General features: G+C 40.5%; 5 protein-coding genes across 5 annotated transcripts; all 5 read left to right on the forward strand.

Annotated features, from left to right (window-relative positions):
* Window positions 1-19453: 19453 nt before the first annotated feature.
* On the forward strand, window positions 19454-22408 carry LOC104419487 (probable endo-1,3(4)-beta-glucanase ARB_01444). Its single transcript, XM_010031167.3, is given in 4 exon segments — window positions 19454-20140; window positions 20143-20813; window positions 20815-21319; window positions 21321-22408. Coding segments are annotated over 4 exon segments (2214 nt in total). The 5' UTR covers window positions 19454-20062; the 3' UTR covers window positions 22281-22408.
* A 13526-nt stretch (window positions 22409-35934) lies between these two features.
* Window positions 35935-37765, forward strand: LOC104419488 (protein trichome birefringence-like 19). Its single transcript, XM_010031168.3, has 2 exons — window positions 35935-36592; window positions 36796-37765. The coding sequence occupies exons 1-2, from the start codon at window positions 36098-36100 to the stop codon at window positions 37633-37635; spliced, it is 1335 nt and encodes a 444-aa protein (XP_010029470.1). The 5' UTR covers window positions 35935-36097; the 3' UTR covers window positions 37636-37765.
* Window positions 37766-37837: 72 nt separating this feature from the next.
* LOC104419489 (probable endo-1,3(4)-beta-glucanase ARB_01444) lies at window positions 37838-42360 on the forward strand. Its single transcript, XM_010031170.3, has 2 exons — window positions 37838-37953; window positions 38034-42360. The coding sequence occupies exon 2, from the start codon at window positions 39974-39976 to the stop codon at window positions 42212-42214; it is 2241 nt and encodes a 746-aa protein (XP_010029472.2). The 5' UTR covers window positions 37838-37953; window positions 38034-39973; the 3' UTR covers window positions 42215-42360.
* Window positions 42361-46667: 4307 nt separating this feature from the next.
* On the forward strand, window positions 46668-52119 carry LOC104420720 (proline-rich receptor-like protein kinase PERK8). Its single transcript, XM_010032509.3, is given in 10 exon segments — window positions 46668-47693; window positions 47696-47779; window positions 47781-48351; window positions 48875-49285; window positions 49672-49758; window positions 50186-50256; window positions 50391-50467; window positions 50830-50977; window positions 51278-51439; window positions 51541-52119. Coding segments are annotated over 10 exon segments (2115 nt in total). The 5' UTR covers window positions 46668-47405; the 3' UTR covers window positions 51757-52119.
* Window positions 52120-52909: 790 nt separating this feature from the next.
* LOC104419490 (transmembrane protein 33 homolog) lies at window positions 52910-57880 on the forward strand. Its single transcript, XM_039302018.1, has 9 exons — window positions 52910-53265; window positions 53854-53971; window positions 54118-54218; window positions 54389-54514; window positions 54595-54715; window positions 54816-54900; window positions 56499-56612; window positions 56722-56761; window positions 57219-57880. Exons 1-9 carry the CDS (start codon window positions 53089-53091, stop codon window positions 57369-57371), a joined length of 1035 nt encoding a protein of 344 aa, XP_039157952.1. The 5' UTR covers window positions 52910-53088; the 3' UTR covers window positions 57372-57880.
* The last annotated feature ends 10493 nt before the right edge of the window (window positions 57881-68373 follow it).

The following is a 68373-nucleotide window of genomic DNA, read 5'->3' on the forward strand; positions in this document are numbered from 1 at the left end:
AGCCCTTTCGTCGTTTTTCTCTTTATCATAACTATTGTTGCTCTACGAAATTTTGCCATAAGTCGATACGTGCGTCATCCCAAAATTTCCGATGGATGTCGGACGAACATTTTGCTGATGATGGCAGGTGGAATGTCCGATCGATGTCTCGCACGTGCCGGACGAGCACTACAGACGCCGAAGGTATGCGACCTCCAACTTTCTGCTCCCCAACTTTTGGACATCCCACCCGGTCCAGTCCACGCAAAATGGACCCGAACGGGCCGACCAAGACGGGCCTCTTCCGCCTACACCTCGACTGGGCCGACGACAAGCGTACATCTGTGGTCTCGGAGTTTGATCACCTGATCGTTTCCGCGGGACACTAGTCCCATCGCCCGTGGGTCTTCTACTTGATTTTTGGACGATGGCTTTTCTTGTTGGGCAAGGGAAATCGGAAAAATCGGTTGTCCTCTATTTTTTTGTTTCGGTGGTTCCATCAGAGTGAGTTTATTCAAGAAATAAAATTATTTTCATGTACTGGCCATATATATGTGTTGATACTTGCAAAAATACCAAAATTGTAATTTTTTAATTAAGTCAATTTAATCTTAAATATTTTCATATTGATTCTAATTTTGATCGAAAATTGTTAATGTAAATGCCGACGATCAAGTAGCACAGCTGGCATTGGAGTGGACCTTTCTTTTAAAATATTTTTTTTCTTCCTTTTTCTTTCTCTACTCCTTCTGCCAATGTCTGGTTTCCGACTATTTAACTTCATCCATTTATCTGAACCCTAAATAGAATACAACAAAGGGAATGACTTACCATTCTAAGGCTCTTGTTGACACCTAAATTTCGTCATTTTATTTAGGACTTAATCCGTGTACAAAATTAGAAATTAGTCACTAAAATAAAAGAAACAACAAAACAAAAAAAGTAAAGAAAAACAAAACAAAACATTAAAAAAAAAAAAAAAACGCCTAGAGGTTAGGTCGGGCCGAATCCAGCCATGGCCCGGCCCGCCCCCTTCCTTCCTCATCTTTTACCCTCGCATGGGCCTAGGCCCAGCCCAGCATCTTTTCCTCCTTCGTGGCCCATCCCATCTGTCTTCTCTCTCTTGAGCTCAAACCTGCAAAAAAGAAGAAACAGCAGCAGAGACAAAGAGGAGCAGGAGATCGCAAGGGGCAGGCGAGCGGCATGATCCGCGGGTTGGGAGCACCCGGCCGGCAACTGGCTTGGCCGTAGTCTTCGCGCAAGTTCCTGCAAAAGAGCGCAAAAAGGAAAGAAACGGGAAGAGGAGGTAAGGCAGAGGATCGGCATGGCAGGGCTTTCGGCGCGATCCGCGGGTCAGGGAAGTAGACCGATCGACCAGCTAGCACGGTAGAAGGTCTTCGCTCGGAATACCTGCAGAAAAAGAAAAGAAATAAGAACTCCACAAAGGGAGGAAGGAATAGAACGGAGAGAGAGCTTGGGCGAGAGAAGTCCTGGAGAGTGAGAGCTGGAGCAAGAGAAGTGCTCGAGATCCCGCTTCTTGACCCCCTTATTCTGGAACTGTGAGAAACCGAGAGAACTGAGGAGGAGCCAAGGGGAGCACGGACAGACAGAGAGAAACCGAAAAAGAAAAACCGAAAGAGGGAAAGAGAGAAAGGCCGAGGGTGAGAAGGTTGAATCGAGCGGAGAGAGCCGGCGAACTGAGAGAGCGGTACGAGCAACCGTGAGCGGTTCAGTCACGCACGGGCTTGTCCGAAGACCTTCCCGGCGACATCCTCGAGCTGACCAGGTAGGTTCGGCTCCTCCTTGTTCCATTTTAGGCGCACCAGCCTGGAGCTCGCGGCCGTCCGGCTCGCGCAAGCTCTGGCCCTCGTCGCCCTTGCGTTTCGTTCCCATGTTCCTTGTATGTTGTGTTCGAGACCCCCAAGGCACGTTCAAGGCTCAATTGAGCCAAAAAACCTTGAAATTTGGTACTACACTCCAATTGTTCAACAAAATGCCTCAGAGATATCCGAAAAGTCAGTTCTTGTTTTAGCTTAGAATCGATCCTTGCTTACATATGTAGCTGATGAATCATGTTTCTTGTTCGTATGGTTATTGTGTTTTGGCGTGGCCTTCGTGAAATAATCATGCGTAGTCGGGAGAGTGAGGGTTTTCTTTGTTCCGGTGAACGGGTTATCGGTCGTCGGAAAAGGTGGTCGGCAGCGGTCGCCGCCGGTCGAGCGGTATGACCAACGGGCCATAATGGTCCAAACACCGGTGAACCTTCGCAAGAGATGACGTTCGTTGGCACTGGTTTGGTGGGGGAAATTGTCGGATGGAAAGGGGTTCATGAAGACGTCGGGGAAGAAGAAGATGCACGAAGAAGAAAGCACGCGGAGGAGAAGACCAAAGGAAAAAAAAATAAAACAAAAAAAAAAAGAAAAAGCAAGAGAAGTAAAAGTGCAGCAAAAAGTAAAAAAAAAAAAAAAGAGAAAGGAAAGCAAATGTTGGCTTGTGCAGAGGAGACGTCGAAAGGGGGAGGGCAGTAGAAAAGACAAAATAGGGAAAAGACAAAAATAATAATTAAAAAAAAAATTTAAAAATATTATTATTTTTTTAAAGGCAAAAAAATGTTTTTTTTTTTTAAATAGGTTTTGTCTTTTTAGAGTAAGTTCAGGTCGTCGGATCGGGCTAGTAGGTCGGATCGGGTTTATCCTGTCTAAACTTGTTTTCCCGAATATAATAATATTAAATATTAAAAATATATCAAAAAATTTTCAAAAAGAAAAAAACCGAAAATTTCTAAAAATTATAAAAATTCAAAAAGATTCCGAAAATTAAAAAAACCCAGAAAATATTTAAAAATTTCGAATTTTCTTTAAAAAAATTAAAATTAAAATTTATAAAAATTGCGAAAATCCAGTTTTTTTGAGAATTCGAAAATTCCTTTTTTAAAGGAAAAAGAAAAATCTAAAAAAAAAATTTCCTTGAAAAGGTTGAAATTAATCTTTGGAGTAATTTTCTCCTAAAAATAGGAAACCTTTCAATTCGAAAGTATATCTAAGTTTGATTAAGCCTTTAGGACTTTACCTTAAGGTTTCAATTGTCCTTAGGGACAAATGCCTTTGAATGCATAATATTGATATACGATTTTGGCTTCTCTTTAATTTAGTTAGGATTGGTATATATCTTTTAGTTGGTGTTGAATTTTTGCTCTTTCATGCAATTTATTTAATCGCTTTTCTTAGTTGCTAATTGTTATTTTAATGATTGTACACATGTATGATCACCTCACATGTTATTGGATATATATAAAATCAATCCAGACTGCTTGACAAAAATCATTTTCTTTTAAAATGAACAAGATTAGGTACTGAAATGGCACTAATTAGTTAATTAGTGTAATCAAGTCCCCGATCCTAGACTCTCTGGTTGCGTAGGAAGTGAGGCACGCTCCCCATGCCTCACTTGGTTTCTAGCCCCCAATAGGCTAGTGGCGACTCCTTTTATGCAAAATTTCTTAAGAATATCTCAACGTCACGCGGGGTATGAGCTTGGGAGAGCCTGCGTCTAATCATGGGCCTTAGGCCCGTCCTTTAGGCAATACCCCTAAACCCGTTCCCTCCCCCCGAGGGTAGGTCGTGACAGCTTGGCGACTCCGCTAGGGACTTGGTTTTGAACCTTAGAGGACTTAGGCCAAAATTAATCTTGTTCAAAATATATATATATATATATTTTTTTTTTTTTTTTTTGGCGAGGATTCCGTATGTCTCTAACATTAAAGGTGTTAAATATTTTTGTAGAATGAGAGGTATAAGGGGAAGTATTTGCTCACCTTTGTCTTGCAGGGAGATGTAGGAATGTATGGTTTACTTTTTATGTATGAAGTGATGATTGCCTATAAATTGTCATGCCTGCATTTTTGGCATTGCACTACACCATAGCACACACTACCTGCCGTCGGACTTGGGCCGCATAGGATTACTTAGGATGGTGTTGAGATGGATACCACTCCGACTGCAATCACGTAGTACGAGTCGCCCATCTCTACCACGAAATTTCTTTCTTCACGTCGAAGGTACCCACCCCGGTCTGCGAGCATGCGACACGGGTCTGTTCTTTGACGAAGCTGGAGTCATGGGTAACATGACCTAGCCACGGGCTTGTTGGTTCAGTCATGTGATCCCATGGCTCCATTTTGGGCCGTATAGAGTAGAAATCGAACCACATTCCATGTGCATGTCTATGTGATTGAAAAAAAAAAAAACATGAGACAAAAGTCGGCACCCATTGTAAGTATCATTTCCCTTTTTATTTGCTCATTTTGTATTGCATTTTCATCTTGAAATTTGTGGAAATCAATCGAATGCCCTCGGTAATGCAAGCTTATGATTGAAAAATTGACAATCACTTTTGACAAGTGAGCATTTGAATGTAAGTTCTAAACATTTTGATTTGGCCCTGTTGAACACATGGTTTTGTTTAAATTTCTAGTTACGGGCTAAAATCATTTATAAAAAAAATCTTTCAAGTTGTGATTTTATATTGGGGCACAAAAATTGAAATTGCTTCTTTTATCAAATTTTCTAATTCTCATGTTTTGGGACTATAATGCAAATCATTTTGTGTACAAATTCCTCAAAATAGAAATCACTTCATTTTTCTAGGAGTAAAATCACAAATCAATCTTTCAAAAATCAAAGACACTTTTGCATTACGAAATTTTTGGAATAAAAGTGGACATTCGATTGATGGTCGTGGATTGATAATTTTAATGATATCTTCTCTTATGATAAAATCTTGGCGAAATACTAAAGTCCTGTAATAATGATTGTGGGGCATGTATCGTCGCCTCGATTTTATTGTAAGAAGTGACGTCATTAAAATATCATTTTCTCTCATTCACATATTGACGTTGTCATCTTTTTGCAGGTTACACGTGATGCTCCATGACATTCTCGTGTTTGACTACATAGAGAAACGAATTCTAGGGCTAGAACGAGAGTTGATTTTTACTCTTATCTATACAAGAGCTTCTTGCATTTTATCATTGTTTTTATTAAGAATCTTGTTTTCCATTTTGGGTTTTGATAGTAAATCCAATTGATGCTTTGGTAAATCATGTGACTCATTTTTTTATGATGGAATTCAATTTCGTGAAAATCATCCCAAAAACAAAAAAAAAAAAAAAAAACGAAAAACAAAAGAAAAGAAAAAACAAATTCAGAAATGTTTCAAGCGAACCTTTATGTCTACCTTCCAAAATGAATTTCAAGAAAACTTTGCTTAGGGCCCTCTCTTCATGTAGTTTCTTAGGCTCATCGAACTCGAGAAGCAAGCATGCATTGAGGCATTGTCAACGCCAATTTTCCATAGAGGCGGAGCGAAGTTGAATTCCATTCTGGGAAGTTTTGTTATTTGCAAATGCCTTAGGAACCATAATAGCCCATCAATTTCATTCACTCTGCATGATGAGACAAATGAAGGAAGTTGCCAAGCATCCAAAAAGGCGAAATCGAAGGAAGAGTAAACTGTATCGATTTCAATCATCAATTTCTGATACCATTTCTGACATGGTTTTCTTTTCCATTATCAAGGAGACATCAAGAGTGTCAACTTTTGTAATGTTCCTAACAAATGCGGTGGAGCATTTTTAAGTCTTGTTCATCTTAAACAAGGAAAGATTCAAATGAAACAGAGGGGCAATATTATCCATTCCTCCATTAGAGATATTTGGGGATGTTGATCGCCCGACTTTGAAAAGGATGTATCTCGTTCCTAAAATTGATTCTCTTTAGCATAAAAAATGACATGTCCTTTTCTTTGATACAAGATAGATTCGAACATAACAAAGGTTTGTCAAATAAAGAGCGGGAGAGCAATGTTTGATTTAGAAAAAAGCTCTCGTCTCCCCACCAATGAAATGTGCTGGAACAACATTGTTAGATTCATCGAGGAGGGTGTATCGTTCCTAAATTGAACCTAATTAAGTATGGAGATAACTTGTTTCATCTCCTCTTCTTGCAGGGTGATGAATGGGAAAAATGTTGCACCTTGACCGTAGAAGCAGCGCCTTCCATCAAGACAATAAACGGGCAAAGCATCTAAAGAACAATATCCTCAAATGTGGAAACAAGGAGCACCCACTCTCCTTTCAAAGCAAAATCTTGAAAAACACATCTCATGATCCATATATAAAATTTTCAAGCTCCTTATCAGCTAAACATCTCTTCAGAAAGAGCATCTAAAAAAAATAAAAAATAAAAATAAAAACAGGAATCAAACTTTGTGAATTGTTGTATACAATAAATAAGTGCTTTTTATGGATAAAATCAGGGCCACATAGCCATTTTTCAATCAATTCTAGCAACTTCAAGCAAAATTCATACCTAAAGAACGAAAACATGTGAAGGGTAAATGGTGTTGATTCCAATTGCTCATTTTGGATAGCGTCTCTAACATGATTCTTTCTTTCCTTTGATAGGATGACATCAAACGCTTAAGGGCAAATGTAAGCGAAAGGTAATGCCAAGTTACCAAATATCCACGAGGGTGAATCCAAGAGATGATAGCCCTCAAAGGATAAAAGCGACTGAAGGGTAATAATGTATCATTTCCAACATTTCAATCCCTAAAGATCTTTGCGCTAACATATTCTTTTACATTCTTTACAGGGTTACCGAGTCGCCATGCCACAGGTAAGTACCATTCTTCTCAATTTTTTTTAAAGCAAAAAAAAAAATTACATTACAAAAAAAAAAAAAAACCCTTTGGCGCTTTCTTAGAGACAAGCACAAAAATGAGAAGAGAAAAAATTTCTGCAAACTTTTTTAGTATTCTTTTATCTCAAAATTGTGTTCTCGTCTTATGAATTATTCATTTAAAATCAGATTTTCCTATGGAGATTGATCTACTCAGATGATCTTGACAGAGTGAGATTGAGACGTTAACCATGCCAAACAAGAAGTGCTTAGGATGAAGAAAGGCAAGCCATTTCCAAACACATCCTTCAAACACTTTTGAGAGCTAAGTGAAAGAGACATTCTCTTAGAACGAATGATTCATTCGCATTGAGCACAAAGATCGAAATGATAAAGGCGTTTCCTTCATCAATCCCAAGCATTGCACTGATCTCTTGTTACCCCTTTGGGCTGAAAAAAAGAAGATGATCCTTCAAAGTACCCCTATCGAGAACGACCCTACATTGGGGCAACATAGGAGGTTACGGTCGTGTTGTAAAACGAAAGGTTGAGAAAGATTCTATTACTTTCACTTACATCAATCTTCTTGTGGTAGCTTCAGAGGAATTCTCATCGGAGCTTGACTCATCCCAAGGTGAAGAAGAGCATTTCTTTCTCTACCCAAATACTGATACCCATTGCTATAACCAATTTGGGCCTGATTATTCATTTCTGAATCCCGAGCGGTGATCATCTCCTTTCATTGGGGCAAGGCATAAGAATTGACCAAATATAATTGACAATCACAAGGAAATGTGAAAAGCATCTCGAAAGTCATAAGAGCTACAAAAGTTCAAAAAGCAAAAAGTTTGACAAATTACGGGGCATGAAAAAGCAGTGTGCCTGGTAAAAGTAAGGCCAATGCCCGTCAAGAAAAAGAGCCAAAAGGTTGTATCTTATGTGAAAGAAAAATTATCAAAATCCAAGTGCTGGTGAAAAAAGAAAAAATCATCATCGCAAGGGGCAAAGGAAATTAGAGAAAAGAGCAAAGCTCCCATGTAGAAATGATTAGTCAAGGGGCTTTCGAGATGTGCAGCGTTTCAAAAGCCAAATGCCTTTGAAGATCGAATGACATGGTCACGATGCTATGATGATCACTGACTCTTAAAACCCCCTTGAGAATTTTAAGCCTTTTAAGCCTTTCCCGAGCCAACATTACAACCCTCTTCCGAAGTCTCTTCTGATTGGGATGGTTCGAGTGAAAATGAGAATGCCACAAAGAAGCTATTGCTTGAAGAAGTGGAAGTAATCCTATCTTGTCTTATCTTTCAAGTTCTCGACTTGTAAACCCGACGAAGATAGCAACAAATGTTCCCCTATTGGCCTCAAAGCAATAATTCCTCTGCGTAAGTCCTAAACGAGCCTATATTGCGGTCCTTTCAAAAGACCTTTTTGATCGATCATATTATGTTCATCGCAAATGTTTTTGAAAGCCTTTGATCTGGGTTATGTGAGATACCCTCAACAACCAATTATCTCCCACATGAATGAATGGGATCAAGTAGCCATTTTATCGAAAGTGCGTGAAAAGCCCTTTCTGACTAAGAAGCTCTAGTTTGGCATGCTTAATGAACCTTTTTCACGAGTCGTGACCGTCTTGATAAGAGCTTAACTCTTAGAGAATTTGATGATTAATGGTATCTCCACGAGCAAGATGACAACTTTGCGCCACATAATGCTGATTGAAATCAAATGTTTTTCCAAACAGTTGGACTTAGCTTGATTAGCTTGTTCAATTAATGCTACAATATTACCAATACGTCTCTTGATGACATCTCTAATGAAATTCACTCAAGTTGAGTTTGACAAGATTCCTTAGTGAAGCCATGCGGTTTTCGAAGGGTTAGCGGGTGCCTCCCTAAAAACCAAGGGTTCATGGTCAACCTTAAACCATGCTATCTCCAAAGGTTCATGGTCAACCTTAAACCATGCTATCTCCAAAGGTTTATGGTCAACCTTAAACCATGCCATCTCCAAAGGTTCATGGTCAGCCTTAAACCATGTCATCTCCAAAGGTTCGTGGGTCTATCCTTAAACCACATGGTTGGTGGGTTTATCCTTAAACCACGGGGTTGGTGGCTTTCCTAAAACACAGGGTTCGTGGGTTTATCCTTAAACCACAAGGTTAGTGGATTCATCCTTAAACCACGGGGTTAGTGGTTTTTCCTAAACCACACGGTTCGTGGGACTATCCTTAAACCACAAGGTTCATGGTCAACCTTAAACCATGTCATCTTCTTATGACCCGGTGGGCTTTTGTAGCCCGGAGTCTTCCTTCACCCCCTTCTTATGACCCGGTGGGCTTTCCATAGCCCGGAGTCCTTCAATCTCCTTCTTATGACCCGGTGGGCTTTCCGTAGCCCGGAGTCCTTCAACCCCATTCTTATGACCCGGTGGGCTTTCCGTAGCCCGGAGTCCTTCAACCCCTTCTTATGACCCGGTGGGCTTTCCGTAGCCCGAGTCCTTCAATCCCTTCTTATGACCCGGTGGGCTTTCCGTAGCCCTAGTCCTTCAATCCCCTTCTTATGACCCGGTGGGCTTTCCGTAGCCCGGAGTCCTTCAACCCCTTCTTATGACCCGGTGGGCTTTCCGTAGCCGAGTCCTTCAACCCCTTCTTATGACCCGGTGGGCTTTCCGTAGCCCGGAATCCTTCAATCCCCTTCTTATGACTCGGTGGGCTTTCCGTAGCCCGGAGTACTTCAACCCCTTCTTATGACCCGGTGGGCTTTCCGTAGCCGAGTCCTTCAATCCCTTCTTATGACCCGATGGGCTTTCCGTAGACCGGAGTCCTTCAACCCGGTGGGTTTTAGCCTAGAGTCCTTCAACCCCCTTCTTATGACCCGGTGGGCTTTTCGTAGCCCGGAGTCCTTCAATCCCCTTCTTATGACCCAGTGGGCTTTCCGTAGTCCGGAGTCCTTCAACCCCCTTCTTATGACCCGGTGGGCTTTTCGTAGCTCCGAGTCCCTCTGCTTCCTCTTATGACCCGGTGGGCATCTGTAACTCGGAGTCTTTCTTCCTCTTATTGATAAGACGCGCTTTCATAGTTATGAGTCATTTCTGTCGACCTGACGCGTGCCTATGCACCCAAGGTCTCTCTATCGCCCAAATAATTTAGGTGTCTTCTGTCTTTGAATGCAACCTCTTCGAGCTCCCATACAAAGAGGGGCAGCTGTTGACACCTAAATTTCATCATTTTATTTAGGACTTAATCGTGTACAAAATTAGAAATTAGTCACTAAAAAAAAAAGAAACAACAAAAAAAGAGTAAAGAAAAACAAAACAAAACATAAAAAAAAAAAAAAAAAAACGCCTAGAGGTTAGGTCGGGCCGAATCCGCCCATGGCCCGGCCCGCCCCTTCCTTCCTCTTCTTTTACCCTCGCATGGGCCTAGGCCCACCCGGCATCTTTTTCCTCCTTCGCGGCCCATCCCATCTCGTCTTCTCTCTTGAGCTCAAACCTGCAAAAAGAAGAAACAAAGAGCGAGACAAAGAGGAGCGAGGAGATCGCAAGGGGGGCGAGCGGCATGATCCGCGGGTTGGGAGCACCCGGCCAGAATCGGCTTGGCCGTAGTCTTCGCAGTTTCCCGCAGAAAAAAAAAGCGCAAAAAGGAAAGAAACAAGAAGAAAAGAGGAGGCAAGGCGAGAGGATCAGCATGGCGGGGCTTTCGGCGCGATCCGCGGGTCGTGGGAAGTAGACCGATCGACCAGGCCTGGCACGGCAGAAGGTCTTCGCTCGGATACCTGCAGAAAAAGAAAAGAAATAAGAACTCCACAAAGGGAGGAAGGAATAGAATGGAGAGAGAGCTTGGGCGAGAGAAGTCCTGGAGAGTGAGAGCTGGAGCAAGAGAAGTGCTCGAGATCCCGCTTCTTGACCCCTTTATTCTGGAACTGTGAGAAACCGAGAGAACTGAGGAGGAGCCAAGGGGAGCACGGACAGACAGAGAGAAACCAAAAAGAAAAACCGAAAGAGGGAAAGAGAGAAAGGCCGAGGGTGAGAAGGTTGAATCGAGCGGAGAGAGCCGACGAACGAGAGAGCGGTACGAGCAACCGTGAGCGGTTCAGTCACGCACGGGCTTGTCCGAAGACCTTCCCGGCGACATCCTCGAGCTGACCAGGTAGGTTCGGCTCCTCCTTGTTCCATTTTAGGCGCACCAGCCTGGAGCTCGCGGCCGTCCGGCTCACGCAAGCTCTGGCCCTCGTCGCCCTTGCGTTTCGTTCCCATATTCCTTGTATGTTGTGTTCGAGACCCCCAAGGCACGTTCAAGGCTCAATTGAGCCAAAAAACCTTGAAATTTGGTACTACACTCCAACTGTTCAACAAAATGTCTCAGAGATATCCGAAAAGTCAGTTCTTGTTTTAGCTTAGAATCGATCCTTGCTTACATATGTAGCTGATGAATCATGTTTCTTGTTCGTATGGTTATTGTGTTTTGGCGTGGCCTTCGTGAAATAATCATGCGTAGTCGGGAGAGTGAGGGTTTTCTTTGTTCCGGTGAACGGGTTATCGGTCGTCGGAAAGGTGGTCGGCAGCGGTCGCCGCCGGTCGAGCGGTATGACTAACGGGCCATAATGGTCCAAACACCGGTGAACCTTCGCAAGAGATGACGTTCGTTGGCACTGGTTTGGTGGGGGAAATTGTCGGATGGAAAGGGGTTCATGAAGACGTCGGGGAAGAAGAAGATGCACGAAGAAGAAAGCACGCGGAGGAGAAGACCAAAGGAAAAACAAAAAAAACAAAAAAACAAAAGAAAAAGCAAGAGAAGTAAAAGTGCAGCAAAAAGTAAAAAAAAAAAAAGAAAAGGAAAGCAAATGTTGGCTTGTGCAGAGGAGACGTCGAAAGGGGGAGGGCAGTAGAAAAGACAAAATAGGGAAAAGACAAAAAAAATAATTTAAAAAATTTAAAAAAATACTTTTTTTAAGGCAAAAAAAGTTTTTTTAAATAGGTTTTGTCTTTTTAGAGTAAGTTCGGGTCGTCGGATCGGGCTAGTAGGTCGGATCGGGTTTATCCCACGTCTAAACTTGTTTTCCTGAATATAATAATATTAAATATTAAAAATATATCAAAATAATTTCAAAAAGAAAAACCGAAAATTTCTAAAAATTATAAAAATTCAAAAGATTCCGAAAATTAAAAACCCAGAAAATATTTAAAAAAATTCGACTTTTTCTTAAAAAAAATTAAAATTAAAATTAAAAAAATTGCGAAAATCCAGTTTTTGGAGAATTCGAAAATTCCTTTTTTTAAAAGAAAAGAAAAATCTAAAAAAATTCCTTGAAAATGTTGAAATTAATCTTTGGAGTAATTTTCTCCTAAAAATAGGAAACCTTTCAATTCGGAAGTATATCTAAGTTTGATTAAGCCTTTAGGGCTTTACCTTAAGGTTTCAATTGTCCTTAGGGACAAATGCCTTTGAATGCATAATATTTATATGCTGATTTTGGCTTGTCTTTAATTTAGTTAGGATTGGTATATATCTTTTCCTTGGTGTTGAATTTTTTCTCTTTCATGCAATTTATTTAATCGCTTTCCTTAGTTGCTAATTGTTATTTTAATGATTGTACACCCGTATGATCACCTCACATGTTATTGGATATGTATAAAATCAATCCAGACTGCTTGACAAAAATCATTTTATTTTAAAATGAACAAAATTAGGTACTGAAAGTGCACTAATTAGTTAATTAGTGTAATCAAGTCCCCGATCCTAGACTCTCGGTTGCGTAGGAAGTGAGGCACGCTCCCATGCCTCACTTGGTTTCTAGCCGACCCCATAGGCTAGTGGCGACTCCTTTTATGCAAAATTTCTTAAGAATATCTCAACGTCACACGGGGTATGGGCTTGGAGAGCCTGTCCCCATCATGGGCCTTAGGCCCGTCCTTTAGGCAATACCCATAAACATGTTCCCTCCTCCTGAGGGTAGGTCGTGACAGCTCTATTTGTTTCCTTTCAAATAATTAATTTGATAAAAAAATATTTTTAATCTTCTCTTATTCTAATATTTAATTCGTGTAAATCTATGGTGTAGTTCATATTTAGATGCACTAAGCTGTTACATATATTTTATTTTCATGATAAAAAAAAAAGCTCTTATTCTATTCAATCAATGTAAATTTTGGTGAGTGATTAAAAATTTATTAAGGTATGATTTTAAATAAATTCATACATATATTTTTTGTAAAATAAATCAAAATCCACAACCTTTGCTTCTGGAGACGTATGGCGTGCGCCTTCAATTGCTGTCAGAGCTTTAACTCTAATGGGGCTTAAAAGAAAAACATGGAAAAAAACACGACATAAACGACAAAAAAACATTGGCCTGGAAAGATTAAAAATATATCAAATGCTTTGATTCTAAATATGTTGTCCTCTTCGACCAAAAAAAAAAAAAATTGTTGTCCTCAAGGACGACCTTATATTGTATGTTGTGAAAAGCTAAGTGATCAAATAATAAAATAGAGAGAACAAGAAAATAAATTGAACACCAGATTTATATAATTTCGTCATAGTGACATATGCATGGGGAGAACAGCAACGGATTTCATTATAGATCACACCATACAACGAGGATTATAATCACATTCGAGTCACTCAAACACTTTTAATGCTTCCAAAATCCCAATTACACTCAATAATAACTCACCAAAATATCCAGCCCCACAGAAGACGCACAAAGTTGGGCTTGAACTCTCTTCTATTGCACTCAAGCAAAACTTACGAATTGTCTTATTCACACAGAATATATATGGGTGCCCCTATATTTTGTCTTTATCCTGCCATTTTAATAGGAAGAGCCAACGTGCAGCAATTTGATAAAGAAAAGGCAAGCACCGTCGGGATTATCTTCATTCGGTCAAACCTTAATATTTATCCGGCCAAATAAAGACAAACCTCCACGTATACATTTATACTATGAAGCACGGACACATTGCAAGTGCTTTCGTGTCGTGTCCGACACGTGTTGACATGTCTGACATGTTCGGACACGCGGTCAACGCATGTCGGATTTTCCGACACGTAGTCAACTTTTCTCACACGTTTCGATACGTGTTTCCGAAAGACGATGAAGGGTGGAGTGAGGGCGAGGGAGCAGAGATGAGGCCGCAAGCAACAGCAAACCCGCGACGGCAAGAGATGGCGAGAGAAAGAGCAGAGACTGAGGGGAGGGCCACTATTGTGATAGTGCGATGGATCGGCGACGAGGCTGCAGATGAAGGGCCGGAGGTGAGGCGGTGAACCATTATGATGAGGACTGAGAGCAAGTAGAGATCGAGAGGAAGAGGAAAGGAAGGGGGTCGTGCGGTGAGGAGGAAGAAGAAAAAGGGCGCTGGCTAGGGTTTTTGAGAAGGAAACTCAAAAAGAATAAAAAAGAGACGAGGAAAAAAGGGAGTGGGGGTTGGGGGTGGATCCCCCGAGGAGACCTTTTTTTTAATCGAAAAATAAATAAATTAGATTAAAAAGTAATTTCAAAAAATAAAAGTATTGAATGTTGAATGATGATAAATTTTTATCATTGTAGAAGATTATGGATTTATTTAAATAAGTTGATTCTAATTTATTGTTAGTCATTAGTTTCATCAATAACTTTTGTTAAAGCTAGAAACATGTCTCCAAACATGGATACGCATTAACTATGAATATGTCTTTCGAATTTCCAATGAATAGATTTATTAATATCATTAGTGTAAATTCACTGCATGCTTTTTTTAATTAATTATTTATTTATGAATTTGAATCGAATTAAGTAAAAATAAAAATATTCATTTAATATACAACATATCTTAACATGTCGGAATTCTTTATTTTTGAGAAATGATGTATCATGTCGTGTCATATGTCTGTGTCGCGTGTCGGTGCTACTTAGCATCTATATACCTTCCCAGAGATTCTTTGAATTCCTTTCCTAACAAATTGGGTTAAAAAACCAATCTACATCAGGTTAAGTTCTGTATAATGACTCAAACCCAAAGCATAATATCAACAAAAATCCCTCTGCAATAGTTGCCCACATCATAACTGGTGTTATGAGAAAATGCAGAACTAGAACAATGTCCCCCAAAGTGCGTTTAACCAATTTTAATTGGACCTAAGGACAATTATCACTTGTTATTAGAATAAACCGTTTGGTTCTTGAAAAAGCTATTGCTCGAAATAGAACAAACCACACCGTGATACTTGACGAGGAGCCTCGATACATGCATTAGACAGAATCAATCTATAGATAAAGTTACGTGCTAACTGACTATTTGTTCAACAATTGTTGCCTTGCCAAGGGGAAATTAAAGGATGATGGCAATGGAGAATTTGGTTGCACATGTGGTATGTGATCAATGTCTTAACTTAATCATACAATACCCACCAGAGAAACTTGGAAGATACCAACCAAATTCTACCCTATGCGATGCAAAACATAGTCCTAACAACTAATTATAGTAATGCTACTGTCCCTATGCAGGAATAGTCAATTTCTTGTACTAAACGTTTGCCTCGCTCAATTGCGAACGTGAAGTTCCCAATCTCTGAGCTTTATTCAATTAAAGAACCCACTATAGAGCACCATCATCAGCAACAAGAAGGCACTGTCGCTCGACTCAACACTGATTCTTCTCACTGTGTTCCCTCTTTATTTGTTTGTCATCAGCTGGCTTCCAGATATCCAACCATCGATGGTGTTGAAAAGTAGAGAGCAAGTGGAGAAGAGATGCGACGCATTTAGAATAGGTCGATAACCCCAACGGCATGTACTATAGCAACGTGAATTGACCTTCGATCATTGATCAGCACAACTATCCGAAATTTGGATTCCCGACACTGAGTTCTTGAAGGGAGGGTGGAATCCTAAAGGGCGTGAGCTGCCTCAGTTCAACGCGGGACAATTCTTGGAGATGGTTTGAGGGAAATCGATCGTGTTTGTTGGCGATCCGATAGGATGGAACCAAATGCAGCCATTGTTATGTCTCCAGGGTGGTGTAAGTGCTCTCAACGTCACTTAGCGCGTGCATGACAAAATTTCTGTTTCTTTAATTTTTTTTTCCTCAGAAAAGGTTTGAAACAAAAATTTATTTGATAACGCAATTTCATTTTCTTATTTTTGGAATAGATTTCTATTCCATAAATAAATTTGGAGTAGAAATGAGAAACTAATTTTTTAGCATTTCTATTTCTAGAACAAAATTGAGAAATAAAAATTCTTCTCATAATTCACTCTCGTCACTAGCCGCTACCCACCCGCTACCATGGGATGCCGACCGCCCGCCACCAAACGCTAGCCGTAGCCCCTAGAAATAAAATTTTATTTTGTTATTAAACAAATTTCTGTTTCAAATATAAATTTTGAGTTATTATCAAACATGTTTCTTTACTTAAAAACTCGTATAGGAAATAGAAGTTGAGAAATCAATTTCTGGTCAGAAATTGATTTTTGGAATATAAATGTTATCATGCGTGCTCTTAATTTCTTGGCTTCTGTAGCATTTGCATTTAAGGGCCTCCTTTGGCTAGTAAACTTATTTGCATAGTGACTAATGCTTCAACTGTTGTCACGGGTCGATAGTTCCTTGGTTTCGAAATAACCCGTGCGGCAGCTATTGAGCCGAAAACACCAAGCCATTCTTCCTCCTTTAGTTATTCATAAGATCAGTACAGCAAATTTCATTTTTGTACTAAATCATACCCCACCTAGTATAGCTCAGGAATCTAGTCCATAGAGCGAGATAGCATATCCTTTGGGCATAATAACTAGTTTCAACCTGTCATGATATTATTATGAGAGCGACATCAACTCTCGACCAGCTTGTGTACGAGAGGCGAACCCGCATTTAGAGCTCCGTAGGATATATTCATTCTATCCTAAAATATCTAGTACCGACCGTCCTGGCGCAACTCTCATGGACTAGATGTATTCATCCCCTTTGCATCAATATCTCTTCAAGCAGTAACCCCATCATCCACTCATAAGGGCACACGAGTATGGAAAAAATCATGGACTGTGACATTCTTTCCTACTTATTTCCGTAACACCCTCATCATGGGATGTTATGTTACTTCCTTGTGTTTCCCAACCATCGATACCATTCCCTGGGACTTACATAGATGGCAACGCTCGTCTACCAAAACAGGCCACCTTGCTCCACTAGTAGCTTCCCTCAATTAACACCGATCGCAAATCTTCAATCACTTGTGCTTCCTGACAAGTATGGCATCCCCAGCCAACTATGATCCCTTGGTAACACCTTCTTTCTCCTAATTAACTCCTCCTAATCTCTGTAGACCAATGGAGGGTTCTCCTCTTGTTGGAAATGTGATAATAGACCTCTTCTTAAGATTCATCGATTGATCCAGGAACGTTATCCTTATCTAGTGAGCAATCCAGTCCTTTCCTATACCCCATTGCCATCCTAGAAGGTAGAGGAGAGCAGCACATTGTTTGAGCTCTCTTGGCCCGACAATCACTCTCCGCCCTCATAGGCTTTCCCTAAATCAACCACCTACTGGAGGGATCCTAGTATGATGTCATTTGTCATGAGTCGACAGTTTCTTAGCTATGGAATAACCTATATGGCGCTTGGCGAGCCGAGAACACCAGCTCAACCTTCTTTCTTTAATTATTCTTAAGAACAGTATGGTGAATTGCATTTCCAATTTGGATTGTACCATGCCCATATAGCTTGGGCATTCAGCATGACAACTAGTTTCGATCTACCATGGTCTCATCAAGAGAGCTGGATTAACTCTCAACCAGTTTATGCATGAGAGGACAACGTTGCCTTCAGAGCTTCATAGAGATATATTCGTTCTATCCTAGAACTACTTGCACATATTGTCCTAACGCTACTTTCACACCAATTGTTTTCATCTCCTCTATATCACTCGCTCTTTGTCCGATAATCACATGCTTTACTCACAAAGGCACATGAGTATGGGAGAATCACGGATGGTGACACAAACATGCAAGATTGTGTTCAATAGTTTTTTCAGTGATGATGATTCGAATTGAAGCTAATTATGTAGGTCTTGGTTCGGACGCTAGCACATTTGCTCTTGAAAATGGCATTTCTCCGACTTCTCTAGGAAAGAATGTGACCGAAATGAAGAAGTCTTTTGTTTCTAATGATGCAGAATTCTAGATTTGGAAATGGGGATTAGATTTTTTTTTTTAATGCTCTAAGAGATAATGAGACTATTTACGGGCGACATAATAAAGCTCAAGGGACACGATTTCGAGTTCTACTTAACTCAAGTAGAGGAGTTCAGGGTGGCCGAAAGGGAGGGTATCGAGAGGGACTTGACATTTTGACTTCTAGATACCATCGAGGCCCGATCCTTAGACCGATGGATGCCTCAATCGACGCGGTTGTTTGTCGGATTGGAACGTGACGGTGGCCGATTGCGAGCACTGGTGCATGCCTGGTCCTATCGACATGCGGAATCGATTTCTTTTTCCATTTTATGAAGTCAGAATGTCGAGTGCCTCTTCGGGTCAAAAGAAGGGAGCGTGATAATGATGATGGGGAAAAATGAACCCTTTCGTCCTCACTTGAATACTTATAACATGCATCATATTTCGAGAGCACAGAATTTCATATGATAATCAATCCACATATATCAGTAAAATCTATATCGGTAACTCTACTAATAGAATTCTAAAATCCATGCGATATTCAAATCTGGTAACAACGGTTACTCAAGTTTTTCTCTTTAATTGATGCTGTTGTAATATAATACGCGAAAACGACAGGATCTTGTAATTTACGTCAACGCGAAATCGCCAAATAAATAAATGATAAATAATAAAGACACCAGAAATTTACGTGCTTCGGTCCAAGTATTGATACCTACGTTCACGAAAAGAGCCAGTAGCAAGTAATCCACTATAATCGAAAAATCAAAGTTTACAATCACTTACACGCTCAAATATTTCTCACACTTAGATTTAACTCAAAAGTGTTTATAAATAAACAACTCACTTTGACATAAACTCACGACACAAAATTATCGCACGTTCAAGCTCAAAGCAAAACGCTCTACATACGCCAAAATCAAAAACTCCGGTGTTCGTCTTTGATCCATGTACGTAAATCTTTGCGTTCCTTGGAAAGCTTCGCGTGTGGCTTCAAGGAAACTTGCGGCTTCGGATATCTTGGACGTGCGGCTTCGTAGGGTTTCGGCAGTCCACACACGCACGAAAAGAACAGAACGTATTCTGTTCTTATATATGTGTGCCCAATGGTCAAACTTTGACCTTGGGCCCACCAACGTTGGCTTTACGTGCAACGAACTACACTTGCTTTAATATTGTGTGTGCTGGGCCACGAGGATAACAACTTTCGGCAAGCAGAAGAAATTCGTATCCTCTTATACGTGTGCCCACTGGGCCCCACGATCAGCTTCATTTTCAAAGATGAACGGCAGGTATCAGAGACTTTACCTTCTTCTTTTTTTATTCTATTATTTCCTCTTTTATAATCATTCGTTAAGTCCCACGATTAAATAATAAAATTTTTATCTAAACGAATCGCGTTTTATAAATGCTCAAACTCGAGTCATAATTTAACAGATGCTTTCTTGCCGAGCCGAATTGCGTGACTTGCCCTTTTTCTTTTACAAAGGGGAGTGAAAGAAGGATTGGAGTTTGAACATCCTCGAAGATTATACTTGCAGTAAATGTCGTTCAAAAGCCATTCCATTACCTTTTTTTTTAATCACTTTGCCCTTGTCCTAAAAAACAAATTTAGCAGGTCCTCAAGGCTTTTTCCTTTCTTGCCTGTACATCCTATCTTTTTTTAATCATCCACACCATCTTCACTAACTCTGTCTCCCTTCCTTGCCTTCGAAAAATTCTAGGAGTTCCCCGATGTTGATCCTTTACTTCCAATTCATATTCCCAAATCCATTTTAAATTGCCTTCCTTGTCCCTTCCTGAACTTCACTTCCAATCCAATCCCATTCCAACTCACTTTCCACTCGAAAAGAGAAAAAACATTGATATTGACTAGCTCCATTTTCATCATTCCCGTCCTCATCTCAAGTCTTCATTTAATTCCTCTTGGTAAACACCTCCTTCCCTTTTTGATCCTATCAAAAATAGACTCTCAAGACGGAGAAAAAGCCAGCGAGCAATCAATTCCTGTGATTTGGCTGCTACCCCGTCGAAAACATCATACCTTAAAGAGTTCTTTCACCCCTCAGGTTTGATTTTCCTACTTCATTGTAATAATTAATTTCCATTTTTTTTTCTAAATTTTCTCTAATGAGTCATCCCTAGTTGAGGAAAAATAAAACGAAAAAAGAAAAAGAAAACAAGGAAAAATCTGTTAAACGCTGGTAACGAACCCACCAACCACCAAACAGATAATTAATTTAATTAATGGGGAAGAGATTTCTGCAAAAAGTCAAAATCTTTGTCTGCGAGCCTTTTCGCAAACACCGTCCTTCTTCTCCTCCTCCTCCCCACCACCTCCTCCTCCTCCATCCCCACCACCTTCGCCACCACCGTCGCCGCCGCCGCCCCCCACGTCTCCGCCGAAGCCCAAGTTCCCCTTCGTCTTCCCACGCACCGAGTCCATGGTCCTCCCCGATCCTTCTCCCTTCTTCTCACCGAGCCTCCTCTCCGCCCCGCTCCCGACGAACTCTTTCTTCCAGAACTTCACTCTCAACAATGGCGACCAGGCTGAGTATATCCACCCCTACCTCATCAAGCCCTCCCCATCCTCTGTCTCCATCTCGTTCCCTTCTCGCGTCGCCTCCTCCACCTCTTTGTACCAAGTGTTCAACGCCGACCTCACTGTCTCCGCCGTTTCGGGTGATGACGTCGTAGGCGGCGTGGTGTCGAAGGCGCCGCGGCACATAATCTCATCGTACAGCGACCTCAGCGTCACGCTGGACTTTGTGACTTTGAACCTAAGGTTCATCCTCATCAGGGGGAGCCCCTACTTGACCTGCTTGGTCGACAATGGGACGGAGGTTGCGATCTCAACTATTCACGCGATCCTCTCGCTCTCTTCGAATAGTAGCTGCACCAAGCATACTTTGAAGCTCAGCAACAACCAGACTTGGCTTGTTTACACTTCCTCGCCGATCAGTTTCAGTCACAATCTCAATGCCATTACTTTCAAAGGCTTTCGGGGTTATTAGGATTGCTTGTTTGCCTGACGGTGGATCACTTAGTGAGGAGGTTTTGGATAGGTTCAGTTCTTCGTATGCTTTGTCTGGTGATGCAGTGTTGACTAGACCGTTTTGTGTGGAGTACAAATGGGAGAAGAGAGGATGGGGGGATCTGCTCATGCTCGCGCACCCGCTCCATGTTCAACTTTTGTCTCTTGAGGACTGTCTTGTCACTGTGTTGGAGGATTTTAAGTATAGAAGTATCGATGGTGATCTTGTTGGTGTAGTTGGAGATTCCTGGGTGTTGAGATTGAATCATGTCTCTGTTACTTGGCATTCAATCAAAGGCGTCAAGGAAGAGTCACGCGATGAAATCATTCAAGCCCTTCGTATGGATGTGGAGTCCCTTAATCCGGCTGTAATAACAACAGCTTCATCTTATTCTTATGGGAAATTGATGGCTAGAGCGGCAAGGTTGGCTTTGATTGCTGAGGAGGTGTGTTATCCTGAAGTTATCCCAGGCGATCGGGAAATATTTAAAGAGCACCATAGAACCATGGTTGGATGGGACCTTTAGTGGTAATGGATTCTTGTACGATGCGAAATGGGGTGGGATTATCACCAAGCTAGGGTCGACCAATCCTGGTGAAGATGTTGGCTTCGGCTTGTACAATGCTCATCACTATCATTTAGGGTATTTCCTTTACGGAATTGCTGTTCTCGCCAAGATTGATCCTGTATGGGGAAGGAAGTACAAGCCTCAAGCTTATTCACTGATGGCAGATTTCATGAACTTGGGGAAAAGATTGAATTCCAATTATCCGCGTTTGAGGTGCTTTGACCTGTATAAATTGCACTCCTGGGCTGGTGGATTGACTGAATTTGCAGATGGCCGGAATCAGGAGAGCACGAGCGAGGCTGTGAATGCTTACTATTCAGCTGCTTTAATGGGATTAGCCTATGGAGACACCCATCTTGTTGCTGTCGGGTCCACGCTCGCTGCAATGGAAATACAAGCAGCTCAAACATGGTGGTATGTTAGAGAAGGCGATAATTTATATGAGGAAGACTTCACTAGGGAGAACAGGGTGGTGGGTGTTCTGTGGGCTAACAAAAGGGACAGTGGTCTTTGGTTCGCTGGAGCGGAGAGGAAAGATTGTAGGCTTGGAATTCAGGTTTTGCCTTTGTTGCCTATTACTGAGGTTCTATTCTTGGATATCCAGTTTGTGAAACAGCTGGTGGATTGGACATACCCAGCATTGAACAGGGAGGGAATTGAAGGATGGAAAGGACTTGTGTATGCCTTGGAAGGGATTTTTGACCAAGGTAGTGCGCTGGAAAAAGTGAGGAGCTTGAGCGGTTTTGATGATGGGAACTCTATTTCGAATCTTCTGTGGTGGATTCATAGTAGAGGTGATGAAGAAGACACAGGATGCAGGGATGGAGGAAAGTACTGTTGGTTTGGTTACTATTGTCACTGAAATTGTCATTTCAGGGACGGATTCAATTGCTTTAATGAGATATTTTATTTGGAGTATTCATGTACTTATGTGAGGATTGCTTTGTTCCTTGTGTATCTATCTTTTATTTGGAGTATTCATGTACTTATGTGAGGATTGCTTTGTTCCTTGTGTATCTATCTTCAGAGTAAAATGATTCACTAGCTTTGCTTCTCTTTGTGACCCTTCATTATTGTTACACATCGCTTCAATTACATTATTCACTTTGACCAAAACTGTCTTGCTTTTGACATGTTCGTTGATATCAATTAAATCTCTTGCACCCTGTTTTAGTAAATCAATGATGAGTTATATTGCACGCACGTGTTTCTCGGTGCATTGTGCGCTTTGATGCCACTTTAGGAGCCCATGGAATTCAATTTAGAATATGTTCATTGATAAAGAAGTAAATCATATCTCATAATTTCACCAAATCTTATTGTCTCTAACCTTGTGAATAATTCCTAATAGAATTTATTTCTTTTTGACTGAATAATGACAACGAAGGTCTTAGATCTTATGTCAACTAGTCACTTTAATTCTAAAACCTTTTGTTAGATTATTTATGTCCTAAAATTCATTCTAGTTTGTCGTTTGAATCCTTTTGTTATCAAGTTAGTTTTAAATGGAAGGAAAGTCTACATGGAATTCTTTCTTATGAACTTCTCATTTTTTTGGACTCATGGTGATGATGCGACACTCGTGAATGTCATATAAAAAAAGTCGACAAAGGGAATAGAAGAAAAATAATAATAATAATAATAATAATAATAATAATAATAATAATAATAATAATAATAATAATAATAATAATAATAATAATAATAAAATGATGGAGGAAGCTAGAAGCTTGTGTAAGATTTTTTTCCCCCGCTCGGCCATCGGAGAGGTTCGTAGCCCTCTCTGCAAGAAAAGGCAAGGGGCTGCTTGCCCGGTGGTGGCAAGTGGTGTCACCACCACTATGAGAGTGATTTCTGTTGTATTGTACTTGGTAAGAATAATATAAGTGTTATTACTTTCACACGGTGTTTACTTAAATGTAATACTTTTTCCCCTCATATGAGTGCCACAAAATTAAAAAATTAATCATTGCAGTGCCATCTATAATGTCTTTGGGAAAAATCCAACATGAATGTCTATCGTCCGTCGCCAGCGCTGACATAAATAATTTTATAAATAATTTTTAATATTTTTTTTCCTTTTTTATTTGTCATTTTTTAGGGCTAACGAGGGTCATCAGTGACCCTTGCTAGCTCGCCCTCGGCCACGAAGGCCTTATGTGACATCCAGGTCATTGCTCAACAAAGTTGTGCACTCTTGGGCACCAAGCTCACCACCGTACCATATCACCCTGTCACTGCACCACCTCATCGCACGACGCCTCGCCACCTCGTTGCCGTGTCACTGTTGCACGGCTACCTTGCCCCGTCACTCGGCCTAGCCGAGTGCTCTCCAATTGGCCGCCAACTATGGCAAGATGAGGCAGTAAAATTGCGGCCAAGTCTTCAGCCCCAAACTCACGTAACCTCACCCAGCTGGCTTCTCCTTGTGCTGTCGCGAGATGTGGCAATCAATCGTTGACCACGCCCATGAGGCGGTGAAAGAGGTAAATGAAAATTTACCCAGCCAAGCCACGTTTCCCTCTAGCTTTCTTCTCCTTGGGCTGCCACGAGTTGAAAGTATTGACCAAGACCATGCAAAGGCGGTGAGAAGAGAGAAGAACCGAAAATTTAAATCCAGCCAACCCATGTTCCTTCTTTCATCCCTCAGCAACAGCCAGACGCTCACATTCCGCCCCTCCCTTCCGTCATCATTGTGACCTATCAAACTCCGCCCTTCCCGTTCAGTCCCTTGGCCGTGCAAAATCACCAAGAATCACCGCCACCTTTGCTGGCGACGTGCCCACAATCATTCCGTCAGCCCCTGGCCGTGCACACCAAGAATCACCGCCACCTTTGCTGCCGCCCCATTCCGCTGTCCTCAAGCCGCCCCATCAACTCGTCACGGATCAACGAACGACCAGCCACAACCAGGCTTATGAGACCTTGCCAGAACTGCATTGACACTTGCTTTGAACTAGAGGCAAGTGGATTACTTACCATTTATGCTACATAGGTTGATTTCCATATGTTGAGGTCGATTTCCTCAAGTTTTAAGCATATTGATTGATTTCATGTCTAATTGTGCTCGTCTACGGTTTCAGTATACATATATTGTAAGGATTGTTGAATTTATAGTTCATTGAAACTAAGGATATGGTGTTAGAATGCTAGATGTTGAAATGTGTACTGGTCTGAATTTAATTGACACGAATCTTGGACAGATCCGAGGTTATGACTGTTTTCGGGTCAATTTACTGTAGGCCGAATTTTTCCAATTTTCTGCAGGTTTTTGTGGTACAAATTTGATGGGACATTTTTCATGAAAGTTGCGTGTTATGCCTTGTTCTACAACATACTTTAATTTCAGAATTTTCGGATTTTTATGTGCAAAATATGTTTCAAAAACTATGCAAATCCAAAATTATTTTTATAAGTCCGTTTCCAAACCTTTTCTCAGTTAAAGGGTTTTTGATAAATAATTTGGACTAGTGTCCTTTCGCATCTTAAACTATAAGGTGAAATTTTTTCATGATTTTTGGAGTTCAATTAGACATCCAAAATGCCATTTCTTGAACCTGCTGCAACTTGGTTTCGTGCCCTATTTTGATCCGAAATACAAAAAATTACTAGGACCCTTACAAGCTAAACTGGACCTTGAGTTCCTCATGAAAAACGTTCCTCGGAGTCCCATCCATGTCATGTTAAAGTTCTGTGATTTTTTAAACTGATTTACTTAGTGAATACCCTTGATTTCTACAGATGGGCAAGCTGCCATTTTTCTGTCGATTTTGGATAAACTCTTGTTTTGCAATCCGTCTTTTGAACTGATACGGTAAACTAAATGTTTGTATCATTTCTCTGATTTTCAAAGGATAATTGGCCATGGATATTGAACTGCTCCTGTGTATTTTACTTAGTGAATGGCTAGTTTAAATTATAAGATTTGAATTGTTGCATCATGGAATGAGTGTGTGATTTGGGAATATTGTCGGTTCTTGGGACGACGATGCTCTGGGTGTTAGAAGGGATGCCTAGTGGGGTAACTGAATTCTTTCGAATGCTTGGGGGAGGGGGGGTGTAACATGGATCGCCAAATGTCCTCGCAATGCTGAATGGGTGCGAGATACCCGAGGGATAATGGGGTTCTTGGGAAGATGGTGATAGTCAATTCACAATGAAGATGATCAATTGCATTTCCAAATTTCATTCAAGCTTTACTGGGTTACTATTTTTCAAAGAAAATGTTTTCTATTTGCTATATTGATTTTGAGAAAGGTTCTCAGGTAAGTTGATATCATAATAATTTTCCGTCTTTTATATTTAAACTTTCTCATGTGCTGTTATTGACTTATGTGTTATAAATAGGTTAGTAGTTTACATAATGAGCTTTGTGCTCACTCGTGGTTGACCATTATTTCTTAGTTTAGTAGCATTTTGGGAAGGCTAGACTAAGATTTTGGATGTGTTGTGGGTGGAGGACAAACGTTATAGTACATACATAGTATCCAGGTCAGAATGATGCAGCTATCGAAGCTTTTGGGTGTAGTATAAAGTAGTGGTACTTTTGCTTATCCTCCAATTTACCCCAACCTTGTCACTTAAAATATATATAAAAAAGAAATGAAAGTGCTTTGTTTTATATTTTTGCGTGCGTTGCTTGAAATTAGTGTGTAATTGATTGTTGTTACACATTTCTACATGCTTAAAAATGGAAAGAATTGGATAGTCATGTTAGTCATGACGTGCTAGGGATGTCACACCCTTGCTAGATTTGGGCGAGTGTTTTGCAACCAATGAGGGTCGTTGGCCTTACAAATGGCAAAAAGAAATATATTTAAAAAAAATCATAAACAAAAAAATAAAAAATCCAGGTTGGATGGGAAATAATAAAAAAATTCACATAGTATGATTTGTTAGAAATAATACTCAAATGATCGATTTTATTTTGATATGAAATTTAAGTAAGAAAAAAAAGTTATAGTAGTCAAGTGAGTACTGTAATAAACTTTGCTTAAATTTTTTTTGCCATAAGTTGATACGTGCATTGTCCCAAAATCTCTGATCGATGTCTCGCACACGCCGGACGAGCACTACAAGCGTTGGAGGCATGTGACCTCCAACTTCTCGCTCGCCAACTTTTGGACAGCCCACCTGGTCCAGTCCACGGAGACGGACCCGAGCGGGCCAACCAAGACGGGCCTCTTCAACCTGCTCCTCGACTAGGCCGACGACAAGCGGACATTTGAGGTCTAGAAGTTCGATCGGCTCCGCGGGACACCAATTGCCTGCTAGTCTTCTACCTGAATTTTGAACAATGCCTTCTCTTGTTGGGCAAGGGAAATTGGAAAAAATGGCTGTCTTCTATTTTTTATTTCGGCGGTTCCATCAGAGCAAGGTTATTCAAGAAAAAATAAATTATTTTCATGTACTGGCCATAATTATGTGTCCTTGACACAGGGAAAATTATCAAAATAGTAACCTTTTAAAGGAGCTAATTTAATTTAAAATATTTTTCATATTTGTACCAATTTAGTTCATCTAGTCAATTTTGACCGAAAATTGTTAACGTGGATGCCAATAGTCATATATGGTATGGCTGATACTAACATAGAATTTTTTGATTTTTTTTTTTTTCATTCCTTACTCTTTTTGCTAGTGGTCGGTCATCAACAATTTAACTCCATCCATTTATTCGAACCCTAAATAGAACACACAAGAGGGAATAACTTACCGTTCTAAGGCTCCATTTATATCCTTTGAAATAATTAATAGATAAAAAATATTTTTAATCTTATCTTGTTCAAATGTTTAATTCGTGTACATCTATGGTATAGTTTATATTTAGACGCACTGAGCAGTTACGTTATATTTTATTTTCATGATAAAAAAGCTCTTATTCTAATCAATCAATGTAGAATTTTGGCGAGTAATTAAAGATTTATTAAGATATGATTTTAAATAAATTCATACTGTCGCGACCTAACCTCGGGTGCACCACCTAGGGTTTGACTAATGGATTACTAAGTCTAAGCTTAGACTGGGCTCTCCTAAGCCCGCCCACCAATTTGCAACTTAAGTTAAAAATTTTAACATGCAAATGATTTTTTAATTATGAGTCGTCACTAATCTATTCTTTGGTGGGTCGATTAGAAACCCAAGTAAAGTAACAGAGATTTACTTTACTTCTACAAACTAGAGATTATGAGTTCGGGGACTTGATTACGTTAGATTTCTCTAATACCCTTTCGGTACCTTTTATCTTTTGTAGGCAATGATTTTAATTTACCTTCCTAACATGTGAGGTGACTATGCGGGTGCGCAAACCACCAATCTAACACCCAATAAACTTACCTTGTAACAACAAAACATATGCAATGTTAATTCCGAATTCATATGTACTAAATATGATTTGTAATTAACACATAGTAACTCGATCATTTTTAGGATTTTCTCTTGTTTAATGAAATTTAGTTGCAATGAATTTTAACCAAATGGCCTAATTCTAACGACGGACAATTTTTAATTAAATGGACCTAGTAATAATCACTAAATGATTTGCATTTACAAACCTATCAGGCAATCACTAAATGATATGTGTTTATAGCATGCATTAACTACATGAACTAAACTATATGACATGGCGGATGATATGGATGTGATGCAATGAACCTACATGACATGCACATGACGTTTTTGGATTTTTTTATTAAATTCGTAATTAAAAATGCAGAAAATTAATTATCTAGAACAAAGATAATATATAATTCAATTTAGGTATCAAACAATGTTAATTCCTAATTTAAATTAGAATCTTATCTTGAATATCATAGAACCTACTTAAACATGCAATATGACTTAATTAACTTAAATGGTATGCAATGCAATCTTTTTGTATTTTCAGAATAAGGGAAGCAATCAAAATATTCAAACCACTCAATCCAGGTATCATCCAATCGATTCAAATAGGGAAACAGTGTCTAATCATCAACTTGAAATTTCCCAAATAAAATTGATAAATTAATCTTAAGCCTTAAAGATCAAAATATCAATTATAAAGATTCCATATAATCAATAATTCCATCTAAAATCTTATAGATTGAATTAAAGATAATGTGCGGTTGCAATTAGGAAATATATCCTAATTTAAGAATGCAATTAGATTGCCATAAGCATAAATTAAGTAGTCAAATATTCAAAATAAATCGGTTCTGGGTAATATTACCTAAACATGTGGATTACCTTCCAAATTGGATCGGACGAGGGATCGAGGACGGCTGGCGATGCTCACGACTGGTGGTCGTCCACAGGGAGGCTCGCGGTGGGAATTTTGGTGAGATAAGGCGGGATTTGTTGGTGTGCCTGAAGTCCTTACGATCGTCCGCGAGCCATTTTCTGTGTAATGCTCTTCACAGCTCTCTTGTCCATTAAGACCCTCTAATTTGCGGATACGATTTCCAATTCGAATTTGTCAACGGACGACCCCCGAGCGGTGATCGGCAACGCAGGTGGCCGGCGGTGGTTTGGACAGCAGCACATCGTCAGACTCCACAGGTGGCTCAAACAGCAGCGAGCAGCTACCAGCGTTGCGGGTCAAGGCTCAGCTCACGGGCAGTACATATTGCAGCAGCTCGTGCTCATCGCAAAGGGGCAGCGTGGATAGGACGATCGCTAGAACTTATGGGATGCTGCAAATCGAATTGGAAAAAAGACTGGAGTTCGCAAAGGAATTTGAGCACCTGCGAGAAAAAGTCTAAACACAAGGAAGCACTAGTCGATGCGTGGTTAAGCGCTAGCTTTGCACGATGAAGCTGCAAGGCTGAGGACGCCACTAGAGATTCCTGCAAGTCACCTCGGTAGAGATGTCGAGATCAACGCGGTGTAGTATTCTGGGTAAGATGAAGTCTAGGGAGATGAGCAGATGGAATCGTCATCGTCATAGTGAACCAAGTGGGGACGTGATCATCTTCAAAGTGTGGATTCTCCTCTAGCAGTATATGAGCCCCTCTTTGGCGTATTCTCCAATGAGGTGAACAAGTTTTCTCCTTGTACCTTCAGAACCTGCAAGAAGAAGGAAGAATAGAAAACTCTTCTCTTTTTGTGGCCGTATGTATCCATATGCGTGGCCCCCTGCTATCGTGTCTTGTCTCTCTCTAGCGAGTCTTCTTTTATAGGTCAAGAATAAGGTTGTTTTAGAATATGTCGTTTCCTTTTTTTTTCAATTTTTCCTATCTACCCGCACCAGATTCAAACTTCCTTTCTCAATATGCATGAAAATTACTTTTGCTCGCCCATAACCTCTCGAATATATTGAGATATATGCTCTTATGTGCAATATTCTCTATAATCTTTCAATATTTCTTCCAAAATCTTCCATTCTGTTACGAAATATATCTCTCAATGTGTATATTGCATGAATATATGAAAGATTAACCGAATATATCAAATCATTATTCCTCATAAGTCATTTTTCGATCATCAGAGAATAATAGGCTCGGGCCAGTTTTCTCTCGCTGCAGGCTTAATCCAACTAATCTAATTAAAGTTTAGAACCATTAAGTAAAACCCATCTATCACTAGTCCAATGCAAAATGCAATAAAAAAAAAATGCTCCTAAAACTATATGTTATGCCAATTTAATATTTTTGTTTAGGGATTAAAATTAATCCCTAATTTTTAAATGCAATAAGTGAATGATCGGATTGTCAAAATTTAGATGTCAACGCATACGTATATCTTTTGTAATATAAATTGAAATCCACGACCTTCAATTCTTGAGAAGTATGTCGTGCGCTCGCCATTACTGTCACAGCTTTAACCCTAACGGGGCTTTAAAAAAGAACATGGAAAGAAACACTGTGTAAATGGCAAAAGAAACATTGGCCTCAAAAAGACTAAAAATATATCAAATGCTTCGATTCCAAATATGAAGTCCAAAACGATGACTCATATTTTATGTCGTAGAAAGTAAGCGATAAAATAATAATGAAGATAGAACAAGAAAATAAATTAGATATTAGATTTACGTGATTTAGTCGTAGTGACCTACATTCAACGGGAGAGCAACAATGAATTTATTATAAATCAAGCGATACAAAACTATAAGAATTTCCAAAGCTTCAATTTCACCTAATAGCCCATGCATTGATTAGCTCCACAAGTTCTTGCGAAATAATTTCTCAATCTTACAGAGAAATTAAACAAATTTTAAATTCACAAGATTTAAGCTTTGTTGACGCCAAAATTTTAATGGACATTTTAATAAAAGGTAAAGTGCTGGAATTAGAATTTTTGTGATAGGAACATTTTTTTTTTATCAAAAAGTGTTGTTTTTCATTTCCTGTTCATTCACCCCATCATTTATGGGTGATTTCTTAACCATATTTATCGAAAACTCAAAAAGTCAAAAGTGGGTCAACCTTTTGACCAAAAAGTTACCCCGGGTCAAAATTTCATTTTTTGTACAAAAAGTTCCTAAATAGTCCCAGTTTCATTTTGGCCAAAAATATATTTTTTTTAAATCAAAATTTTGACCATAAATCGGCCTCTTAGTGATTAATCACTAAAATGTTGACTTTTAATTAAAATTTTGACCAAAAAAATTTGAAAAAAATTGAAAACTCACAAATCACTTTATTTCAGCTTCAATTTGACTTTGGCCATAAAATTTCACAAAAATCGATTAAAAATATATTTTTTTCGAATTTTTGGATTTAGGTTCAAAATCAATAAAAAAATCAAATTATTCTCTTTTTAGTCATATTTTGACTTAGCTTCTTTTACGACATTTGATCTAGATGTCATTTTAAATCTACTCGTGCAACCAATTTTGTGGTTTGGCATATTGAGGCTAACATTTCAATTTTTAGTCCTAATAAGGGGTTCCAGTTGATTCTTCATGATTGACAAGATTGTACCTCTAATCAACTAGTTTTCTCAAGGTGAATTCAAATCTGGGGTCAATTTTGGTTAATTCACTTGGGAACTTTCCAATTTGATGGATTTAGCTTTCTTGAAAATTTCCAATTGATGCAATTCAAGTTGATCTATTTTAGACTAAGATTTAATTTGATAGATTGAGGTTCAATTTCATCATTGACTCTAAATTTATTTCTGACATAAAGTCCGTACCATCATTATAATGTCAATTTGAATGCATTAAGCCGTCATGAGTGTAGTTAATTAAATCAATTGATATTTTGTTATATCAATTGAAGTTAATTTCAATCAATTTGGTTTTTGAGGATGGAAATTGCATGAATTTTGCTAATTGACAAGGAATTCTGAATTTCGATCAAGTTGAATAAGTACCAAAAGTCTACATATCATATTTAATAAATAAAAAAAATTATAAATCACATTGCATATTACGTTAAAGTTGAGAGATCACATTAAACAAATTAAAATTTTAAAATTGCATTGTACATTATACCATAATTCAGAAACCATTCGTGCATTATAAGTCAATTCAAACTTTGAAGCTAGCAAATAGGATTGAACACCGGAGAGATGTAGACTTTTCTGAATTGGGATGCCTGCACCATAACTTAATTTTAGCTACGGAGTAATATAATACTCTGCCACTTGTTAAGTTGACTATAATTGGAAGTAAGATATTTCAAGTCACTTCCAAAATAAAAAGAAAACCAAAACTACACATTTTAATAAAACCACTTACCTCAAATGGTAAATTTCAAGTTTTCAAAGCTTATTTAATAAGATTAAATTATAAGTTAACACCTTCCTTATATAATAATCATTTTTGTCGTATTAGTGAAAATGCCGGCTGAGGAAGCAATGAAGCTACAACGAATGAGACGTTGTATCGTTATTATTATTATTTTTCCCACATGCTAGAAAAGTCTACCTTCTAATCTTGAATGCCATTAATTCAAGAAAGAGTCGTAGTTAGAGTGAACAACATTTCTTTAATCTATACACATTAATCTAAACTTACCGACCAAAAAAAAAATAATCTAAACTTATATCCACCAATCAATGGACTTCATTAACAGGAGAACTTTGAAAAATTAAGTTCACGTTGAGAAAGAGTAAAATGCCAAGTCAACTTTGTTTTGATCGTACATATGTACTTGATTGATGAGAGAAATCAATTTAAGGGAAAAGGGCTCATTCCCTTTAAAAATCCTTAATCTTAGGTTTAGTCTTAATTTTGCTTAATTTTTTTTTTTGTCTCCTAAAAAATTCTTTAACTTTACTCTAGTCCAAAATCTTCTCCCATTCCCGAAAATTGTCACTAATGTCTTCAATATTGTTAACATTAAAAGGTTGCTATTGTTACTTAAAAGGTGAGGGTTTTGATGAAAGTAGGTTTTGATTATAAACTTCTAATTGATTTTGATGTCGATAATTTTGAGCAAACTAGTGGCGATTTTTTGACATGTGGGCAAATTAGATACTAGAGTGAAAGTTAGGGATTTTTTACAAGAAAAAAGAAAAAGTTCTAGGTTAGGTTGGGATTGAACCTAAAGTTTTAGGTGTTTTGGGTAATTAGACCATTAGGAAAAAAATTAAAATAAAATTCCATATGAAAAGCTCAACACACATTGAGTTAATAAAAAAAATAAATAAAAAAATTAAAATGGGATCGATCAACATAATTACTAATTATGAAAGTAGAATTCGAACCCACAACAGAGAATTCAATAGAGACAATGACGTACCGTTCTAACCTAATTCTAAATTCTCCACGCAAATAATCTCGACGAGCTAATAATCTCTAGCAAGAAACGACAAAGCCCCGTGGAGGTTGCTACTCTTGCCATTCAGTTGGTGTACAGCGATGTCTCACCAGAAGAGAATATGGCATATTGGCATTACTTCACTTTGCTTGATTTATTCATGAATTGTTGGTTTTTGTCTTAGCCTCCTCTCATTCTACTATTTAATATCTAGGCGCATCGAGCTGTTGTGCATCATATTCTATAGCTAAAAATCCAATTTTCACGATATATAAAAAGAAAATCTCTCTTATTCTAATCAGTCCACGTGGAAATTTGGTAAGTGATTAGAGATATGCCAACGTATGATTTTTTTAATATATTCATGCGTACGTCTTTTGTAATATGAAACATATATTTTGGGAAAATGACACAAATAATCTATGAATATTTGGCTTAATATGCAATGTGGTCCATGAACTTGTAATTTGTTCAATGTAATTCCTGGCTTTGTGGTACGCGTTCATTTTAGTCCTTAAAGTATATGAAAATGTTTAATATTGTCCATAATCTTGAATTAATAGGAGGTTTGCATTACATAGTTGAAGGTGTTATGGCTAGATCTATCACCTAGAGGGAGATGAATAGGTGATATTGCGGAAATTAAAAGAATTAAAAACTAATATTGCAAAGGTATAACGTCTAGTGACAGAAAATGTTATGGGCATATCTTATACTCCATCACAAATAAAATAAGATAGTAAGTGATAGAAAATTGCACACAAATGATTATAGTGGTTTGGCATTGACAAGCTTACGTCCACTCTTCACGCTAATAACCTATTGGCTGGATTATATTATAAAAATCAATCAGAGGTTAGATAATCTTAGTGCTAATTACTCAAGCTCGTGTGAATAACTCCTCACACACTCTCAACCTCTAAGTGATTACATAATATTACGCACAAAGATAAATGTATTTGATCGGAAACACTCTTCAAATTTTGGAATTATAAGCTTTGATTCTCTTATATGTTGTGTTTTTCTTTTAGTTTCAAGACCTCATTTGATGCTCCTCCTTGTTTAAGTTGACCATTAGATATATCTCTAATAGGATTATCCAACCAATCTACTTGTTAGCCTAGATCTTGCTTAGAAGATTTGATCACTTCAAGGTTGTCGAGGATAAAGCTTCTCATCGATTTTGCTACTCATATAGCAGTTTGGGTTTTGATAAGTCAAGTACTTCAATTTGAAAAAAATGCTTCACCTTAAGTCCAACATTTTAGGAAATTCAAATATTTGAGAGATATTTTGGAAAACTTTCCTTTGGAACTCTTTATATATAAGGTAAGGAACCCAATCAATTGCCACTAACTTTTGCACGAGTATATTGACTCTTTTTTAGCCGTTTGATAGAACATATATGGAAGGAAATAATTAAGCCATAATTTCGGTTTTGATTGATAAATCACATCCCATCATATTTTCTATCTAAAAATACTTATAATTAGAATTAGAGTTTAATCTTCAAAATTACTTAGAGTTTATGTCTACACTTTACTTGTTTAAGCACTTCTTGACAGTCCGATTTCCACTTGGAAGTGGGAACTAGATCGAAAATTACCAGTTTTAATTTGATGGGACTGATCCCCAGACAAGCGTCCTTAGAATTGCCTGTATGCTCACCCCTACTCATCACGGGAGGGGTGCTGATGCGGAAAAAGGAGGCTTGCGTGCTTCGGAACGTACCGGCGCAAAAGATTCTGGATGAAGTTTCGATTGCTTGATGTGGTGGCGTCGAGCACGGATGCACACTGGATCTACATTGGCCGCCTCGTGTGGACGATCAAGTGGGGACTATACGTGAATAGCAGGGATCCAACCGACGGGATCGGCGTCGACGCTTTTGCCAGCTGTGCCTGGTCCCATCGGCACTCGGGACCCGACAACTTTACTTCACATCTCGAGAAGCAACGTACTCTGTTTTATGTCGTCCACGAAAATGTCCACTTGCGGTAACCTGTGTAAATTGCAAAGAGAGAGGAGCTTTTTCCTCTCCCCTTTTATTTCGGATGGAGACCGATGGTCCCTCGGTTTGCCTCGGATCTCGACACTTGTCCACTCAATCGAACCAAAGAATTCTTGATAACGAGCGAAAGCCGGGTAATTGTGGTGCTATTAACCCCCTTTTTTCCTCTCGGTCCAGCGGGCACATGGTTGTTTACCCTTTTTCTCTTCGCGGAATCAGTTGAATCATTCCTTTGCTCCGAAGCCACTCCACAGACTTTTCACTCGCTCATCAACCCAATCGTTTGCAAAGCCCCTTTTGGAGGCCTTATGCATCCTCACCCCAACCAGCCTGCTAAATCAGTGGCCTCAAGTAGTTGAAAAAGAATGTAGAGTCTATCCATCCGGGACTGTATAGAAAAAATCAACAATTTGGAAAATGTTTTTCTAATTTTTAAGCATTTTCTAAGGTTTTCACTGTCAGTAACAACAACCGATTCCCCTCTTACTTGCTATTTTTGAGGGAACTTTGATGTTTCCATCGGTCCAGTGGATTCTTTCCAAATGAACTGAATCGAAACGACCATTAATGGTGGCTCACGACTGAAATAAGACACTTGGGCGAGCACATCGTGAAGGACTATCAATAATGAGCTCGAGGGCCACGCACGATGGCCAACTAAATTTGGAGAGCGATTTTTTTCAGATTATCCTATTGCCTATCATAAGCTGTCGGTCCATGAAGATGTGTGGCTAGAAGTTGAAGAAGCCAAGGTCAAATCGGGTCATAGTCGACAACAACCAAATCAATCAACCATTTCTGCAGGCACTAACTGTTATTCATTCAAGAAATGAGGACAGAGGTACTGACGAAATGTTACAGACCATGTAATGCAAAAGTTGATGTCCTGACTGAACAAATAGTAATAAAGCCAGTGTCCCCATGTATTTATATACTGATCCAGATGCAGGATGATTTTCTTGTGCTTTACTTTTGCCTCACAAAACCATGAAGTTCACAGTTTCTGAACTTCACTCAGGGAAAATCCCACCACAGAGCAACACCAGCAGCACCAAGAAGGTGCTGGTGCTTGCCTCGACGCCTGTTCTTCTCGCAGCAATCCCCCTTTATTTGTTCATCACCGGCACGCATCTTGGTGCCCCGTCATTTCAGGAGCTGGAGATTAGCACCGGCATTTCGAAAGGAATAGAGCGAGTGGACAGGAGGAGGTGTGATGTATTTAAAGGGCAATGGGTTCATCACCCGAATGCCGCGTACTACACCAACGTGACTTGCCCTCTGATCATCGATCAGCACAACTGCCTGAAGTTTGGGAGACCCGACACCGAGTTCCTGAAGTGGCGGTGGAAGCCCGACGAGTGCGAGCTGCCCCGGTTCCACGCGGGCCGGTTCTTGGAGATGGCTCGAGGGAAATCGCTCGCGTTCGTGGGGGATTCAGTTGGGAGGAATCAAATGCAGTCGCTGCTGTGCCTCCTGGCCAAAGTAAGTGCTGTCCCAGTGTCTTTAATTACTCAGCTTATGCAGCATCTGCATTTGAGGCCTCTTATGGCTGTAGGATTCATCTGCATAGAGAGAATCATGCCTTGAATTATTGGCTGAGGCAAGTCAAGTACAAATCAGTAGCTTATAAAACCGAAATCAGCATCAAAGAAGTTGATTCTCAGCTTCAAAAGATGATCTTTCAGGTGGAAGTTCCTGAGGAAATATCTCACAGATACTCAATAGACACAACATACTTCAAGAGGTGGTACTTCTCAGTTCACAAGTTCACGCTAGCCACCTTCTGGGCTCCATTCCTGGTGAAGTCCAGAGATGCAGACCCAGATAGTCACTCCTTCAACAACATCATGAGCCTCTACTTGGACGAGCCCGATCTGTCTTGGGCTTCTGAGATCGCAGACTTCGACTTCGTAGTCATCTCGGCAGGCCAGTGGTTCTTCCGGCCTCTGATGTACTATGAAAAGCGCAAGGTCATCGGTTGTGGCTCTTGCGAGGTGAACAACGTCACCGACCTCACCAGGTTCTACGGTTACCGGATGGCCTTTCGAACTGCCTTTAGAGAACTCCTGAATCAAAAGGCCTATAAAGGCATGACATTTTTGAGGACGTTCTCTCCTGCGCACTTTGAGAACGGCGCGTGGAACACTGGAGGGAGCTGCGCAAGGACGAGGCCGTTTGCGAGTGGAGAGGCCAAGCTCGAGGGGGAGGATCTGGAGTTCTACTTGACCCAAGTGGAGGAGTTCAGGGCGGCCCAGAAGGAGGGAATCAAGAGGGGCCTCACGTTTAGGTTGCTGGACACCACCGAGGCAATGATCCAGAGACCCGACGGGCACCCCAACCGTTTGGGGCATTTGGCGCTGAGGAACGAGACAATGGCCGATTGCGTGCACTGGTGCATGCCGGGTCCTATCGACTTGTGGAACGAGTTCTTGTTTCACGTTATGTGGTCGGAGAGTCGAGGATCTCCTCATGGGCAGACGCAGAAGAGTGCGCGACGAGCAAAAACTGCAGATTGGTTGTTCTAGACGTAGCAGAATTTATCCAAACCTATCGTTCTGCATTCATCTTATTTGATTTAAACAGTTTGGTTCATGGAAAAGCCATTGCTCGAAATAGAACAAACCGCACGGTCTGTCGTGTGATACTTGACGAGGAGTCTCGGTACATGCGTTCGACTGAATCAATCTGAAGATTAAGTTGCGTTCTAACTGACTTGACTTTTTTCAACAAACGCTGCCTCGCCATGGGGAAATTGAATGAGCCTGGGGATGGATGATGTGGTTGCGCGTGTGGTATATGATCAACGTCTTAACTTAATCATACCTGCAAGAGAAACTTTGAAGGTACCGACCGAATTCTACCCTATGCGATGCAAAATCTAGTCCTAACAACTGATTGTAGTAATGCCAGCGTCCCTATGCAGGAGTAGTTAATTTCTAGTACTAAACGTTTGCCTCGCTCAGTGGTGAACGTGAAGTTCCCAATCTCTGAGCTTCGTTCAGTGAAGATCCCACCACAGAGCACCATCGTCAGCACCGAGAAGGTGCCGTTGCTCATCTCAACACCGGTTCTCCTCGCCGTCCTCCCTCTTTCATCATCAGCTCGCTTCCTGATATCCAACGATCTCTGGAGTTGAAAAGAAGAGAGCAAGCGAAAAAGAGATACGATGTGTGTTAGAGGAAAATGGCTTGATAACCCCAACTGCATTTGCTGCGCTGATGTGACTCGCCCTTTGATCATTGATCAGCCCGACACCGACTTCTTAAAGGGAAGTTGGAATCCCGAAGGGTGTGAGCTGCCTCAGCTTAATGCGGGGCAGTTCTCGGAGATGGTTCGAGGGAAATCGATCAGTGTTCGTCCAGGATCCGGTAGGGATGAGTCAAATGCAGTCATTGCTATGCCTTCCTGACTGGTGTAAATGCTCTTTCTGGCTAGCACACTCATTTGCAGAGAGACTAGTGCTTATCAGTTCAACAGAGCAAAGCTCAAGGGACACGAATCCGAGTTCTACTTGATCCAAGTAGAGGAGTTCAGGGCGGCCGAGAGGGAGGGAATTGAGAGGGGGTTTAGACATTCAGACTGCTGAATACCGCTAACGCCAGGATCCTTAAACCAATGGACGCCCCAGCCGACACTGGCGGCTATTGGATCGGAACATGATGGTGGCCGACCTAGTCCTATCAACACTTGGAAGTTCTTGTCTCGTGTTATGAAGTCGAATTTCCCTTCGGGTCGAAAGAAGAGTGCCTGGTAAGGATGACTGGGGAAAAATCAAACCCTTTTCCCTTTCACTCGTACACTAGTAAAGCACACAACTTTTCACGTGCAACAGAATTTCACGCGATAAATGCATTTGTATATATTAGTAAGATGTACATAGATAACTCGCCACCATAATTCTATGACCCATGCGATCCTCAAATTTGGCAACACTAGTTACTCAAGTTCTGCTCTTCAATCGACTGTTTTCTTGCTGAGCAGAATAGCGTGATTCGCCCCTTTTCCTCTTAGACGGAAGTGAAAGAATATACTAAGCATTGGAGTCTAGACATTCTCAACGGTTTTACCTGCAATGAATGTCAATTTAAAGCCATTCCATTACCCTTTTCTTGTTAGTCACTTTGCCTTTATCCTAGGCATCAAGTTTCAGCAGGTCCTTCAAGGTTCTTTCCTCTCTTGTCTGTATATCCTATCTTACCCTACCCTAATTTTTTATCAATTTTCCTCACCAGCTTCCATGGCATCACGTTCACTAAGACCTTCCAAAAAACGAACCCCATTCTCTCCCTTTCCTTGCCTTTGAAGAATACTAGGAGTTGTGTCGCCCTCTGCCTGCCTTGATCCTTTGCTTCTCACATCCACATTCCCCCAATCGCACTTTAAATTTTGACTTCCCCACTCCCTTCCCCAACTTCACTTCCAATCCAATCCCTTCCCAACCCCACCCCCCACTTGAGAAGACAAAAAAGAAAAAAGAAAAAAAAATCGATACCGACTCGCCTACTCCATTCGCACCGTCCTCGTCCTCATCCTAAGTCTGTCGATTTTCTCCAGGTAAATGCCGCATTCCCTTTTCAATCCCATAAAAAATAGACCCATCAAAAACTTGAGATAAATCACTTCCCGAAGATTTGATTGTGCACGGTAGAGAGCATCCAAACCTTAGAAAGGTTTTTTTTTTTTTGAACTCCTGATGTTTGATTTTCCTAGTTCACTGTAGCAATCCATTTCCTTCCTTTTCTCCTCTTTCACCGGCGAGTCATCACCATAATTGCAGTCAAAAACAGAAGGAAGAAAGAGACAAAATCTGCGAAACGCGCGTAACGAAACCGCCAACGACCAATCAAATAATTAATTCAATAAATGGTGAAGAAATTGCTGCGTAAAGCCCAACTCTTCGTCACTAAGTCTTTCCACAAACGCCGTCGTCCTTCTCCTCCTCGACCTTATAATCCGCCTCCTCCTTCTCCTCCTCCTCCTCCATTCCCGCCGCCGCCGCCACCGCCGCCGCCGGCCGCCATGTCTCCGCCGCAGCCCCAGTTCCCTTTCGTCTTCCCGCGCGCCGAGTCCACGGTCCTCCCCGACCCTTCCCCCTTCTTCGCGCCGGGCCTCCTCGGCGCCCCGCTCCCGACCAACTCCTTCTTCCAGAACTTCGCCCTCAACAGCGGCGACCAGGCCGAGTACATCCACCCCTACCTCGTCAAGCCCTCCCCGTCCTCCGTCGCCGTCTCGTTCCCTTCCCGCTTCGCCACCTCCGCCTTCCTGTACCAAGTCTTCACCGCCGACCTCACCGTCTCCGCCGCCTCGGCGGGCGGCGATGGCGACGGCGGCGGCGGCGACGCTGGGGCGGGGGCGCCGCGGCACGTGATCTCGTCGTACAGCGACCTCAGCGTGACGCTGGACTTCGCGGCCTCGGGCCTGAGGTTCGTCCTAGCCAGGGGGAGCCCTTACCTGACCTGCCTGGTCAACCGCGGGGTGGAGGTCGCGATCGCCACGATTCACGCGATCCTCTCGCTCTCCTCGAACAGCAGCCGCACCAAGCATACCGTGAAGCTCAACAACAACCAGACCTGGCTTGTCTACACTTCCTCGCCGATCAGTTTCAGGCACAGTCTCAATGCGATGACTTCGGGGAGGTTCTCCGGGGTCATCAGGATCGCCTGCTTGCCGGACGCTGGATCGTTTAGCGAGGAGGTCTTGGACAGGTTCAGTTCCTCGTATGCTCTGTCCGGTGATGCGGTGTTGACTAGGCCGTTTTGCGTGGAGTACAAGTGGGAGAAGAGAGGGTGGGGGGATCTGCTCATGCTCGCGCACCCGCTCCACGTTCAACTTCTGTCTCCCGATGACTGCGGCGTCACTGTGTTGGAGGATTTCAAGTATAGGAGTATCGATGGCGATCTTGTTGGTGTGGTTGGAGATTCCTGGGTGTTGAAATCTGATCCTGTCTCTGTCACTTGGCATTCAATCAGAGGCATCAAGGAAGAGTCGCGCGATGAAATCATTCAAGCCCTTAGCAGGGATGTCGAGTCCCTTGATCCAGCTGCGATAACGACGGCTTCATCTTATTTTTATGGGAAATTGATTGCCAGAGCGGCAAGGTTGGCTTTGATTGCCGAGGAGGTGTCTTATCCTGAAGTTATCCCGGCGGTTGGGAAATATCTGAAGAGCACCATAGAGCCATGGTTGGATGGGACTTTCAGTGGTAATGGATTCTTGTATGATGCGAAATGGGGTGGGATCATCACCAAGCTAGGATCGAAAAATGCTGGCGAAGATTTTGGCTTCGGGTTGTACAATGATCATCACTATCATTTAGGGTACTTCCTTTATGCGATTGCTGTTCTCGCCAAGATTGATCCTGCATGGGGAAGGAAGTACAGGCCTCAAGCTTATTCAATGATGGCGGATTTCATGAACTTGGGGAGAAGAACGAATTCCAATTATCCGCGTCTGAGGTGCTTTGACCTGTATACATTGCACTCTTGGGCTGGTGGATTGACTGAATTTGCAGATGGGCGGAATCAGGAGAGCACGAGTGAGGCTGTGAATGGTTACTATTCAGCTGCTTTAATGGGATTGGCCTATGGAGACACCCATCTTGTTGCCGTTGGGTCAACGCTCGCTGCAATGGAAATTCAAGCAGCTCAAACATGGTGGCATGTTAGAGAAGGTGATACTTTATATGAGGAAGTCTTCACTAAGGAGAACAGGGTGGTGGGTGTTCTGTGGGCTAGCAAAAGGGACAGTGGTCTTTGGTTCGCTGGAGCGGAGCGGAAAGATTGTAGGCTTGGAATTCAGGTTTTGCCTTTGTTGCCTATTACTGAGGTTCTATTCTCGGATATCCAGTTTGTGAAACAGCTGGTGGATTGGACATACCCAGCATTGAGCAGGGAGGGAATTGAAGGATGGAAAGGGTTTGTGTATGCATTGGAAGGGATTTATGACAAAGGTAGTGCGCTGGAAAAAGTGAGGAGCTTGAGCGGTTTTGATGATGGGAACTCTATTTCGAATCTTCTGTGGTGGATTCATAGTAGAGGTGATGAAGAAGAGATAGGATGCAGTGATGGAGGAAAGTACTGTTGGTTTGGTCACTATTGTCACTGAAATTGTTTTTTCAGGGACGGATTGAATTGCTTTAGATGAGATATTTGTGTTGCTCATTTTTTTGGAGCATTTATGTATATATATGAGGAATCGCTTTGTGCCGCGTGTATCTATTTTCGGAATAAAATGGTTCATTATCCCTGCTCCTCTCTGTGATTCTTCATTATCATCATACGTTGCTACAGTTACATAATTCACTTTGCCGATTGCTTCCGTGCTTATGAGATTCTCGCTGATATCAGTTAAATCACTTGCACTCTGTTTTAGTAAACCAGTGATGAGTTATAGCAGTGTTTTGAAGTTTGTTATCAAACCTTATATCTTTTAAAAAAGAGGAGAAGGTTCTTCATCTCACATACTGATTCCAGTATTCCATCAGGCTGATGATACCAAATTGAATTCCTGCTTGTTTTGATGGAAGGGGACTACCAAGTCACACTTCTTTGTGCAACAAATCATTGTCTGGTGGATCTCTGAATTTCAAGGTATGAGAAGAAAGTGGTCTATGCAGTCAAACTTCACTACTTTACACTAAAAATTATTTTCATTGCTGTAATAACCACAATTAGTTGTAAATCTGCTGGTTCTAGGGGGCCAGCAAATAAAGAGCCAGCTAAATCATTAGCTTTAGGTCTACTTGTTCATATTCGATGTGTCTTGCAGCTCTCTCAAGTAGATGGCAAGCTAATTTGCTAAATAATTGTTCTAAACATCTAAGTATTGATTATCATCTGTGACCTGTTGGTATGCATACCTCAGGAAACGGTCACACATGCGCATGCTATCACGCAGATTGTGTGTTGTTGGTGTTGACCACTTGAGAGTCACAAAACATGTTCTCTGCCAGCCCGTGTGATTGCTTGACGTGGACATTCGGTAGGATATCTCACCAAATATCTTCAAGTTATTTGCCAAGCACTAAAGCTATCGCTCTTTAGTGTGCTAGAAATGCAGGGGCTGGCATTCTTGGTGGTGAACAGCGTGTCCTTTTCCTTTCCAACTCTTTGCATTTGTGGAGCTTCCTCTCACTCTGTAATTGAAACTTCATGAGCTGAGGACTTCATGATTTTTGTTTTGCCTAGGCAGTTTATTGTTCATGTGTCTCCAAGAAGAGGCCCTGCTGAATACAGTCTGTCAGTGGAACAATGTCTCTTCTGCTGATATTTGTATATTGCAGAGTCATCTTGTGCTGTTGCTAGAGTGAAATCTGTATTTATCAGTGTTCGGCAATAAAAGTAATTGTCTTGGCTTGTGCGGTTTCCAACATCGTTAATCTTGTTGTTGCTCTGGCGAAGTACATGGGAGTTATGAAGCCTCGACTACAGGTTTGTGGGGGCTGATAGATTCGAAGTCAACTTTACTGTATCAGTTGAGGGTCATCTCTTTTGAATTTGTTCTTTACAATTCTCCTTAGTATAACTAGCCAGCACACTAATTTCTCTCACTGAACATACTTGTGTTCCTCTGGGTCAATAATGCCACCTGGTTTGGACTTATGGTGACGCCCTGGGGAGAACATATCTGCGATCCCTTTAAAGACTTCACCTGATACCAGATCGTAAAGATGTACAGAAAAAAAATGTCTGCCTGCTTCTTTGGTCTTGGAGCGCAATTTTGTGGAACATTTCTTTAATATGACATCATTGTAACATGAGAAAGATCATCGTTAGCATAATAGAAACGCTGGCTTGCTGTTTGACTGACTGAGAATGAAGCCAATTTCTTGCTTTTTACTTTTATGAACACAAACAGCATATTCCAATCCTCAAAACGTTTTCAAAACGGCGACGTTAGTCCTGCATTGGAGACTTCATTTGTAGTTTATTGCTTTGATGATGATCTGGTAGAAAGATCTTTCAGCATTGTCACAATGGAGTACCCGTAATGCAAAGATGGGTAGTCTCATCAGCTGACCTGGTTCGAAGCGGATTATTTCCAAATTTATAGCTGTAAGAAGGCAACTTCTCTCTCTCTCTCTCTCTCTCTCTCTCTCTCTCTCTCTCCTTGAAGGATGTGAATAACATGTAGTTAAAAGTAACGCGCTGTCCTTGTCGAAGTGCAGAAGTCAGCTGAATTCTGTGCTGCCAGCGAAGTTAGGCCTTGGTCAATCATCATAGTGTTCATCCTGGTAAAAGCTGGTGAAAATCAGTTAAAATTACAATATATCTTGTTGGCATCACTAGTAGTCTCACATTGACAGCCAGGCCGACCGAACTTTCTTTAGACTCGTAGGGCGATGAACATTATTCAATCGTGTGTAAACCGGACAGCGGAACGCGCCACGAGCAGGCATTTTTCTCTTCTCTCTTCAATTTTTTAATCTGGGTCTGGTTCTGCATTGTGCCAAGTGAGACTTTGAGATAAGCATATAAAAACTAGAGCAGGTCTCAACTCCCAAGTTGAGTCAAGTTAAAGCTGAACGATCGCATTTGTTTATTTCTTCCCTTGCCTGGCATGGGAATTTAGAAGCCTACTTTAGAGATTAGATCATGATAACACCCACTCTGGTTTTCCCTCGGGAAGGGCAAGAGAAACAAGACAAGCCACAACCGTTGTTTTTCCTTGTCTTAAAAGACAGCAATTACAGACCCATCTTCCATCATTAGCTCAACAAACTTTATGGCGTTTTCTGTACATTGCCCTTGATTAAAGATATGGTGCAAGAACCATCTCCCCATGAAAATACCAAAACACAGATCTCATCTACAAACTACTTGGGATCACACGGTTTGAATCCCTGGGAACGGTCTGCAGTATGTCTTCATACGACTGCTCATCGGCGAATCAAGCGGACCCGAGCGGGAAGCCCAGTGCATGGGCACAGCTTTCGGTTCATCGGTAGTTTATTAAATCATAAAGGAGATTGCTACTGTAATGAGAATGTGCAGATCTGAGCAAGCACGGTGATTGAAGGATCTGATGAATATAAAAGAAACAATTTCGGGGACTCCAAAGTCAATATGGGAAAGCATATGACATTTATTGCAAGGAGCATGGTCGAACATGTTCTTGCTAAATGGTACCATAAAACTGCGTCAAACCATAGCAAACCTTCACCGTCTTCGCCTATAATTCTATCGAATTGTCAGCGACGGACTGCCATGGAGCAGATCCAGTAACATGACCTTGATATTGTCAAAACACGCTGTCGGTGTAAACAATTAGTTTCTGTAGATACCTTGATACTTCTATTCTGCTCCGATTGTTTATTTTGTTCGTTGATCATTTCAACACTTTCAACACGTTCTCATTGTCCATGACAAATAATCAATAAGCTAAGATTGATATTACCTGTAAAATGGGTGAGTGCAGTTTGGGCTTTCGTGTTGCTTTCTTAAGCAAGTTGTTGTTTTTTTATTCGACAATTATATTGGGGATAATAACACAAATGGTCATTAAATTTTAATTTAATATGCAATGTGATCATTGAATTTTTTATTTATTCACCGTGATCCCTAAACTTTTGGTGCTTACTCAATTTAGTCACTGAACTATATAAAATTGTTAATCATGTTCTTCCATTAATATAATTTTGCACATTTTAATATAATTTAGGGACTAAATTGAATATGTAATAAAAGTCAAGAAATCACATTGAGCAATTTAAAAGTTTAGGGACCATATTGATAATAGGTCAAAGTTCAGAGATCATATTGAACAAATTAAAAATTTAAAGATCACATTGTACATTTGATCAAAGTTTATAGATCATTTGTATTATTTTTCTATTAAATTTTAATAAAAGAAGGTTATTTTGAGTTTTGGAAAAATCATGAATGAATCTTTGTACATTAATGTGTTTCTTTGGGAATGATTTTGGATGTCTCATGTAAAAGAAAAGTCACAATACGCGGGCCATAAAATTTTAAAAAGTTCAAATGTAAAAATATAGGTAAAATGACAACATTGGTCATTTCAAGGAAGCACTAGTGAATCGCAGAAGATGAGCAATCTTGGGATGAATCTCCCTTGACGTGAATAACCTGTTTTTACCCCCGATCCAAAGATGGCGAAACACAAAATAGGCAGGTTTACTTAGAGATCGAAGCGAAAATTTTCCTTTTCGATATAAGGATAAATAGGATCCTGTCATGGAGTATTCCTAAAACACTTGTCAAGTATATAGTACACGAATAGTAATTAACTTCTTAAAATAATAATTACTGACGTTTTAGTATATTTAAAAATTGTAAATTTCCTTTTTAATCATCTGTCTAACTAAATCATATGTGCATTGAATATAATTACATGTACATATATGCAAAGAATCTTGAGGATTTGCAAGATTGGCTTGACCCCATGGTCCAAATCGAAAACGTATGGCACCCTCCATGATTTCCTTCTTTCTTGAGGAATAATGACTGTGAATTTAGGAGCGAAAAGATCCGTAATTGGCGTGGGGAAAGAGTAGAAAAGAGGAGAGAGAGAGAGAGAGAGAGAGAGAGAGAGAGGAGGAGGAAGAGAGAGAGAGAAGACAACAGCTAGGATAGTTGCACACTGTTCAGCTGCCTTGCCCCGCGAACATGGCGATGATTTTACAATCCTTTTCTCTTTCTTCCACCTACATGTGAAAAGGACTCCGCCCCAAGTCGCCCCCACGTTGGTGTCCCCGCATATTCCGAGGCTCTCTACACGACTCGGCCACCATTTCTTTCGCCCTCCCTCCGACCAAGGAGCTTTCTTCTCCTTCTTGTCCCGCACGGGAATTTCAAGATTCCAGGTTCCCCCGCACGATAAGTTCGACCGGGGCAGTAGAAAAGGTAAAGGCTTTGCTGAGTTTCGTCGATTTGGCTGATCTGGGCTCGCTGCATTTGCCCCGTCTTGCACTCTGGTGATCTCAGGGGAGTCGCATCTGGATCTTTTCTTGAGTGGGTAGTTCGAGGTGGCGTTTCTTGATCTGCTTGCTGCTCGGGATTTTCGAGTCTGTTCGTCTGGGTTTTCCTCCCAAGGACGCGTTTTCTGAGAAAAGGTCGGTAACTGGCGTTGTCCGCGGTTGACTTCTGAGGCTGGTTTTCGTGGAGTTTGGAGGAGAGCATGATTAGATCGCGCTTGCCCCTTCGGTTTGTTTGATGCATTAGTGTTTGTTTAGTTTAGTTTAACTGGGAATATTGGGAGCTTTTGGTATTGCTGGTGTTGAAAATCTTTGGAGATGATGGAGTAGCACTTGGACATTTCGTTTCTGAGGTGAAAGATGGCATCTAAATCGCCTTCTCCAACTTCTTCTCCTTCCTTGGCCTCGCCTCCATCCGCCACTCCCTCCAGTTCTTCGGCTAGTCCGCCCCCGCCGGCGGCGGCGGCGGCATCTCCACCGCCCCAGTCTCCTTCCGCACCACCTCCTTCGCCACCCCCATCGCCGCCGCCGCCAACAGCAGCGGCTTCACCGCCTCCGTCGCCTCCGGCATCTCCCCCGCCCTCGCCTCCGGCATCGCCCCCGCCATCGACTCCGGCATCACCCCCGCCATCTCCCCCGCCATCACCCCCGGCCGCCCCTCCCCGGCTGTGAACTCGCCACCTCCTCCAAATGTGCCATCGCCCCCACCACCAACCGTGAACGCCCCTCCCCCAGGCCTCCCCGACGCCTCCGGCAGCGACTCCGCCCGCTTCGCAGCCTCCTCCTAGTCCCCCTCCTCCTCAGGCAGTTTCGCCAGCAACGAGTCCTCCTTCAGCCCCATCGTCAAAATCTCCACCTCCTCCACAAGCGAAGTCACCATCGAGTTCCCATCCGCCTCCACCACCAGCTAGTCCTAAAACTTCTCCAGCTCCAACAGCAAATTCACCACCAGCGGCCACGTCACCTCCTTCCTCGTCTTCCTCTCCACCGCCGTCACCTCCTCCTCCTCCTCCCAGCAATTCATCGGCAGCTGGAAGTCCGAATTCATCACCATTACCTTCCATTCCCACAGAAAAGCCAACGGCGAGATCTACTAATGGTACAAATGCATTGGCGAATTCCACATCCACGGACACGGGGGGGCTAAAGACTGGTGGAGCCGTGGCGATTGGCCTGGTAGTTGGGTTCCTGGTTCTGAGTCTTCTTGTCATGGCTGTGTGGGTTGCGAAGAAACGGAAGAGACGGGGTCCTCAGTCAAATGTTGGATACAACATGCCTTCTCCCGTTGCCTCCTCCCAAAACTCAGGTAATGCACAAAACAATTCATGGACAAGTTGTGTCCATTGTTATTAATCTCGCGACTTAATTTATAATGATATTATGGTCGGATCTCTCTTTATGCTAAACTAGACCAAGTTGAATTCCATATCCAGTCGCTAGACAGTTGACATTTCCATAGCTAAAAGTTGACACAAAGGGAAAATATCAATTTAGTCGGAATCATAACTGTTCTTTACTCTTTTCAAATGAGAATTTTGGATGTTGCAGTTTGACTAATGAGAAAGCATCTGTAACTTCATTGTAGACTTACTCCTGGTCAGTTCTAATACCGTTGACATTTATAAAGGTAGTAAGTGATTAAACATATCTGGGTAGTGTCGCACTTGGATTAAACCATGCCATATGTTAAATAGCACTTTATGGTTAAATATTCAATACTTCATTATGAAAACGTATCTGTTATGCTACACTGAAGAGAACAGTAGCTGAACATCCACCTTACTGACACTAGTTACATTGATAATTTGATCCCTTCATTTGAATTGCAGAATCATTATTTTTAAAGTCCCAATCGCCAATTATGCCAGTAGGAAGTGGTTCTGGCAGCAATTTCATGTATTCACCCTCGGAGCAAGGAGGCATGAACAACTCAAAGTCATGGTTCACATATGATGAGCTAGCTCATGCGACTGACAATTTTTCAGCCCACAATCTTTTGGGAGAAGGTGGATTTGGTCGTGTATACAAAGGTGTGTTGGTAGATGGAAGAGAAGTTGCAGTGAAGCAGCTTAAGATTGGCAGTGGACAAGGAGAGCGAGAGTTTAGAGCAGAGGTCGAGATCATTAGCAGAGTGCACCACCGTCATTTAGTTTCATTGGTGGGATACTGTATATTGGAGCACGATAGGTTGCTCGTCTATGATTATGTTCCAAATGACACCCTTCACTACCATCTCCATGGTAAGATATACTTCCGATTCAGAGGTTGAAGTGTTAAGTTTGAATCCTCGTGCTTTACAATGTTTGCATATGTATGTAGCTCTTAAGTGAGCATAGCATCGTGAAACTCATAGCTGTTCTAGTTAGATTCACTGGTTGTGTTCTAGAATATCTAACCGCACCACCCATTTTTTTCCATTTTAGGAGTTGTCAAATTTGGGCAAATAATGAGCTGATTTACTCACTTATGATCCTTTTACTTTCTTGAAAGTAGATGATCCACTTGCAAGTCCTCTTTACCATGTTGGTTCTCAAATAGTCATCAAGTCAGTCCATACCAAGTGCAGCATCATTGTTAATTTGATGCTTTCCTCACCTTTTCATACCTCTATTTCCTTTAATCTTAGCTGAAGGCCGGCCTGTTATGGATTGGGCGACTAGAGTGAAGGTTGCTGCTGGTGCTGCTCGTGGAATAGCTTACCTCCATGAAGATTGTAATTCCCTCTCTCTCTCTCCCCTTCCCTCTCTCCCCTGTTTTTTTGTTTATTCCACTCAATTCCTGTCCATGCATACACCTGTTTAAAGATATTTTCCTGCTACTTTAACATGTGATAAGAGTTAAACATCCATTTGATGTTGTCTTCCCAATTACTAGTGCTCTGACAGAGGTGCAAGAACTACGTTTTAGGGATTGCAACAAGAAGGAAACAGGCAGTAGAACTATTGAATTATTTGGCAATACTTTCATGCAACATAGAGCTTCATCAATTGATTATTTGGTTTATCGTCATCTCCAAGCAGTGGTCTTCATGGAAATAAGATGAAAAGCTTACATATAATGTCCATTTACATTTCTTTAATCAGATTATTGCCGATCTATACTCAATGCTGATCTCTCTCTCTCTCTCTCTCTCAAATCAGGCCATCCCCGCATAATACACAGGGATATAAAATCCTCGAACATCCTTCTTGACAAGAACTTTGAAGCTCAGGTGGGTAATTACTCTGCAAATGAAAGTTCTTTCTTCAAGAAACATTACTCTGTTTTGAGCTGGACTAGTTTTGCCTTGGATCATGTTTGGCATTTAGCTTTACCAATTTTGGCAGATTCATTCTCTAATTGCAGGTCTCAGATTTTGGTCTTGCAAAATTAGCATTGGATTCAAATACACATGTTACAACACGAGTCATGGGAACCTTTGGGTATGTCAAAGCTTCCTTTCGTCAGTCCATCAAGCAAGGTTCCTTGTCATGTTTGCTAGGCTAAAGTTTACTTTTGTTTTCTTTTTCATAATTAGGTTACCCTGTCTGTTAGAGTTTCTTTCTGAAAAAGAATTGAAGTTTGTCTTTTAATTTGATTCACATGTGCTTTGATTTGAGAACAAATTCACTGTTAGGCGGATGTCATACCCAGGGCTATCATGTTGATATGTTAAAATATGCATTGGAGCTTTCTCCATGGTCTGATGGCATGGAGGCTCCAGTACATGTCATTAATCAGCTCCTGCATTCTTTCTGATTAAATTCCTTTTAACCTGCCCTGATTAGTTCAATTGGTAATTCAGATACATGGCTCCAGAGTATGCAACTAGCGGAAAGTTGACTGAAAAATCTGATGTTTATTCCTTTGGGGTTGTTCTTTTGGAGATGATTACCGGACGCAAGCCTGTAGATGTCTCTCAGCCACTTGGTGATGAGAGCCTGGTTGAATGGGTAAGCTTTGGTGAATGTCGGTCGATTAATACTTCCATATGTGCAAATTTTTCATTTAGGATGAATTGGCACATATTCAGAAATTATTAACACATTGGTGGGGTTAGTCACCCTTCTGGCAAGTGTTTGACATGTGCAAAACTGTTTTGCCCATGGTGCACGTGGACCTTTAGGAGATACTTGGAAGCTTTGGAACTATAATTTAAATGGCGTCACATTCTGTGGCGATTGTACTCGTGAGCACATATCTTCTGTGAATCCTTAGACAACAGATTCATCTGGTCGAACCTCATTTTTCAGGCCCGACCATTGCTGACTCAAGCACTTGAAGATGAGGACTTCGAGGCATTGGTAGATCCGAAGCTACAAAAACAGTACATTGAAAGTGAGATGTTCCGAATGATAGAGGCGGCTGCAGCTTGTATTCGGCATTCAGCCACAAAAAGGCCGCGTATGAGTCAGGTATTCCTTTTCTTGACCTGCTGTTGCTTCCTTGCTCTCAGTGTATTTTGAAGGTATATGCTAAAATCCAAGCACTGCTCGGGTCCTTCGTCTTTGGGCAGGTCGTTAGGGCTTTAGATTCATTGGACGAATTGTCAGATCTCAGCAATGGAATGAGACCAGGGCAAAGCGAAATCTATAATTCAAGAGAGCAGTCTGCGCAAATCAGGATGTTCCGGCGGATGGCATTCGGTAGCCAAGACCATAGCACTGATTTTTTTGACAGAACTCACAGCAGCTGGAGGAGTCGTGGGTCTACTACTGATCAGAGTATGTAGTCAGACTCATGAGTCCCGAAACGAACTGGTCCCAGGGGTTGATTCTCAGGCAAGTACAAACAGAACAACTAGTTCCAAGCGATGCTCAATTGTGAAAACCCAACGCGGGATTAGGAGCCGTTTATTGCATCTCCTGGGAATGAGGCAACACCCCTGTAGAATCTCGTGAACTACAACATTCTTTATCCCGCCGTTTTGCTCTTCCTGCTCCGCGATGATTTTGTTAGGAAGGGCCGTTTATTGCTTAGAGTGTTTGGTTCAGCATTTGATTTAGCAATTGGTTTTATTGTATTCATCTTTAATTCATGTTTATATATATATACACATACACATGAGCTCTTTTGCTGATTCTTGCATTGTTCATGAAGTAGCCTCTTTTCAGTCCTTGGAAGCAAGGAACAGCAAGAGAATGCAGTTGAATTCTAGTGGAGATTCTGCTCCGTTTAGGCCACCTGAAAAAATTAATCCCTCCATTTTTCTCTTATTGGCAAAGCAAAATGATTCCCTCCATTTTTGAAGAGCGAAAAGACAAATTTGCAAAAATCGGTAATTTTACTGTAATTTCTGATTTTAGACAATATACTAATAAATTCTCATCTAATGTTTCGAATTGCAAATTTTCTTCTGGCAAATTAAAAAAGAATTATATTGGTTTGGCAACAATCATTGATTGAAAAGATGCCTCAATCATCATTTATATTAAATTACTCACCATTGACGGAAAGACAATTATAAGCAAAAAAGAATAAAAGCGAAAACTATTAAAATCGTGAAAAATCTCAAATTATATACTTATAATAAATTTACTTTAAATTAATTTTTATAATAAAAAACTCACAAATTTACATTATTAAATTGAATTAATATCACCAAAAATCAAAAAAAAATTAGCACCGGGGTAAAATTCGAAATTATTATACTCGTCAACTGGTACATACTTAATAATTTAATGATAGTATTTAATGAAAATTAATGTGGAGATAAATTTATCACAGACGTGTTAGCTTAAGGTTTTTTGTGATATTAATTCAAACGAAAAAGAAAATGAAGTATCTATCCACGCATCCATTGGGCTTTGCGGAACGACGTCGTCGGCGGTCGGCAACACCGGAAATACGACGAGGCGTTTTGAGGAGCCTGGAGACGCTCTGGCTTTAGGCTTAGGGCGCCTGCGATCTGCGATCCCCCTCATCTTCGTCGTCGTCGTCGGCGTCGTCGTCTTCCATCTTCAATTCCATTCTCTTTCTCTTCTCTTCTCTTCTCTTCTGGAAAAAAAGAAACGCCTCTCTTCTCCTGCGAGGGAGGAGCGCGGAAACTTCTAGAGAGAGAGAGATGGGGGAAGAGAAGGAGGACCCGCAGAAGCTGAGGCGGATAGCGGCGGCGGCGTACGACTACGAGAACGATCCGAACTGGGCGGATTACTGGTCCAACATCCTCATCCCTCCCCAGATGTCCTCCCGCCCCGACGTCGTCGACCACTACAAGCGCAAGTTCTACCAGCGCTTCATCGTATTCCCCTCTCTCCCTCTCCCTCTCCCTCTCCCTCTCTCTCCTTCTGCACTTGCTCGCCGATCTGATGTTCTCGATTTCTGTCGAGAGAGGGTGCGGACGGTTTGATCGGTTCCGGTAGGATCGGAAGTTCCCGGTAGGTTCGTAGGTTTGTTGAGCAGAACGATGCGCTACAGCTCGGGTCGTTTCGCGTCGTTCGAGTTTGGCCTCCCGAGTTGGTTAGGTCGGACGGTTTTTGGTTTTGCTCGTGATTTGTTGATTGGAAGTTCGCGCGTCGCTCGGTCGAGGATTCTGATTGAGGGGGGCTTCTTTTTGTTATTAGAGTTCATCCGCAATCGTTTTGTCTTGCGGGGAGGCTTTTATGCTTTCCATTTTGGCGGATTCCTGCACGAATGCCCTCCTTTTTCGTGACCGAGGGTGTCGACGAGGAAAGTTTTAGATGAGTGGGCTTTTTACCACGTCAACTTTGTGGATGATTTCGAGAGGAACTAATGTAATGATGATGGGACATTGTGCTGCAGTGGTGTTTCCCTTTTGGGTATTGTAGTTTATGTTTTGCGTGATGACAATTTAGCTCCTTGTGTGCAGGATCCTGATTTCATAGTCGAGCCAATGTCTTCCAGTAGTTCATCTCAGTCGGCAAGGCAGTCTACTCCATCCTCCGGTTCACCAACAACCAATGAGCAGCCTCGACCCCGTAGCACAGGTAAAATATATTGACATTGGCCACTGTGACAGGAATGGTGTTGGATGTATCAATGAAATTCTATAAGATTCGTTGACTTTGATACACTACCGAGTACCGATGTCAATTTCTTTTTTGATGATTTTGAGCCCTATTCTTTGCTTTAGGGTCTTCCACCAGAACCTCTAGTGCGTCAGCAACTTCAGCTTCAAATCCAACTTCTTTGCGCTGGGATCGGCAAACTATACAATTCTCTGTCAATGCTTGGGTACGATGAGATTTTATCCATGCTTCATTATGTGCCTATATATGTGTGAAGGATACCCTTGTAGAAGCTTTCATGATATGATAAACTTTGGTTCTACGGGAGCATCTCAGCCAGTTGTTGTATTTGATCATGCATATGCTGATTGCCATTTTGTGTCACCTTTGTGGCAGGTATTTGTTGTGGCTGTACTGGCTATATTCCCATTCGTGCCTCGAAATCTTTCAAACAGGGCATATCGTCTTTCATTTATGGGCACCGCGTGTTCCTCTATGTATTCTCTGTACTCATTATATGGGGTATGATCAGCCATCTCTTAATCTGCTGATCCAGACTATTACTTTATTATGCTACCATTAACAGTTCACGCAAATTGCAGAAACCTAGGGCATGGAATCTGCAAGCTCTGCAAGTATACTTTCAAACAATAATAGTGACCAAGGACTTCATCCACTTCATCTACTGCCTGACATTTGTCACTTCACATCTTTACCTTAAATGTGAGCAGAACTCAGCCTCTATTTTTTATTTTGGTTTTTCCTGACTATTCATGGATCTGCCTTGAGTCTCCTCATCTTATGACATTGATTTACTCCTCAGTCGCTTTAATTCCCATCATGTGCCGAGCTCTTGAGCATGTGGCCAAGTTTTTAAGGCAAAATTTCAACCGTTCTTCCTTGTATAGGTCAGTGACACTCAATTCATGTTGGAATTGTTGGTTTACGAGTAATTTTGATCATCTGGGTTGAAGTGATCTTTCTTGTTCATTTCCTATTATATTTATGATGTTCTTGTCTGATATTGTAACTACTAAAGTTGTAGTGAGTTTGTAATATTCATGTTCTGCCATGACACTTCTCCTCTTATGTCAAGGTCATGTCAAGATCATTGCTACCTTAGCATATATTTGCTGCTGGATATTAAGGATGTTTAGTAATCGTTTTGTTTTGGGGAATAATTTATAATCAGAAAATGATTCATTTTGATTTTGTTCTCGGGAACAATTTCTAATCATTTTAAGACGTTTGCTAACTGTCCAAAATTTCTATTCCCAAAATAGAATTGCGTTTGGCACCATTCTGAAAATTTCTAATTTAAATCAATTTCTTTTAATTTTTTAAATAATTTTATTACTTTTTTCCATTTTTCTTTTTCTCTCTTCTTCTTCCTCTTCTCGGCCCTCGGTGAGGCCAAGCCTCGCTGATGGCTGGGCGAGGCTCAGCTGAACTTTGGTTGGGTGAGCAGCCTTGCCTAGATTTGGCAAGGCCGAGCTTGCTTGATCTAGAATTGTTCCTGAGAATAAAGAATTAATTTTTTTACCCTTTCTATTTCAGAAACAAAAGATTTACTGAACGGATTTTTTTTTTTCCAAATTTATTCCTAGGAACAAAAGAATAGAATCAAACACTATTGGTTGCTAAACGCATCCTAAAGTACAATGATATAGAGTGGAGATTGGATGGGTTTATTTATCTTTTGTTGGGGAGTGAGGAGAGGAATTTTCAATTCTCTTCGTTGAAGGAAACTTTTTCTTTAGAAGTGAATATTTTCTGACATGTGGAGAAGTGTTTGGATGCCCTACATCCACTGCAAGAGGGTCATGTGCTGTTCTTCTAGTTATCTGAGTTCTTTTTACAAGATTACATAAACAATGACCTGGGCTTCTTGCCATTGGCTTTAATTGCATATTGGGTTCTATAGCACAAAATTACAATGTCTATAATGGAATGCCATGATATAGAGTGGAGATTGGATGGGTTTATTTATCTTTTGTTGGGGAGTGAGGAGAGGAATTTTCAACCCTCTTCGTTGAAGGAAACTTTTTCTTTAGAAGTGAATATTTTCTGACATGTGGAGAAGTGTTTGGATGCCCTACATCCACTGCAAGAGGGTCATGTGCTGTTCTTCTAGTTATCTGAGTTCTTTTTACAAGATTACATAAACAATGACCTGGGCTTCTTGCCATTGGCTTTAATTGCATATTGGGTTCTATAGCACAAAATTACAATGTCTATAATGGAATGCCATGCTCTCCCCAACACCCCCCCCCCCTCCACAGGGCATATCTGCAATGTAGTTTGGAAGCACAGAGGGTAGAATATCCTGATTCTTCTGTAATGACCACCATGCACAAAGTTACTTGTATGCATGGTTCCTCTCAGTTTTGTTATGTTTCAGATCCTGCCACGGTGTTGTATAAGTTCCTAATTGCTCAAATCTCATTCTGCTTGGATCCTTTTTCCCCTTTGCAACTGACTTTGCTGCTTCAATTTTCTTGAATAGAAAATACTTGGAAGAGCCTTGTGTATGGGTGGAGTCAAACACAACTACGCTTAGCATATTGTCCTCCCAAGCTGAGATTGGAGTTGGCTTTTTGCTGCTAGTCTCGTTGTTATCGTACGTTGTTAATGGAATTCTTTTTTTTTCTTTAAGCTCACTGAGCTGCTTGCTTTTCTCGCTGTCAATTTGTACACTGACATGACATTATGTGTTTGTGCGTCTTCAGGTGGCAGCGCAACATCATACAGACATTCATGTATTGGCAGGTATGTCTCATAATCCCTTCTTCTTCTACTTAAGCTGATAAGGACCGGTCTAGTGAGTACCATTTTAGAGGAATATACTGAATGTATGAATTCACTTATAGTATTTAAATAATGTGCTGTTGATAAGAGAATGTGGATGACATGAGACACTGCTGAAAGAACCATGCTTGGATTATGTGATTAGTAGTTTAGAATGTTTTGTTTTTAACACCAAGGGGACTAATAACCTTTTCTTGGTTAGTCCAAGAATCTTAGATGGAGGGTGTGATGGACGGACCGCATTTTGTTATTCTAGTGCTTGAGAATGAACTTTTTGTCACTACACACATTAGGTGTTTTCTCTCCCTTTTCTGATTTGAAGTCTCAATAAGAGAAGGGGATTCAGAGAATCAAAAGGCCGCCTACATAGAGATTTATGAGTTCTAACATGAGGATTTTTACTTTTCCCCCACTGCAGCTTTTAAAGCTCATGTATCATGCCCCTGCATCTGCGGGCTATCATCAAAGTGCATGGACTAAGATTGGAAGCAGTGTTAATCCGCTTATTCAACGTTATGCTCCATTCTTGAACACTCCATTATCTGCTGCTCAGAGATGGTGGTTCAGGTAGTGCCCGAAAGGTAGGAGACTTGTTGGGAAGCCATTTTCTTGCTAGGACTTCTGGTGTCTCGTCAGATGACACGCTGATAAATGTCCGAGAAGGCCATCTTAAACTATAGATGGATGGTGATTAATACTTTAAAACCGTGTCTCTGTTCTTGATTCTCGATTGGTTCTGGTGGGCCATCATGTCCTGTTTTCTCGCTGATGTTGTCATAGCTTAATTGATTAGTAGTTTGATTCATCTACTTGGTAGACCAAAATGGAGGTTGGAATATGTCCTTGGCATCATCTAAAACGGCACCTTGTCTTTCGGACTCGGAAATGACCTCTTGGTGATTGGCATGGCACCTGAAACGTACTCATGTCTTTGACCTATAACTGCCTGCGCCCACTCGTGAATCATTTGTATGCTCGTGTACTTCGTTTGTGATGTTCTGCTTGTTAAAACACTGCTCAACAGTGCTAAAATATATTCGTCATAAACTACAGTCGTAATGAACTTTTGGTTTCTACTTTTGGGATCGGTTGTGTTTGTCCCCAACATTCTTCTGCTTCCCTCCATGCGTGTATATGTATCTAAGGAGAGAAAATAGCATTGAGATCATTAGAAAGCCACCGTTAAGATTTAACCTTATTATGTACATTAGAATAATCAATCAAGAGGCATTGTCTGAACATGTGGAAGTGTCTATTTTACTGCATTAAAGTGTATATGCTGACAATTGACATTTGCTCACAATCATGTATACTAGCCCATATATTTTTGTCAATTGGTTTTCGATGGATTCATGCTCAACACGAGAAAACAGGAAAAGAAACATTATTAAATAGCCACATAATGGGAAGAAAAATGTATCATGAGTCATCAAATATCTAATATTTTCATAATACTCATTTTTTAATATGCGCTATAACATGCTAGAACTTCTGAACGTGTAAGTTATACTAATTTTTTTTAACGCGTCCTGTAAATGTGATAGAACCCTCTAAACATAAATGTATTTTTATATCCTTCTGTATTTTTATATCCTTCTATATGTATTGACGGGTGACTTTATCATTTTTTAAAAAAATTTCTGAAGCATGTTATATAATTTATTTTTGGTGATGAGGGATATATTTTTTTTTATCTTAATTTGTCAAATGTGATGTTGATTTTTTTAAATCATTATTAGTCTTATGCCATGATAGGAATCTAAAAATATGCATAATTCTATTCTTTCTTGTACACCAATCGGAATACATGTACGAGAAGTGGAGACGCAGAATTAAAGAGGGTTAGGATTTGAGATTTGCTAAAATTACAGGGTAAAGCTAGCGTGACAACGTGCCGTGTGGCTTAATCTAGCGAGAGCTTTGCCCACTCTAATATGTAATTTTTCTTAAACATTTCAAAATTCGAAACGAAATAATTTTCTTTTGTTCTATTGACGGAATAGCGAAAGAGATGACAATGAAGAGGACAGAAACTAGAGCGAGGTGAGCGGTAGGGGTTATGGAGGTGATTTTCTTCGATTTGTGTGCGGCAAAGTACTTTCCTAGCTCGGCACAATTTTTAATTTACTGTAAAAAAAAAAGTGTTTTGAACTATAAAAAATCAAATAATTATAAATTATGGGTCTGCTCCTTCAAGAATTTATGCCTCATAATAAATTATTATTTTTATAGTAATCCAAAAATTGTTATGATAGCAAAATTCTAATCTAAATTAATAATGCATTACCCTCTTAAATGTCCTCGTGCAATTGTGATTGCCCTTTTAAGTGATGCCCTTTCACGTGTGGCAATTTTCATATGAACTATTATTAAAAGAAGGAAACTTTATGTGTAGACTCAGTCTTCCTCTAGAGACAAAACATTAAGGTTGAACGGATATAATTTCATGCCTAAGGCACAAGCTATGCTGATTTTTATCTTCTTTCATTTAGTGATTGGTAAAATGTGTCAATGTCTCGGGTTCAAACCCAATCTCGTTTAATATCTATATGGCTCTCAGTTGAAAAGCAATTTTTCCTCCCCATTAAGTATAGATAACTTATGTTTGACTAGATCCGCGTGAACTACTCTAAAATAATAATCTCGCTACAACATCCGACTTTCTAGCAGCTTTGTGCTCCAAATTTGCATTTCAACTGCTAGATCTAGCCAACAATTTTTATTTTATTTTTATTAATACATGAGTTTCTTGCATGGTCATCTCTTCTAATGAGGCCCGCTTGTCTAAGAAGGTTTTCACCGGGGTTACCCCGATCGCCTTCCATTAGTTGCATCTGTTGTCCGATAGACCTATCAAAAGGGGTTAATAACCACTTCTTAATTCAATATGATGGGCTAAGTTGTTCTATAAGTTAGGTAAATTAATAAATGGATTTAAATATAATATAGATCGTACTCCCACCTTAATTTGTGTATGAATTTTTTGAAATTGGGTTAGATATGAAAGTTTTAACAATATAAATTGGGTTGGGTCATTATATTTATATTGCATGGAAATGTGATAAAATGGATTAAATAAATTTCTTTGGGTTAGACCATTGTCACTTCAATGAAATCTCGAAACCAATCCACTAATTAGACAAGTCTATTGTTTGGTAGTGGCTCTCAATCTATAGGGCATGTCAAGCACACATGTCAATCGCTTATAGGTAAGTGTCAAATCTATCGCTAATTGTCACAACCAAGATAGATCCACAGAGATGACAATTGCAATAGGCCCCATGACGAAAACTCGAGTGCCTGTTAGAAGACAAGGGTGCATATAGACTTGTGGTAGTCCTTGCGGTCTCTGCATCAGTTGGATTTGAATTAGAGTCAAAACCGAAGGCTTTGTCGAAGGCAATCTAAAAATATCTTTGGGCAATATGATAATTGGACCACTCTCCCTCCTATCATGTTTTAATGTAGGCTGCATTTTTGCGCGCATTTACGGGAATTAATTTAGTGGAAAAATACAAATACGGCGGAAAAGGAAAAATCAACTCCACTTGCTTTTTGAGCTGGTTAGATTGACCGATCACCTTTTTAATTTAAATCCAAATTTTGCAATTCACGCGCTTGAAATTTTATTAAATCCAGTATTCCTAAAACTTTCACAACATTCAAATATGACCGACATCATATGTTGAATTTCGGAAATGCTTTGCACATCGTATGCCCTTCTTAAGAAGCTGCGGGGTGGGTGACAATATGACCTTCTCCATTGAGAATATTCCAAGAAAGTCTATTCGGAGTTTGCTTTCCAGACTAGGTCAATTGTAAAAAGATGTGTCAATCCTATCGCGACATGTGTGGTCTGTATTGGATTTAGAATTTTCTTTTTCCCTAGTGACTCTTAACGACCTGGGAGTCAACCTGCGGACGAGGTCGGTACAACCCCCCACTATCATGTGATTTGCGTCATAATTCTCTCGCAAAATCGTTACCGTGTTATACTTTCTGCCCGCAGTTATATAGCTATTACATGCAATTGTCCTTTGTAATATTCATTACCTGGCTATTATTGTTTATGTGAGATATAGATTGCACAAGTTTCCCTAGTCTCTCTTTACTCCCCCTTTCCTCTCCGAGCACTTTAATCAAAATAGTTTGTTGGGTTGACAGAAAGCATGGAATATCATTTTCATGAAAATTTTTAGATCCCATGACAACATGATCCTACGTGGTCCATGAGATCAACCGGGCTTGTTTATGAAAAAAAAAATTCCACCAGATGATGCACATAGTCAAATTCGTAATGTGTGGGACAAAAACACTATAAATAGCCACCTAATGAAAAGTACAGTGTGCTAAGTCATAACTACCAAATACCTCTCCAAAACTAATAATAAGGAAGGCCCTTCTTCTTGTTTGCGCTCTCTTCATCTCGTTCGTTCTTCTTTTCCTTCAGAAAGGTGAACTCACCACTCTCTCTCTCTCTCTCTCTCTCTCTCAATTGATGTGCATTGATCTAAGAAAAACGATGAATCTTTTATCTGATAATGTAGGTTGTGCAGCAATCGGCGTGCGGAAGAATCGGATATGAAGTATTATTCGCAACACCGTTATCATTAACGAATAAAGAAGCAAGTGAAGTCAATTACTTTGACGGAGCCTCGGTTCCGAGCCCAAAAGTTATTAGGGATGAACAGTGAATACTACGTAGGATGCATTTTTAGGTACAAAAGAATGAAGCAGTGAAAGAACTGTCTAGTTTAAGGTACCGTGTCTTCTGAGTACAAAAAAAGGAATGAAGACTGGAGCCTCCCACAGGTTCCATCTTCACTTTCAAATTCCAATGTAATGAATTATCTAGATGTATGTGCAATGAAGTGCTTTTGCTGCAATAATTATTGATTTTTAAACTCAATAAAGTATTTGAACTTTAAATCATACATATATCTAATAATTTAAATTTTTATAACATCCGACATTGGATCTCTAAAAAGAAGATTATTTTCTACTTCCCCAGGAAAAAAGAGATAAATATCGCTATTCTTTAAAGATGCGTTCATAGAGGGGTGCTTTGTAATATATCCTTCTAATTCATCAGAGAAATAATTTCATCGTGCAGATGCATCCCTCTATGTCAATCTGTACAGTTGTAATAGAGAGGCGCTTTGTAATATTTCTAATGAATATGAAACTATATATTTTTGTTATGTGGAAAAGTAAAAAAGGTCGTGATAAAAGCAGACATAGCTTCTTCCTTGCGCGGGGGTTTGAGGAGGTGATCAATTTCGCTTCTGGTTAACAGGGAGTGGTGCAAAATCCCAACTCCTCACGATCTCAAGGAACCTGAAATCAATGAAGTCTTCAATCTTTTAAGGATTCTCGAGCAGATTGTGTACGATTCGTCTTTGAGCATATTGGAACAGTAAAATTTGTCAACAACAATCACCTGATTTGCCTGCAAATGGCCCTACATCAAAGCACTAGTCTAACCTCTGAGAATATGCAAATAGTTTATATAACCTATCCAGCTTTAATCCGTGTGAAAAAGGTACTTGAACATTCATCTGTATGTCTGAACGAGAGGGTCGCTTGAACATTTGTTTGTATACCTAAAGAAGAACCTATATCAAACGTCGCTCATAATATAATATATACGGTTTCACTTTGTAGCAAGGTCTCATGCTTTTCCATGCAATAGATTAAGGCCAACGATAAACTCTAGGCAAATAGTCATAAGGAGAAAACGAATTCCATGATTTCCAATTTCTGAGCAATATGATTGTAAAACGAAATTTATAAAACGTTAATCATGATATAATACATACATTTCGATAAAACTGCTTTCATGATCAGCAGGGATTGTATCCTTTTGAAACTAGCGTAAGAGTAAGGGGGACTAAACGCACTTGACAGAGAATATCCTAAAAATAAGGAGAGTGGATGAAATTAAAACCTTTATCATGGGCGAATTTAGAATCACTTGGTGGAGTGATAACATGCAAGATATGTAATCGCATAATCAGAAAGGCGAAACAAGCTTTATTCGCAATTCGTTTGTAAGCATACGTAAACCAAGGATACTGAGACATAGAACAGTGGGGAAAAGTCAGGTAGGATTAGCAGGGACCATAAGATGGCATGGCGGAGCGACAAAGAGGACATGATTCACCTCCTCTCCGACCACACGCCGGTGCACTCTGCATGGAAGGCATGCTCCCAATGCGTCCGAGCGGCCATGGACTCGGCTCAAAGCTCCTCCCGACAGATAAAGATTGCCCTTTCATTCGCAATCTTGCACTGTAATTCCCCACCCCGTAAGTTCCGAGGTCATCACGTCGTCCAACGGCGTCACCGTCACAACGAGGACTCGGAGACCTGTGGTGATGAGGGATTATTATTTTTCTTTATTGTTCTTAATTTCTCAATTCAATTGATATAATTTCTTTTTGGTGATGAGGTACATTTTTTTTTATCGATCTTATCTTCATTTGTCAAATATGATATTGATTTTTTTAAAATCTTTGTCTGTCATGTATGTCATAATAGGTATCCATAAATGTGCAGATACTTATAACCAAAACATGTGGCAAAAGAACGTTTCAAGTGCCAAAAGTGGGCACACAATGACACTTAAGTGCTAAAACATACCAAAGTGACACTTAAGTGGAATTAATGGAACACTTGAGTGCCACATTTGGCGAGTCTCGCCGGAAATTTTACGTGGTTGTTGACACCTAAATTTTGGCGATCTAGTCATTTATTTATTGCATAGAAAATTAGAGGTTAATTTTATCCCTGAAAAAATAATTAATTACATAGCATATTAATTTAGGTGCATTTGTTTTTAATTTGTATTTTATGTTGGACCGGTGGTTCTGAGCTTTAACTTGACAGATTGGGCTAAGCCCGCAAATCGGCCCGAGCACGCACCGAGATTTTATGAATTTATCTTTGCGAGATTTCAAATTGTTGCAATCCTAAATTTGGGAGGTGATCTTCGTGGATATTGACTTGAAGTAGGAAACAAAACCCTAATCTATTCGGTTATAAATAGGTGGCTATATTACAGAAGGAAGGGGCCGGACAATTGAGTACGAAAAATTGAGAATCGAGAGGGAGGGACGGATCGTGAGGGAGAATCGTTGGCGAACAAAAGTGCTGCCCTTTGACCTTCGGTGATCAATTGACGTCAGTGATCCCCACGCGTGCCTGCAGCTCCTTCTCGGTGCCTTTTACCTGCGGAAGTTCAAAAGAGGCTCGCTCCATCGACGTCAGTGATCTTCACGTGCGCCTGCAGCTCTTTTGGGTGCTGGTATCGTGTCCGTGAGGGGCGCCCCAACATCAATTAATTTGCTGGTTTTGTTGCTCTGCCACGCCAAGTGCTTCGTGGTCATCCCACCGCAACCCAACTTCAGCCAATAGTTCAGGTGTGCTTCAAAGAAGACTGAACAGCATTGTCTCCACCGTTCATCCATTGGTGCAGAAGCGTCCGCCGGTTTCTCAGCCTTGAATCGCGCCTATCACGGTTCAGTCCAACATTGGTGAAACTCGAGGATCTTGCTGCGTCGACGTTGCTGCTCCCTGTTCAACTCGACGCCACATTGGTGTTACGAACGTTAGCCCATCGAAATCGTCGCAAATTGTGCCAAGCCAAGCCGAGATATTGCCACAACCGTTGCCCTAAAGCCGAGCCGTGCCGTGCCGTGCCCATCGTTGGTCCGTTCTACCGATTGGGTTTTTGGAAGAAATTTAAATTTAGGTATAGATCTATTTTATTTAATTAGGAAGATTTAGTAGATTTAATTTCTTAGGTAGATTTGTTTATCTTGTTTTAGTTTTTGAGTATTTTATCTCTTTATTTGAAGTATTTTCCAATGCATGATTGAAATTCTCTGATGTAGCATCCAAATTGCAACCGCATGAATTTTTATTCTATCTATAGGGCTTTAGGTGGAATAATTATTTACGCGGGAGTAAAATTGATATCTTGATCTTTAAGGCTTAAGATCAATTTATTGATTTTTATTAGCGAGATAGTCAAGTTTGATTTTTAATTTGAATGGTGGATAATATTTTCGATGATCATGAATGATTTAGTGTTTATCTTTTAATTGTTTCATTTATCCTGAAAATACAAAAAATTGCATTCACATTCCATGTAGATTAGGATTGATTGCATGATAGGTTAGTTAGTTTTTTTTTTTTTTTTAATGCATGTTTAGATGATATCTAGGTTACATGATATCTTTGAATTAGATTGCATTCATCTAGGATATTAGTTTTAAATTTGAATTGCATGTTTAATTATTTGGCCATTTTAATTTTGAATTTCATAAAAGAAAAAGAAAAATTAGAATTAGGGCATTCTTTGTACATCATTGCATATCATGATAGACTGCATGCTTATTAAGAAAATAAAAAATCATGTGCACGTCATATAGAATTGAGCTCATGAAATGCACGTCATTTAGTAATTGCTAGGTTCATTTAATTAGAACTTCCTTGTCGTTAGAGTTAGGTCATTTGGTTAACTTAGATTGCATATTTAATTATTGCATGTTCACTAAGAAAACACAAAAAATCATTTTTTTTACTTATGTCATATAGTTTAGATCATATTGCCATGCCATATCATTGCATGTTAGATTAGTAATATTGCATTACATGATTCTCATTAAAAAGTGAAAAAAAAGAAAAAGAAATTGTGTGTTAATTATAAATCATATCTAGGACTGTTGATGTGAATTCCGATCTAACATTGCAAATACTTTCGTTACTATGAGGTAAGTCCTGCAATTTATTCATCGTTTTCTTGGGTGTTAAATTGATGGTTTGTGCACGTGCATGAACACCTTACATGTTAGGGAATTAAAATCAATTCAAGTTGCTTGCCAAACATTTTTCAAAATAAAATAGAAAGATACCGAAAGGGCGTTAGAGAAATCTAGCGTAATCAAGTCCCCGAACTCACAATCTTTGGTTCGTAGGAGTAAAATAATTATCCCATTATTTTACTTAGGTGTCTAATCGACCTATCATAAACTGATTAGTGGTGACTCCTAATTAAAGATCAACTGCATGTTAAGAACGTGAACCTAAGTCGCGAGTTGATATGGGCTTGAGAGAGCCCGAGCTAAGTTTAGGCTTAACAATCCATTAGCCAAACTCTAGATGGTTCACTCAAAAAATTGATCGTGACAGTGGTATTTTCTTTTTATTAATTTCTCACTTACGTGGCTCACCGGAATGCCAAATTAGCAAAACACACAAAAACAACATCGTTTTGGCATAATTTAAATTTTAATATAATATAAAATTAATTAAATTAAATTAAAACAAAATAATAATTTATATTTATTTTTAAAAAACGGAGGAGGAGGAGGAAGGTAGCTTGTGGTTGAGGGCTGAGCCCTCACCGCCGCCACCTCTCCGCCGTCACCGAAAGGTGGGCGAGGGTCGGTGGGGCCACCAAGCCATGGCCAAGGGCTAACGGCCCCAGCCGATTGGTGGCGAGGGTTTCCGTGTCCTTGCCCCAAATCTGGGCGAGAGTCATGGCCCTCGCTCGGATCCGAGAAGGGTCGCCGGCCCTCACTCGGCCGACCCAAGGGCCACCGCCTGCCGGGGGCCGCCCCTTGCCCATGACCCTCATCGGATTTGGGTGAGGGCACGTAGGCCATCACCGCTAGTTGGCTAGGGCCGCCGGCCCTCGGCTCGGGCTTGACGGCCCCGGTTGACACTCCCACACCTGCCTGGCGACAAAAGGGTGGCAGCGACGGCGAGGGCTGAGCCCTCGGTCGTTAGCTACCTCCCTCCTCCTCCTTCCCCCACCTTTTTAAAAAAAAAATATATTAATTAATTAATTATAATTTAATTTAATTTAATATTATATTAAGATTCAAATTATACTAAAACGATGTCATTTTGACATTATTTAGCGACATCAGCATATGAAACAACATCGTTTTACACGCAGCTCACCGGAAAATTGCCACGTTAGCGTTTTGGTCGGATTTTCTCGCTGGTAGCACTTAAGTAATCAATTTTGCTCTGATTTTGGCATTTAAGTGTCACTTTCATAACTTTTGACACTTAAGCGTCTCTTTGTGCCAACTTTTGGCACTCCAGGAGTCTGGGTGTCCAAAATATGTAGAAGAAGTAGAGCTGCAAAGTTATAGAGTGCTAGGATTAGAGATTTGCTAAAATGACTATTAGGTAAAGCTTGCATGAGAACGGGTAACATGGGTCGATGTGACAAGAACTTTAGCCACATTAATATGTAATGAAGCGCTTTGCTGCAATCAAATAATGTCCAACAGAGTCACCCATGTTCTCCCAATATTCATTTTTTGTTCCCCAAAGAAAATTTATTCTCTACTTCTTCGGAAAAAGAATTAAGAGTAATATACTTTAAAGGGGGCACTTAAAAAATTTTGTAATGATGCGTATATGTGCACTTCATTTTATTAAGATGCATGTGTGAGTGAATTGTGCTATAAAAATCCCACATTAGAGAATCGGTATGTTGTAAAGCAGTTAATATATCATAGTTAGCTCAAAACTCATTAGTTTAAGTTATTGACTGAAGGTGAGTCTAATAAATGGGGGGGGTAAGTACACTATCGGTGTCAAAAGTTATGTACGGTGCTCGCTTTGGTGCCAAAAGTTTATATCGGATCACTTAAGTGTCAAATCGAAGGAAAAACAATCACTTTGGTGCCACAAGTGAGAGATTCCGACCAAAATGATTATATGGCATTTATATTAAAAAATAAAATCGACATGGCTTTTAAACAACATCATTTTTTGTCCTCCTTAAGAAAATGACGTAATTTTATCGTCTTAAGTGGATGGCCTTACAAAAACGACGCCGCACAACTTATTTGGGAAATTTTTTTTTTTTTTTTTGGATTGAAATTAGGGTTTTTTTTTTTTTTTTTTTTTTTATCCTTGCCCAACGCTGACCTAGCTTGCTCGGCCGTCGTCGCTTGGCCGCCACCGTCGCCGATGCTCAACGACTTGCGATCGCACTTGAGCGTGAGCTTCGTGACCGAGTCGAACCACGCGAACAGCGTCGGGACTGTGTCAAGCAGCTCAAGTGGGCATGGAGGGTGAGCCTTTGGTAGCTCTGGCCTTCAATCGCAAGCCAACGGCGGCACACGAGGGAGCACCGGCCCCAGTCGCCGGAGCCTAGGTACTGGAAGACGCAAACCAGGCACTCGTAGGCAACCTCCCCAAGCACTGAGTAGTTTATGGCCTTCGACTTGGCCGCCGAGTGGCCGTCGTTAGGGTTGGGATCGGAGCCATGGCCACCAAGCGCGAGGGCCATTTTGGACGGCAACTGGCCCATTGCCAGCTTATCTCTCTCTCTCTCTCTCTCTCTCTCAATTTGGGGATTTAGGGTTTTGAATAGGGGGAGAGACATCAAACGGTGTTGTTTTGTTGTTTAAATGCTAATTGTACTCTCCAGCGAGTCACATCAGCTTCAAAAATTAATGAAAAAGTGTCACATTGGATTTTCGACCAACTAGATCGGAGTTGGCACTAAAATGATCGTTTTTCAAAATTTTTTGCACTTAAGT

This window comes from Eucalyptus grandis, chromosome 9 (assembly GCF_016545825.1).
Source record: "Eucalyptus grandis isolate ANBG69807.140 chromosome 9, ASM1654582v1, whole genome shotgun sequence".
NCBI lineage: Eukaryota > Viridiplantae > Streptophyta > Magnoliopsida > Myrtales > Myrtaceae > Eucalyptus > Eucalyptus grandis.

Excerpts from the sequence above, each read along its gene's own strand:
- LOC104419490 (XM_039302018.1), top strand. The coding sequence starts at position 53,089 with ATGGGGGAAGAGAAGGAGGACCCGCAGAAGCTGAGGCGGATAGCGGCG. Across the intron at positions 53,972-54,117 it reads GCCTCGACCCCGTAGCACAG|GGTCTTCCACCAGAACCTCT; the intron begins GTAAAATATATT and ends TCTTTGCTTTAG. Across the intron at positions 54,219-54,388 it reads AATTCTCTGTCAATGCTTGG|GTATTTGTTGTGGCTGTACT; the intron begins GTACGATGAGAT and ends CCTTTGTGGCAG.
- LOC104419489 (XM_010031170.3), top strand. The coding sequence starts at position 39,974 with ATGGTGAAGAAATTGCTGCGTAAAGCCCAACTCTTCGTCACTAAGTCT.
- LOC104419488 (XM_010031168.3), top strand. The coding sequence starts at position 36,098 with ATGAAGTTCACAGTTTCTGAACTTCACTCAGGGAAAATCCCACCACAG. Across the intron at positions 36,593-36,795 it reads TGCTGTGCCTCCTGGCCAAA|GTGGAAGTTCCTGAGGAAAT; the intron begins GTAAGTGCTGTC and ends ATGATCTTTCAG.